We start from the raw sequence: 69,899 nt of genomic DNA on the forward strand, positions 1-69,899 counted from the left end.
AAATCTATATATTTTTATATTATAGTTGACGTTCAGTATAAGCCCTTGCCAATAGATGTTAGCTTTAACATGATCGATCGTAGTATGGCCCGTGGCCACTTCAGTAAAGCTCCGGTTGGTTTTAGCTCCTTGCAGGGGAGCTCACGACAGCAGCTGCTCCTTTATACTCCTGCATTCTAAATCATAAGTCATTCTAACTTTCAAGAATGAAAACATCTTAAGTTTGACCAAATTTATATAATAAAATAATAACATTTATGATACCAAATAAGTGCCATTAGATTTTTCATTAATTATATTTTTATAGTAATACCTATTTGATGTCATAAATCTTTGCAATGCTCTATATAATTTTGGTCAAACTTGAGATGCTTTGACTCTTCAAAAAGTTAGAATGACTTATAATTTGGAATGGAGTAGAACTCTAACCAGCTTTTACTCTATCTCCTATTCTCCAACTAGAAACTAGTAAAGCCATTATTTCTAGCTTCTTCTCCTTCTAGAAAACGGTAAAACCACTATTTCTAGCTTCTTAAAACCACTATTTCCAGCTTCATCGGCTCTAAGCCTAGACTGTCTGAAGCTATGCAAATAGGGCCTGCATCCGAAAAGAAATATACTGTCTCCCCTGACTACAGACAGAGACCGGAGATGGTAGATCCCAAGAATAAAATCTTGATCGATCATTGTAACTCTATACTGCATTTTGAAACAAGCCAGGCGGAAGAGCTGGGATTCACAACTGTAGATCGCAAAATAAGAGAATGCAGGCTGTAGCTCTCTAAATATAAATTCAATCATCACCATGACGAAAAATATATACCAACTGAATCTGTAACTCTCTCTAAATATAAATTCAACCATCACCATAACAGAAAAAATATATACTGACTGAATCAATCACTACGCTTTTCTTCAGACATGAGCTGAGCATCAAGCGCAATGAAAGTAGAGGAGACGACCCAGAAACCTTCCACCACAATTCCACAAATAACAGGAAAAGGGATGTTCCACCCATGAAAAGATATTACATTCACCACCTACACTAGAAACATAAACTACTAAACCAGGTCACCAAACTGTACAGCTCTTCCGCAGTTGCCTTCTTTAGCATCCCAATAATCGACCAGGTGGTGTATTCTTGCGATTCAGTGGCTCGTTACAAATGCCCAGAAAAGATTGTTCCTCCTCCAAAGTAACAATATACTGATTTGGTATCTCCATCTTTTCTTTTGAAGGTCACTGGGGGGTTGAGGATCCCCACCTGAATTTGTATTGCTCATTCACTGCCTTGAGGCAGGAGGTGCTTACAAGTTAAAATGTACATCTTTGATCAAATGATCAGTTTCACAGAAAAATAGAGGGGGGTTCGTATTACATAGCTGCTGAGAAAACACCTATCCAGACATCCGCAATTGCTCTATCTCTCTTAGGTAGTCGCATTCTCCACAGGTTTGCATCCGAAACGCAAAGCCACCAAAGTTTGACGTATAGGTACAAGTTTGGTATCTCCATCTTGACCTTGGAGCATACAAGACTGATTTCGTGTCTTCATCTTGGCCTTGGAGCATACAAGCAACCACTTTTTAGCATCAGCAGTTCAGCAACACAATGCTCCAGAGTATCCTCGTATCTGTCTGCATTCTGAAAAAACAGAAGGCACCTTTTATTCTCCACAACTCTGGCATGGTGACAGAACAAACTAAACGGGATAGTAATGCCTTTTTCTAAAGCAATCACTTATTAATAGACTAAAATTTCACACCAAACTCGCAAGCTCATTGTCATAGATTTCAGAAATGACAGACCAAGCATTCCCAGCAAAGTTTACCTATTCTTAGCACTTTCGTGTCAATTGTCGGCACAAATATAATGATATATACAGAATGAAGGACAACCAGATTACATCTTGGAGAGAGCAGAAAAAATTACAGGCTGTATAAGCCTATTACCTTGACACTTTCAGGTAAACCAAACTTGAATTTCACCAGGATTCTGAGACTCTGAAATTAGAAGAAAGCTACATGATTTCTTCATGCATGCTTGAACATCTTCATGCTTAGCCAGTGCAGATAGACAGCCACAATTATTACAGGAAGCGTCAACGGCACAAGTAGACAATAATACCTGCAAAATTACGAAGAAGGCCAGTTAGGCAAATTCTTATATTAATTGCACAAGCTACGATGTTGCAAGAATCTCACTCTTTCAAGGGAAACAACAACATAACATCTATAACCATAGCAAAAAAAAAAGTAACACTATTAGCTAATCTGATGCACCTAATTTACTAGCTAGCACAAAAGTGGACAACCTATACTCCAATGTCCATTTGCAAAAGAAATACAAGTAAACAGTCATCTGTCTTGCGTTGATGTTCCTTACCAATCGTTTTGGATGGCAGCCAGGAATCGATTTTCATATGGTGGAAGCAGCTTGGATACGATGGCAACATAGAAGAAACACACGAACAATGTGATCCCAAAAGCAATGAACGTCGACCCGATCAGCTCATCTCTAGAAAAATGCATCTCTGGATTCCCAATCTTTTGGCCTCTGATGTGCAGGCCGGCAGGGGCGGACCCAATAAATCCTGAAAAAAAACGAAGTTAGTAGCTGCTATACTTATAACTGAGTCAGATCCGTTGGTTTGGGATGCTCGGTTATAGATGTTATGTTGTTGTTTCCCTTGAAAGAGTGAGATTCTTGCAACATCGTAGCTTGTGCAATTAATATAAGAATTTGCCTAACTAGCCTTCTTCGTAATTTTGCAGGTATTATTGTCTACTTGTGCCGTTGACGCTTCCTGTAATAATTGTGGTTGTCTATCTGCACTGGCTAAGCATGAAGATGTTCAAGCATGCATGAAGAAATCATGTAGCTTTCTTCTAATTTCAGAGTCTCAGAATCCTGGTGAAATTCAAGTTTGGTTTACCTGAAAATGTCAAGGCAATAGGCTTATACAGCCTATAATTTTTTCTGCTCTCTCCAAGATTTAATCTGGTTGTCCTTCATTCGGTATATATCATTATATTTGTGTCGACAATTGACACGAAAGTGCTAAGAATAGGTAAACTTTGCTGGGAATGCTGGGTCTGTCATTTCTGAAATCTATGACAATGAGCTTGCGAGTTTGGTGTGAAATTTGAGTCTATTAATAAGTGATTGCTTTAGAAAAAGACATTACTATTCCCGTTTAGTTTGTTCTGCCACCATGCCGGAGTTGTGGAGAATAAAAGGTGCCTTCCGTTTTTCATAATGCAGACAGATACGAGGATACTTTGGAGCATTGTGTTGCTGAACTGCTGATGCTAAAAAGTGGTTGCTTGTATGCTCCAAGGCCAAGATGGAGACACGAAATCAGTCTTGTATGCTCCAAGGTCAAGATGGAGATACCAAACTTGCACCTATACGTCAAACTTTGGTGGCTTTGCGTTTCGGATGCAAACCTGTGGAGAATGCGACTACCTAAGAGAGATAGAGCAATTGCGGATGTCTGGATAGGTGTTTTCTCAGCAGCTATGTAATACGAACCCCCCTCTATTTTTCTGTGAAACTGATCATTTGATCAAAGATGTACATTTTAACTTGTAAGCACCTCCTGCCTCAAGGCAGTGAATGAGCAATACAAATTCAGGTGGGGATCCTCAAACCCCCCCCCCCCCCCCCCCCCCCCCCCCAGTGACCTTCAAAAGAAAAGATGGAGATATCAAATCAGTATACTGTTACTTTGGAGGAGGAACAATCTTTTCTGGGCATTTGTAACGAGCCACTGAATCGCAAGAATACCGCCACCTGGTCGATTATTGGGATGCTAAAGAAGGCAACTGCGGAAGAGCTGTACAGTTTGGTGACCTGGTTTAGTGGTTTATGTTTCTAGTGTAGGTGATGAATGTAATATCTTTTCATAGGTGGAACATCCCTTTTCCTGTTATTTGTGGAATTGTGGTGGAAGGTTTCTGGGTCGTCTCCTCTGTTTTCATTGCGCTTGATGCTCAGCTCATGTCTGAAGAAAAGTGTAGTGATTGATTCAGTCAATTTTTTTTCTGTTATGGTGATGGTTGAATTTATATTTAGAGAGAGCTACAGATTCAGTTGGTATATATTTTTCGTCATGGTGATGATTGAATTTATATTTAGAGAGCTACAGCCTGCATTCTCTTATTTTGCGATCTACAGTTGTGAATCCCAGCTCTTCCGCCTGGCTTGTTTCAAAATGCAGTATAGAGTTACAATGATCGATCAAGATTTTATTCTTGGGATCTACCATCTCCGGTCTCTGTCTGTAGTCAGGGGAGACAATATATTTCTTTTCGGATGCAGGCCCTATTTGCATAGCTTCAGACGGTCTAGGCTTAGAGCCGATGAAGCTAGAAATAGTGGTTTTAAGAAGCTAGAAATAGTGGTTTTACCGGTTTCTAGAAGGAGAAGAAGCTAGAAATAGTGGCTTTACCAGTTTCTAGTTGGAGAATAGGAGATAGAGTAAAAGCTGGCTAGAGTTCTACTCCATTCCAAATTATAAGTCATTCCAACTTTTTGGAGAGTCAAAGCATCTCAAGTTTGACCAAAATTATATAGAGCATTGCAAAGATTTATGACATCAAATATGTATTACTATAAAAATATAATTAATGAAAAATCTAATGACACTTATTTGGTATCATAAATGTTATTATTTTATTATATAAATTTAGTCAAACTTAAGATGTTTTCACTCTTGAAAGTTAGAATGACTTATGATTTGGGATGGAGGGAGTATAAAAGAGCAGCTGCTGCCGTGAGCTCCCCTGTAGTTTCTGAGGCGAATCCGTGGTACACATTTCTCCATCCCAGTTTAGTTAAGCCATTCTGGTCGAAGTTCATTTTGTTCTTCTCAGCAATGCAAAGGTCCAAATTTTAAACTACTTAGTAGTAAGTAAAATATTTTCCAGGCTACTCGTATTCCATCAGTGTTCATCTTCAGTTTTGAGTGATTAGTAATGCTGGAGATGCAAAATTATAAAATTTCTTCTTTTCTTAAGTAAACTTACATACTATAAACTTCTACTGATCTGTTTTTACCTTTGGAACAGGCTGGTTTGCTGCTCGTGCAGCAATATCTGTCTCAGTTTGAGAAATTAGTTATGGAGCTCATGCCAAAATTGGGACAACACTTTGTCGAAGAAATGTTAAACCCAAGCATGTATGCAAGCTAATGGTTTATCACAGTTTTCACATATTCCTTCCCATTTCATCTAACTCTTAGAGTTTGGGATGTGTTTCTTTATGAGGTTAGAATCTTATCCTGCCATATGTGTATTTCGTGTTTAGATTGCATCTTGGTTTATTGGACTTTTCTTTAGGCATTATTGCTTCATAAATAGTATACTCTCTTATATTTGTACAACTCCTTTCATTAGGAAACCCCATTGGTTTACATAAAGAGTTTTGACTTAAGATATACTACCTCTGTCCACAAAAGAATTCAATTCTAGGTGCAATGACCAAATATATAGGTAAAAATATTAATGTTAATGACACCAAATAAGTATAGTATGAAAATATATCTCATGACAAATCTACGGGTACTTATTTGATATTGTAACATTGATATTTTTCATTTATAGTTAGTCAAACTCAAGATACTTTAACTTGTTACTGTGCTAGAATTGGATTCTTTTGTTGATGGACGGAGTAGTTATATGAAATGGATTGCTATGCTACTTTTAAATGGTCTTCTAACAACACAGCTGCTTGTTCCTTTTCTCAGTACCCTTTTCATTTGCGACCAAAACTTTTTTTGGCTTGAAAGTTTATTTCATATGATCAGTTTATTGTTTGATGTGTTATATTAATTTGAAATTTTAGGTGCTAATCTACCAATCTGTAGTTGATGTAATACCAAAAAAATATTGATTATAGTGTGCACTTTCTGATCTGGTTGCTATTTCTTATTTCTGGTTGATACCTAACAGGGTATTAAGGTTGTATTCCAAGTTGGATTGGCTCTATTGAGATTCTGTCATGATGATTTGGTTAGTATTTTGTATCTTCTGTCACTTTCACTTGAAACCATATTTGAAACAAATGTTGAGAAATACTGAATTGCTAACCGTCAGGTCAAATTACCTTTTGAGAAACTGCTATATTCCTTGAGAAAATTCCCTGAGGAGGCAACAGATCCAGATATATTATTGCCACTTGCCTTCGCATTTAAGGTAATTCACTTCTTATTGCGCAAAACTTGTGTTTACATGAGTGCTTGCTTTTGGATAAATGTGCTCTTGCATGTATCATATTCATGTGTTTCTTTTAATTTTCCCGTCATAGCAAAAACTAAAAGTTGACCTTTGCTGTTTTCTGAAACTATTTCCATTTGTTGTCTTTTGGCTTTGGGTTACAATGGGCTCGGTCGCTGGATGTCTGTCCATGATTCCTCAACTTCTGTACCCAGGTGTAGTTACTATGGTGCTGTACTTACGCTAGATGTATGTGGGGATACAGTAAAGAAATGGGCATGATGCACGAAACATACAGGCAAGATAAGTAAGGAATAAACATGAGTACACTTGCCTTTTCAAGCAACTTCGCGCGTTTGGAACGCCGGTAGTAATGCTTGGCTTCAGGTGGCGAGCACGATGAAGAGGACGACTGTGCCAGTGTGGACACCGTTGCACAGGAGCCGTTGAAAACTTGAAGAAACCGCTGAGAGGGGATCCGTGGAGGCCGAAGGTGATGACGACGAGCTACAAGGCGGAGCCGTTGGCGCCGACGGAGAACACCCGGATCTGCCCACGAGGCGGTCAGACCCAGACAGGGGGAAGAAGGCGGGCTCGGATCCGACGGCGGAGTGGGGCGGTACTGCGCAGCTGGCTACGACGGCTGGCGGCGTGGCGACGAGAAGGGGCGACAGCGATGGGGAATGACGTTGAGCGAGGGGAGGATGACGCCGTTGGATCCGGCGGCGGAGTGGGGCGGGGGTGTGCCGTTGGCGGTCGCGGCGGCTGGCGTCGGGAGGAGAAGACGGAGCCAGAGCAACCCCAAACCCTAGGCGTGGCGCGATGGGGATGATATTGAGCGAGGGGGGATGCCGGTGTTGGATCCGTCAGCGGAGTGTGGCGGGGGTGCGCCACTTACGGCCACCGCGGCTGGCGTCGCGAGGAGAATACGGGGCGAGAGCGTCGCACAAACCCTAGGCGCGGCGCGATGGGGAATGGAATGAGGGAGGGCGCGCGCGGGTGTGGTCCTCCGCTTGTGGGTCAGCCGAACGGCTACGGGAGCTGGCTGATTTTTTGTTCCTGTAGCAGGAGCAGCCCAGCCGACATCAGCCAATGTGGAGCAGCCGAACGGGTTCGAAAGTAAAGAATGAATCCGGCGCAGGCCGTGCAGCATCCCATCTCATCTTATTCATATCCCACAAGCGTGATTAATTTTGCCATCAACGTCGCAGCACAGTACAACTCCTAGTAATTAATTAATGAAAACTCTCCCAGCCCCTCTCGGTCCGTGTAAACACGAGACGTCTTCGTCTCACGTCGTCGATCTCAAGGTCCTCGGGGAGCCAACGACAGTTGTAGGCCCACTTAGCTCTGTGGCTCCATAACCATAAGTATGTAGTAATAATAAAAAAATATTTTATATATTTTATAAATGATGTATAAACTGATGGAATTAGGTCGTGTTTATCCAAAATTTTAAAAGGTGGATTTCAAAAGCTACAATAAGTGATTGTTTGGATCCCAAATTGTTAAAGCTGTAGCGGAAACCGTGTATATAAGGGAGGTAAACAGGACAACGCGGCCATATTTAAAATCCACCGTAATGATGGTGGTAGATAGGGGTAATATCAAAGAAACAGCAAGGGCATTTTTATCTTTTATGCACCTACAAGCTGCTAAAAGGTGAAGTCGCTCGACTTGTGGGATTACGGAAGTTGAGGTGACTGGACTGTAAAAGCTACGTAAAAAGCATAAGCGTTTGGATCCTAGTAGTATTTGAGGTCGAGATTGCGAAAGTTGAGGTCACGGGATTGTGAAAGCTACGCTAAAAGTAGAAGCGTTTGGATCCCAGGAGTATTTGATGAGATTGGGATTAGAGAAGTTGAGGTGGCTGGATTGGTGAAAGCTACGCTAAAAGCAGAAGTGTTTGGATCCCATGAGTATTTGAGATTACAAAAGCTATATTGGACTTGTTTGGATCAGCGGGCTGCGCCCACAGCTGCACCAACACGAGAAACAAACTGTGTAGTGCAAGTCTTTGTTTGCAGCAGCAGCAAGAAGCTCGAACCCCATTGTGCAGTTTGGTACTTCCTCCATCCCGAATTGTAAGTCGTTCTAATTTTTGGGAGAGTTAAAAAATCATCTCAAGTTTGACTAAGTTTATATAATAAAATAATAATATTTATGATACCAAAGAAATATCATTAGATTCTTCATTAATTATATTTTCATAGTATACCTATCTAATGTTATAAATCTTTGTAATTTTATCTATAATTTTGGTCAAACTTAAGACATTTTGACTCTTCGTCAAGAAAGTTAGAACGACTCCTAATTTGGAACGGAGAAAGTAAAATTCAAACCGGGCCTAAGTTTTTTTTTTTTAATTTTTTTCACCCATTCAGGCTTCTCCATAGGCTGTGCCAAACGCAGCAGGAGGCCACACGTGTGCAAAAGCTGAGGAAACATCTCCGTCTCGGCTGACGCCGAGGCAGGCAGAGCTTCTAGAGGCCTCACCTCACCCAGTTGGGCGTCTCCCCGCCTTGACCCCGGGGCCACGCGGTCAGTGACCGACGGTCCACGCAAACGCTTGTGCTAACTGCTAATTAATCCAGGCGGAACTCGGAACCCGTCCGTGCGCCCGGTTCCGTGGACCTGCCTGGGCTCGGTTCCACTGACCTTGCGGCCCCACAAGGCGGTGCATGCAGAGGGGCAGGAGCTCGTGGGATCGGAGGCCGTCGGTTACCGGGAAAGGGTGGGGGCCACGACCCACGAGAAAGCCAAGGCACAAGGGGATGAAAGGTGGGGCCCGCGTCACGGGTCTCTCTGAGTCGAGTCGAGTGGAATCGAATCAGGCGGGTCGGGTGGCTCACCCATCCATTCGCCCGCACCCAACGCCAGGTCGCCAGCCAACCGGATCTCCTGTAGCGCACACGGGCGCGGCCGCCTGCATTCACCATTCGGGCCGCCCGGCACGACACAGCACGGGCACGATAGGCACGAGTAAGTAGTCGTGCCGTGCCGAGCCTCGAGCCCAAGCACGGCCCTTTGCCCCTTTAGACGTGCCGTGCCGGCACGAGAGGCACAACGTGCCCGTGCTGGCACGACCAGCACGATGGCCATGGCAAACTCAAGCTTTCCAGTAAGAAAAATCAACAAAAATCACAGGGCTCCAGAGAAGAATATGCACTCACACAAATCAGAGAAGAGGGAGACGGAGCTTGGAGAAGAGGCTCGCTGCCGCGCCGAGGAACTCCGAAGGGTGGAGGCGGCGCCGCTCGCCCGCTCCTGCGCGCGTATCCGAGGGGGAGGAGGCCACCGCGCCGTGCCACCGTGCGTGCGGTTCCGATGGGAGGGGGCCGCCGTGCCCCTGTGCGCGGATCCGAGGGGGAGAGGCCGGTGGCCGGGATCTGGGGAGAGGACGGGAGACGGAGACGGGGACGGGGACGGGGTCGGGAGAGGGGGAGTCACGGCTCGTGACGAGAGAATGGGAAAGGGAGGCGGCCGAGTAATCTGTGGTCCAGGAGATGTGTGATGTCAGGCCTTAGCGGGCCAACCCTTTTTATCGGGCCGTGGTCGTGCCGGCCAAGCGTGCCAGTGGTGCGGCCCAAGCACGGCACGCCTATGCGGGCCGGGCCAGCACGGGCACGAAGTCATACGGGCCGTGTCGTGCTTGGGCTAGGCCTTAACAGGCCGTGCCTCATGCCCCCCATTAGGCCCGGGCCATATGGACATGTATACCACGTGTAGATCAGATCTACTACACCCGGAGGCCGGCGGAGCTTGGAACCAGCAGCTATGTCGTCGAAGAAGCGCCCACGCGTTTGCACATACAACGGGACCGCAACCGAGCCATGCCCACTGCCCATCCCGTTCGACCTCCGCCTTGACGTCCTCTCGCGCTTGGACGTCGCGAGCCTCCTCCGGTACTCCGCCGCCTCCAGGTCTACCCGCAGCGACATCCTCAGCGAGGACTTCTGCCGCAGCCTCGCCCTCCGTGCCGAGGCCAGCCGTGGCTTCGACCCCGCCCTCCTCCTCGGCTTCTCCTACCGGCTGCCGGTGCGCGCATCAACCGCGGGCGATCGTGTTGCGCAGACGCGCCGGCAACACCTCCTCCGCTTTGACGCCATCCTATTGGACTCGTTCGATCCCGTGGCCTCGCGCGACGGTCTCGTCGTCCTCCTCCGGCGACCGACAGACGTCGAACAACGTTGGGCCGACGCCCTTTCCGGAGCTGACCTGCGCGTCTGCAACAGCCTCACCGGTCAGGCGTCCCGCCTCCCTCCGGCGGATGTCCGTGAAGCGTACCCACACGCCTTGCTCGCCGTTGGCGGCGCCGGCCGCTCGTTCCGGCTGCTTGCCGCCGACTCGGACCTGCGGACGCAGACCTTCTCGTCGGAGGACGGCAGGTGGGGTGCCGTCGTCGAACCCCGCCACGCGGCGCACCTCCCGTACATCCCTCCGAGATATGCCTCTCGCGCCACGGTCGTCGGATCCACCGTCTACTGGCTGTGCATACTCAAGCGCGACCACGTGGACGGCCAGCCCCGGCCCCCTAACCCACCATGCATCGTCTCTTTGGACGCTGGCTCGTCGCAGGCTTCGCGCATCGAGCTGCCGCCGGGATGCCTTGACAGGCTGAGGTACCACCAGACCGTCTTGGACGCGCTGATGCTGGCACCGTCGCCGGACAGGAGGCTGAGCGTTCTGGCCGCGGAGATCTGTGTGATATCGATGTGGACGCTGTCGGAAGGTGACAACTCAAGCTTGCCGGCGGCGAGGTGGACCAGACAGGTGGTGATCTGGAGGCATGCCATCGAGCACGAGCCAGGTCCGGCTTACTCGGTCCAGTTCATGGGTGTCGGGGAGAGGAGCGGCACCGTGGTTCTGCAGATGTACGGAATCGGGCTCGTGCAGCTCAACCTGGGATCCAGAGAAGCCGCCGTCGTCAGGCGCGATGAGTCGTTCAAGCGATTCTTTGGGTACTACAACCCCGGCCGCTTCCGGCTGTGCTTGCGCGAGATACATCTGACAGCTCTGCTTCAAGCCATGAAACCTTTCTGATAGTTTTCACTTTCAGGCCCTAGGTGCACCAGCTGGCTGCAACTCTGCTTTGTTCGTTTCAATTACTACTGTCTGTGTCATCGCATTCGCAGTGAATGAACTCCAACTTCATTTGTTCTGTTTACTAATCATAGTGAACTGCAGTGAATGAACTCCAACTTAATTTGTTCTGTTTACTAATCATAGTGAACTGCTCAATTATGTGTCCTCTATTTTTCCTTATAGAACGATGTGATACCTACTGATTGCAACCAAGAAAGCCATCAACCCGCAGCTAAGCGCGGGGCACTACCTAGTAATAATATTAAGTTCTTCAACACCGCGTTTTTTTTAAAAAAAAAAAGAGTTCTTCAACACCGCCGTGGAATTCGCCTCTCCTCCGCCTGTCCTCCTGCGCGATCACTGTTCACAGCGCAGAAAACATGTCCCAAAAACGCGTCTACAGTTACCGCCGCGTCCACGCCACGGCCATTTAGGCTATGCAAGCCAAAATCCAAAAATTTTCAAGATTCCTTGTCATATCGAATTTTACGATACATGCATGGAGTACTAAATGTAGACGAAAAAAAAACTAATTATACAGTTGGTCGAGAAATCGTGAGACGAATCTTTTAAGCCTAAATAGTTCATAATTGGACATTTTTTGTCAAATAAAAACGAAAGTGCTACAGTAGCCAAAAGTCAAAAAAATTTTGGAACTAAACGCGCCCTTACTCCGGCGACCTGTTCGCGCGCCACTGCGCCCTCTGCTGCTCCCGCCCTCACGCGTTTTCGGTCACTGTGCGTCCACTGTTCGGTTTGCTCCTCACGCATTTCCATCCGCGCGCAGCGAAGCGCGCGTGCCTTTATATATAACGAAGGCGCGCGCTCTTGCGCGCGGATAGTTATCGGGCAGTTCATACATAAAGGATTGCATAATAGGGTGAAGCCATATTTAATTTTATACTATACATCAGGTTGATAATGCATTTCGAAGCTGGTATCATAAGAAGCAGTTGTAGGTTTCATGAGCAGCATGTCCTAATTTGCATTTAAAATCACGAGCTGTAAGCCATATTTAATTTCATACGATACATCAGGCTGCTAATGCATTTCGAAGCTGGCATCATAAGAAGTAGTTGTAGGTTTCATGAGCAGCATGTCCTAATTTGCATTTAAAATCACGGGCTGTAATAAGCATGGACCAAATGTAAACAAGACGGAACAAGGTGGGAGTTGATGCTCTTAAGCATTGTCTCTTGGCTATCTAAAAAGCAGGGAATCTAAGAAACAATCGTTCTCTGATAGCTTACACCAGACTCCCTTCAATAAAACCATTCTTTGGAATTGCACTTTGTAAAAATAAAAATAATTTTACAGGCTTCCTCAAGCAGAAATAATACGACAATTGAGAAGAGTGGTAGTAGATCTATGTATAGGAAACTAAACAGTGATGCAAGGGGGACATAATAAGATTGAAAACTAAGTATTTACTCATTTCATCAAACGGCCATAGCTATACCACACTATTGGCATTGACTCACTTATACTGTCATAAATACCACAGCAAAGTGCAGTGCAGTGCTTGTTTTTTTTATGGTGACACCTAATGCATCCATGTAGACATTTTATTGAACACCTTGAGGGCCATTCACTAAACATGCGACCTGCAGATCAATGCATATCAGTAGGAATGAAATGCATTTAGCGCAGGAGGGGTGAACCACAGATGAAGAATCAATATTGTAATGAGTGAAAATGCGTGCAAATAAGTGTACAAAAAAATATTAAGGATCAATGGTGCAATTCTACTGTAACTGACATATTCAGCATATGAAATAGAGATCAACTCAGAAATTATCTACCTGCATCTGTAATGAGCCAAATCCACCTTCTGAATCTAGAATACTTATCAAACCTTCTTATCCACCCACGATAGACGCAATAAGGGACTCCACATAAGAGATAGAATCTCTGCCAATTTTGTTAACCTACATTAGAAACAAAGATAGATTCACTAATTAATATGCCAAACACGGAAGAAAAATGCAACCCTATAGAGGAAGAATCTGGGTAACAGACTGAGGACATAACTGTTATGTCATAATAAGAGTGACTATTGGAGCATATAGGATTATTATGTCAGTGACAGTTCAGAGGCTGCACATCCCAAGTCATAGGCAGCTGGCTTGCTTCTTGCTCGACAAATCAAGCATAGCAAATGTTCATCTTGCTAACCATAAATTAATAGTATATGTATCGCCTTATAATATTTTACTAATCTTCAAAGCGCCGTGTTGCGAAGAACTTCTTGAGGATGCTGTAAGCATCAAAATAATGCTGAAACTGAAATCATATAGTCAATTCAAATATACCTGTTCAGGAATAATTGCAGAGGCACATTCTGGAAAATTGGAAGCAACTCCAAGTGAAGTACAACAATGCCGTGGACAACCTTCCGGGCCGAACATTATAATTCTGAAGATCTGTGGGTCCCAGAGAAAAAAAGGACTTATTATCAGCATAAAAGTCTAGGTACTTAGAAAAAATTTAAAGGACTATGAGAATCACAAAGCAGTATTAACTTACTATAGTAAGATCCTGATGATAAAAGTAGAGTTTTTTAAGGCTTCCATGTTTGGAGAGTTGGCTCTCAAGCTCATCCACATATCCGCAGAATATGTTAACTGTAGTCAAATTGAAATGATTCTTAAAGAATTTTGATTCAAATTCAAGTATTTGAGTTCTTGCCAAAAGCACAATAACAGAGAACAAGAGCTAAGCAGATGGACTATTAGCACTTTAACTTTGACCTCATCATATGCTCCACCTGTAGATGTTATTAGCATAATAATTGCGATTGCTGAAACCACCATGTGCCTTTTCATTCACAGTTACAAGGTTGACATTAATTCTGCCATGAAACCCAAACATATATTGTGGCATGTGTAACATGAGGATGCAGTGTGGGGAGATGGAACGGCATCTTGAAAATCCACCAAGATAGCACGTTGAGTAAACATAGGAGTATATAATAGCGAGAATTCATGAGCAAGTGGTAATCTGTAATTTCTGAAATAACAAAATTGAACTAAGTGTACCAAAACAAATAAGCCATCCAGGTGACCTATTGTTTTATCCATCATAATATGATATTTTAATATTGTTTAGATAACTATGCATATATGGTATGAAATTAGCACAATAGTGTAGTACAGCAAAGAAAGGTGTACTGATATATTCTTGTTTTTTCTATGAAATCAACATAACCAACATAACTACCTGAATGTAAATAGGGTGTTTCTCAGCACATCAAAACCTGAAAATTACAAACAACCTCATACTATTTGCATTTTTTGTATCGATATATAGGGCTGCATGCCCAATAGATCTGTTGGTGCAATAACTTAGTGAACAATGGACAATAACAGAATATATAGTTTGAATCTTTCTCATGGAAAACAGGAAAAGTGCCAGGTTCCTCAAAATAACTTTTGTGATATAATGTTAGGAGGACTATTATTTTGAACAATAAAATCACTTCTGTGCAACAAAAAATTGTAATGGCCTATCAACACACACTAAAGTTTGCAAGAAGTACCTGCAGATATGAATTGTTTTGTGTGGCTTCATACACTAAACAGAGTAGAAACTGAAGATTTGTAGCAAAAAGGTTTATTTCTAAATTGTCTGATTCTGAAGTATGTAGCATGAGCACCAGGCAGTATCCTGTTCACCACAAGAGAAATAGGAAGGCTCTCTAGAGCTATGGTTGCCAAGTACATGTAAAGGGTACATAATTGACAAATAATTTTGCTCGATATATTAAGGGCTCTGGCTGGAAACGTTACGCTGAACAAGGGAACCTGAAAACCGCATTATAGATGTTTCAGACATTTCGGTATTCAAAGTTGGATATACTGTACAAGGACTCACCAGTGACACGACTGCATTGGTAGAAATAATGAATCGAATTTAGTTTGTAGGTAGGCCACTTTCAGAAAAAGTAACCTAGAACAAATCATTAGCGAAGAAGAACAAATCATCAGTCAAAAATATTGGACGATGATATATCTCGCAACTATGAAGTAAAAAATATAGGAGCCTAATACATTTTGAGACTATGAATACTGAAGTGTGGTCAAAAGGGGGAAAAAGAATTTTTCTATGCGGACAGATAGAGTTCTGCTATGGGTTTGGTAGTGCCATTTTGGCAAAAGCAAAAGTTACAATCACAAATGCTAATCTGGCAGTGAATTTAGATGTTTGTGCGTGTATGCTCATGCATATGTGTGACTTGCATAAGTAAGCACCAAAGTCAAAACAATCAGAGCTCCGAATCCGATAGGCTCTGCTCGCTACTCAGTGCGATTTTTCCTATCAGGGATCGAGAGCAGAGCGTAGTCACCTTGAGATTGGAATTGGATTCCTCTATTCCTGATGTCTTCCTTCACTAAAATGAACAACCGTATGATACCCACCCTATAATAATACATTCTCGTTGGCTTGTGCGTGCACTCGTGTGGTACCTGGGGGGTTGATGAGTGTGGGTTAATCGCATGATGTGTACGGAGTATATGATACTTGGAATAGAATGGCAGCGGGGAGTGGGCAGCTAAAACATTTCAGGGTGACATTGCGGCTTGTTCGAGAAGCTGCTGCACTTTATAGAGTCAGGCAGTGTCTCCTGCACCATCACACTTGCAGCAGCCTGTCACGCTCAACCACAACAGACATAGCCTGTACAGACAGAATGGTCTACACAGTTAGCTGAACCTTTCCTAGAAAGGAGTAGAACGTCAGAGAAAGGGCCTTCGTACATAAAACTGAATTTTTGAAACTAAAATGATCAAATAACTTGTCGGTAAAGCATAACAGCTGCCTAGTTGTGGCATCTTTATGACGATATAGTAAACGATGTATCAATTTCTTTAAAGATCGATACATAAACCAAATACAACTCGTAATTAGAGTGATCTATTCCAAATATACTATTTGGTAATAACCACAAATAAAAGAGCAGAACATGTACAGAAAGATCACCAGTCAACCATAATCTAGTATGGTTAGCAAACCTATTTTAAGTAAAGGACAAAATTAAAGGTGACCAGATTGCTAAAATTTAAAACTGCAAAGTATGTTGTGACCCTTGAAAAGAACCAATATGTAATCAGTCTTGTGTAGCACTAAACAGCTAGGTTTCAAGTAATCACATTATTAAGGCAAATTCACCAATGATTAAAAAAAAGCAGTACAATGAGGCACTAAAATTAGCATTCATGTTTCTGCAAAAACCAATTTGTGACAAAATAAGGACAACAACTGAATCTACAAGAAGACAACTTCCAAAGAAGTTTGTTCTAAGTATGTTAGAGCTAGCAGCATTTAACTTAGATAGCGACCTTAAGCTGAGTTATGTTCCCCTCATTGCTCCTTCGATCAAGTAAATTTTGTCTAGCTTTACAAAATCAAGCTAAAGACTACATATAGGTTACCTGGTTTGTTCAGTATTGATATCGGAAGCACATTGGACAGCCTATGCAGACCTGCCAAAATGTAATTAACCGATCAACTTTACCTGTTATTCTCATTCGTTAAGTTTTAAGAAAAATATGGAGGAAAGTTTATATTACCAAACCACTGAACCTGTTCATCATAGAGGAAGATCAATATTTTGCCACAACGGCTCGCTGCACCTACTGATCAGCATGCACTAATTTAGGCATAGATAGAAAAAAACTGTAAAATTGGCTCGGCAATGGACAATGTAGGTAGTTTATTTTGGTAAACACAAATTATAGTACTAAAATAAATTAGGCACCGATAATTCTACACTCACAAAAGAGAAAAAGCGAAGATGAAGATGCGCTGAACTTATTGTAAGATGGAAAGGAAAGGAAAGGAGGCCAACTGACTGTGGTACTAAGACAAGAGCATGCAAATTAATCTACCAAAGGCGAATGCCTTCTAGGTCTCTCCACAACACCTCAAATTTAATTAGTGTTCGTGCTCAACAAAGATGCTATAACAACCTTATAGGAACTACCTACAAAGTCATAATCATATTGCTTCAGCAATTCCAGCTCTAAAAATATCTGCAAAAAGATGATTGTTCGATTTGTCATCAACAATCCAACATACAGGACATGCAACAGTGGGTGTCCTGATTCTGAAAGAGATGGTGACAGAAGAACCATAGAGCGCAGCAACAGGGACAAAATCCCCATCGCTACTCACTCCAATAGAAGCCAACAAAGAGGAGCACACAGGGGCGATGAGCGAACTCCCTAGATCCACAACATGCGCGTAGGGACCCGACGTTGCAGGGTGTCGGGTGCTAGAGCTGCCGCCCCGGAGAGCGAGAAAGAGAGAACCAGACCGGCTCCAGCCCGCGGTGGTGTCAGTGGGGAACGGGCAGCCACGGCCGCGGGAACCGACGGTTCCTGCCCATGCTCGCCGCGTCGCAGGGCGCTGTTCGCCGCGGGTCTGCCACCGCCGCTGCCCTGCTCGGCCACAGCGCTAGGGTTTCACGGAGCATAGCAGCAGGCGCGAAATGGTGGGAGGAGGCAGCGCCGGGGGGCAACAACGTCGGCAGCCACCGGTGGGGCCCGCTCGCTCGGCACAGTGGCCGGTGGTGGCCACCGGCGGGGCACGCGCGCGGCGCCGCGTCGCAGCCCAGGGGCGCCGTCGCTCCCCGCCAGCACCTATCGCGGTGAGCCAGCAGTGGGGGGCCGGCCGGGATGACACGAGGGGGGGAGGAGGAGGAGGGCGGTCGCAGCCACCGTCGTCGTGGCAGCGGGAGAAGAGGCGGACGTGGCAGAGGCGACGCCTGCGGGAGAAGGGGCGTCGGGGTCGGGAAGAAACGTTGGGGGAGGGGAAGAAGCGTCTGGAAGGAGAATTAGAAGTTGGGTATATATTTGGCTGTCTAGATTCGGGCGAGAAGCTGTGGAAGCCGGAGAAGCTACGGAGAATGAGGAGAATCCGCTCCTAGCAATATCCGGCGGAAGCAATCTGAGCCACTCGTTGCGGGAATCGGACAGACAAAACAATTTTGGATGACGTGGACGGTGGTTCCTTCGGGAAACCACCTCCGGCTTGTTTGGGTAAATTCAAGAAAAGACCACCGGCTGTTGGTTTGATCTCCCAACCACAGTGGCCCAACGGTCACTTGGGTCTTGACCTCGCGCCCTGATCGAGGGCGCCCAGTCCATCTATGGCTGGCGGGCCCCTGTCACACTACGCATTAAATAGAGGTGGGGTCGGCGGCACTCAGTACGAGGTTCGCCTGATCCGTACGCCCCACCTAGAAACCCTACTCTGATCTAACAGAGGGGCGTAGCCAATGACGGGAAGCACCGCCGCCGCCACTGCACTGCGCCACCATGGTCTTCACCGCTACTCCGACCGTCGCTGCCGTATGCAGATCTTCATCGATGAACCAGCGAAGGCAGGGAGCTCCTAAGACGGTCAGATGCTCCTACTCTCTCTCTCTCTCTCCTACTCCCAAAGGAATCTCTAAGTCACTAGTTATCTCAAATAGAAAAGAACACACCCACTGGATCCACTACTAGATGGTCCAAAGTATATAACAATGGTACCAGAGCCAGTTTTACCTAGGTGTGGATCTTGTCAGGGTTGAGAAAACGGTTAGAAAAGAAAAGATAGGTTAGATCCGGTTCGGATCGAAAGAAAAGAATTACAGAGGGTTCATCGAACCCTAAACCCTAATCAGGTGATAGAAAGAAAAAGAAAGAAGGGGATTCGAATTCGATTCGGATTACCCTAAAGAACCCTAACCCTAAAGAAATTGGATGGTCCGGAGGGAAGTCTTACCAGGGCTTCCCCGCTGCCATCACCACCGCCTCACGCGGGATGGAGCACCTGCCGCCGGCTTGCTGACGCTCGGGGAGAGAATCAAAAGAACAGAAAAGATAAGAACGATTTAAATCCGTTCGGATCTAGACAAAGAAAGAGGGTTTTCACTAACTCTAACCCTAACTGGGTTAGGGAAAGAAAGAAGAACAGTGAATCGAATTGGCCCAAACCCTAACTTGCCAAAACCCTAACCCTAATTCCAATCCTCGTCCCCAAATCGGATCAGATCCGAGTAGAAAAGAGAAATACAGAAGGGGAAGAGGGAAACCCAGAGGGCTTACCTCACCGTCGTGCACGCCGGCGCGCGCCGGGGGGAAAAGAAAGGGCTGACCGAGGGCACTGCTCGCTGGGATCCGGCCACAGGGGCGTCGCGGCCAGGCCGCTCGACGGCGGCGCGCTCACCCGCAGGGGAACGCGCACGCCGGCGAGGGGGCCGGCGACGGCGCCGGGGCTCGCTGCTCCATTGTTTCGTCCACTCGCTCGCTCGGTGGCTGCTGCTGCGGCTGCGTCTCCGAGCCGCGCTGTGCGATGAGAGAGAAGGGGAGGGAGGAAATGAGGTTAGGGTTTTACGGTGAGGCCATTGGTGCCGGTTTTGTTCGCGCGAAATGCAAGGACGACCGTCCGATCAAGATTCAACGGCGTGGAATGACCGGGCCACTCAGCGGCCCAGGCGGGATTGAGCTTTCCCGGCCTAGGCCCAGGTTGTGGCCTGGGCGCGGGGAGGAAGGCGCGCGCGTAGTGGTGGGCCGTGCGCTGCTGCTGCTTGCGGGCCGTGCACTGCTGCTGCTTGCAAGCCGCGCGCTGCTGTAACATATGGGCCGAGCGCGTGAGCAGCTAGGCCGCGTGCACTGCTGCTGCTAGGCTCTAGGCTACACGGTGCTGGACCGGGCTAGAATGCACAGTGATAATTAAAAATTATTTTATTATTTTTCAGAAGCAAATTTTGATGATTTCATTCAAAGAATGATTTAAAATCTCTGATAATTATTACACCAACGTGTTAGAATTTTCAGAGAGTAGAAAAGTATAGTAAAATATTTCTGAAAAGTAGAAAAGAAATTTTGTTAATTTTCCGCTGCAAAGTTAAAGGTTTATTGTCTTCTAATTTGAAGAGCAGTTATACTTATTCAGTAAATGATGAAAAGTTTATCCTCCAGTTAAAATTAGAACCAGCTGAAAAATTTTTAATTGAAGGAATAGACGGTTGATAGTTAAGATAAATTATAATATTGTTATTTTCTGACCAACGTTGATAATAACAATATTATAAATTTATTTATGAGTTTAAGTTTAAAGTTAAATTATGGTATTGTTATTTTCTGACCAACGTTGATGATAACAATATTATAATTCTATGAGTTTTATGTTTAAAGTTTAAATCTTTGATGAATTTTGTATCAAAGTGACCAATTTTCAGAGAAAAGTTAGGAATGCTCTTAAACTAGAGAAATGTATTTTCATGTTTCCGCTGCAATGAAGTTGATTGTCTTCTAATTAAATTCGAACCAACGGGAGAATTTAATTTTGAGAAGCAATTCTATGTTTTCAAGATTATAGAATTTCTATACGTTAATTCCATTTCTGCCCAACGGTGATGTGGAATTAATGTAGAAGAATAATGTTTTATTCTATTTCTACCCAACGGTGATATAGAATAGAACATAAAGTTTTCAAAGTTTAATGAGCAATATTGTTGAATATTTTTCAGACAAAAGACCTCCATGTTTTCATTCTTGAAGGCAAAAAGAGAAGTGAGCTGGGTACTTGTGACTCAGATGATGAAATGCCTAAGGGCAAGTTTTGTATGAAAAAATGCCATTGGTTAAGGGACTGTGTTCTCTTTAAAGAATGGCTTCAAAAGAAAAGAATTCTAGGACATTGATTCAAGAAAAGAGATAGATCAATGAGAGTCTTCATTGAGAAATGTCTTTTATGTACTCTCTGTGAAGAAGAATTTATTTTCAGTTTCACTTATGAGAGTTGTAAAAGTCATATACATATTTAATTTGACTAACATTGGATTAAACATGTGTGTTAAAAGAATATTCGGATTTATTTCTGAATTTGATGATTGAACACGAGCCAATCCTGGCAATTATGTCCGTTCAAAGGAATATCTCGCATGGCGGGAAAAAGTTTATGATAGTACCCGTATGATGGGAAAAGTTTGAGAAAATACCCGCATGGCGGGGTAAAGTTGGCATAGTACATATGTTAACCAATCCTGCATGGCGGGAGAGTTTGGCATAGTACTTATCCCGCATGGCGGGAGAAGGATGTGATGACTCATGTGCTCTAAGTGTATCCCGCACATGGAGAGAAGTTTGAGGTAGCTTTTATGCTATCCTAGTATTGATCGTGCACTCTGATTGTGTCATGGTCATTAAGTACTCAATGAATTTAAAAACAAAAGAAAGTTGCATGTGAACCAAAAGATAAGATTGATATGCAAGTGTGACTTGTAGAAGTATTGATAATAAAAGACTATGTCGAGTTTTGAAGTGTAATGAGAAAAATGTACTCCTATATGAATTTTGTTTGCATGATGTAATTATGTGGATGAAGTAAGTAATCAAAGTGACCTCATTCACAAGAGTTCTGAATGTTTCGAAATTGTGGTAGAAAAGTTCATACCATATTTCAAGGGGGAGAAATGTAAGATTAGTTAAGAAAGACAATTAAGAAAGATACTTCCCCATACTTCAGATAATGCAATGCATACTATGCATTGAAGATAAAAGTGATCTATAAAAGATGATTGTGATCGTTGAGGGAGTAAGACTGTCATAATAACGATACCCCTAAAGTAAAGAAGTAGCTAAATTCCTGGACCTTTTTATAGTTCCAATAGGAAGATAGCAAAGTCGGCTAGTATTTATACTTGACGAGTTCAGAGTTATCAAGGCGGTGCTAAACGCGCCATATGAGTTTTTTTGCAGATTAAACCCAAAATAAGAAATTTGAAGATACACTATCTTTACAAAAGATGGAGTAATCTGGGGGAGCATGGTATGTAGATACCTAAGGCTTGAATAGAAGTGGGATTACATATCCACTACAGTGGTTTTTAGAGCAACAAATTGCTTAATACATGTTGATGTTGTATGGATATACAACACCTGATGTTAGCTTTTAAAGAAGATGAATAAGTAAATAAGAATCTTATAATACATGAGGCTATAGAACAATTGCCTTTTGGCAATGAAGAGTAACAATAGCCCCATATCAAAAAAGTGCCACGAGACCCCAGAAGGTCTCAAAAAATAAGAAAATCAGATACTTTTGGGACTTAGAAGTAATTCCCAATGGAGCCAACACAGTAGGCTGTAATGGGTCTACAAGGCAAATGTGACTCCAAAGGAAATATAAAAAGCTATAAAGCGTCGCTTGTGGCGAAATGATTTACACAAAGAGAATGAATAGATTATAATAAGCTTGCAAGGATTCTTTTAGAATCATAATGGTATTAGTGGCACATTACGATTTACAGTTACATCAGAAAGATGTAAAGACACATTCCTCAACGAGGATTTGTATGGAAAAGTTTACATGGCATAACTCAAAAGGTTTTATCGTGGAAGGAAAAGAACGTAAAGGGATGTTGCCTAAAGAAATCTATTTATGGATTAAAGCAAGCTTCAAGACAGTGGTTCTTGAAGTTTGACAGTACAATAAGAAAGTTTAGGTTTTAAAGAGAATGTAGAGGACAATTGTATTTATGCAAAGTTTAAACATGAGAAATTTATTTTCCTAATCCTGCATGTGGGTAGCACCTTACTCGCTAGTAGTGGTGTTAATCTACTGTTGGAGAAGAAGCAGTTTTTGTCCTCAAGTTTCAATGAGAATCGGTCTTGGTAAAGCATCATTCGTTCCAGGAATTGGAACTTACCGAGATAAAAGAAAAAGGGGTATTAGAACTGTCTCAAGTGTATACTTAGAGAAGATTCTAAAGAAATAAAGTATATATGTGAATAAACCTACGCCTGTTCCTATAGTCAAGGGTAATAGTTTTTGGAACTTTTAGTGTTCCAATAATAAATGTGAGATCGATCAAATGGACGTCCTATATGCTTCAGCTGTTGGAAGCTTACTGAATGCTTATAAGCAAGAACTTACCCTGACACAGTTTATGAATCCGGAATGTTTTTTTTTTGGCAGAAGTCCAGTCCAGATATAGATCACTGGAATGGAGTTGAGAATGTTTTGCAATTGTGCAAAGATTTATAGGCCTCATGGTAAGTGAGAAAGAATAAGTACTCTCAAATAGTTGTGGGTACAAAAGTGAAATTTTGGCGAGATGTTTAGTGAAACCCACATAGTAGCTAACACTCGCAGTTGGAGTTTTATTGTGGAAAAGCTCCAAAGAAACAGTTGTGGTGTCATCAAAGATGCATAACCATGGTATAGCTTGTTATGAGGCTTAAGGACAGGCGAAATGGTTAAAAGAATTTACACCCAGAATTGATAATGGTATACGACAGCAATAACCATTTAAGAAGTTCGCTCCTATAACAACGGGTCAAGTATGCTGCCAAACACATTGACGTTAAATTTATACGTTGTGAAGGAGAAAGTCTGGAATCATACTAAAAGTATTGAGCATATAAGTAACAAGCAAGTGCTTGCGGATCCGCGTACAAAAGGCTTACCACCCAGTGTGTTTGGAGAACACACAGTCGACATGGGTTTATGGTATAGCCTATGATTTTCGGACAATAAAGGGCCCAAAGTTAAAGAATCTGTTTCAGATCAGAGATGTGTATTGTAACTGTTAAGTCTATCGGCGATTGACTGTGACGATGAAGCATGCTCTATGTACTAATCTGTGATGGAACAAATAAAAGTGAAAATGATTAAAGTCAAAGTTTAAAGTTAAAGTATGAGTTGAGATCAAGGGGGAGAATGTTGGTTTGATCTCCCAACCACAGTGGCCCAACGGCCACTTGGGCCTTGACCTCGCGCCCTGATCGGGGGCGCCCAGTCCATCTATGGCTGGCGGGGCCCCGTCACACTGCGCATTAAATAGAGGTGGGATCGGCGGCTCTCAGTACAAGGTTCGCCTGATCTGTACGCCCCACCTAGAAACCCTACTCCGATCTAACAGAGGGGCGCAGCCAGTGACGGGAAGCACCGCCGCCGCCACTGCACTGCGCCACCACGGTCTTCACCGCTACTCCGACCGTCGCTGCCGTGTGCAGATCTTCATCGACGAACCAGCGAAGGCAGGGAGCTCCTAAGACGGTCAGATGCTCCTACTCTCTCTCTCTCTGTCTCCTACTCCCGAAGAAATCTCTAAGTCACTAGTTATCCCAAATAGAAAAGAACTCACCCACTGGATCCACTATTAGATGATCCAAAGTATATAACACCGGCCACACAGATAGGAGTTTATTTAGAGCTTCACTACTGCATATGATGAGTCTCCTTACCTTTAAGATCTCCCTGGTGCTTCTTCTTGTCTTGCCAAACATTCTTTGCTACGCAATTTCTACGGTGAGCCAACTGGATCACCAAGCAGACATGCTCCTCCGATGGACATCTAGTCTCGATGACCCCTCATCCCATGGCTGCCGGCAAACATGGAGCAATCGCAACAGCCCTTGTAACTGGACTGGTGTTTTCTGCAGTGCTATGGTGCCTCGCGGCCATGGTCCAAGTGATGCTGTCCAGACTATGGCAAACATATCCCTTGAAGGGTGTTCTCTTGAAGGCACGTTGGATCAGCTCCAGTTTGCATACTTGCCTGAGCTCTCTGTTCTGGACCTGTCCAATAATTTCCTCGACGGATCTATTCCCTCCCCATAGGTAATCTTACAAAACTTACCTATCTTGATCTTTTCAATAATCATCATGTTCGCTTGTTGGTTTCAACCAAGCTTATTCAATCAGCCAACAGTGTTTTCTCTCACAACAAACCAGTATCAGCCAGCCTAGAAACAACCAGCGAACACGCCGAATAACCTTTCGGAATCTATCCCTGCATCCATAAGTAATCTTACAAAACTTACCTAAATCTTTCTAATAACGACCTTTCGGGATCTATCCAAGCATCCATAAGTAATCTTTCTAAACTAACTTCCCTCAGTCTCTCTCATAATTCCCCTTTTAATGGGTTCCGGAGCGGACACATCCCAGGTACACTAGGCATCTCGAAGAGTTTCCTATTTACCTTCCTAATACTTAGTTTTTAAGAAAATCAGAAAAAATCTCTCTCAAACGGTTTCTAATCCACCCCTCTAGTATTTAGGCACTAAATTGAGCCACTTCCGCTTAACTTTACGCGGTCGCGCGGATCCTTCTCCCGCGCCCCCTCGTGGCCGTTCTGGCCGAGCTCCGGCTCGCCCATCTCGTTGTCGTCCTTCCTCTGGTGATCCAACAGCGCCTCCGAGGAGCCACTGAACGCGTTGTCCATGGGCTGATGATCAGTTGCACCAAAGCCAGTGGTAGCGCCCATCACCCCGCCGCCGCCGAAGCAGGACGCCCGCGCGGCACGCTCGATGAAGCCGGGGTCCACGGGGAAATGGCCGAGGCCCTGCGGGAGGAAACCAGGGACCGGCGCCAAGAAGCCGCCACCGCCCCGCGCGGTCGACATGGCGCCGACGTCGGAGAGCGCCATGGCCTGGGAGGTGGACGCCCACAGGCCGGCGGACGAGAAGGCGGAGTCCATCATGGGAACCTGCTGCTGCTGCGGCGGTGGCGGCGCGCATGAGAAGGCGGCAGCGCTGAATTGGGTCTACCACTCCATCGGGATGCCGGCGGCGCCGGAGGACGCGTTGCCCTCCATCCCTTTCTCGCCGCTCTCGTTCATGTCCATCGCTTGCTTGTAGTAGCACTCACACAAGACGCGAGAAGGTCAATGGACAAATCAGAGACGAGAAAGGCTAGGGAAGAAGTAGCTCCTCCATTGGCCAGAGAGCTTCATAGGCAGGCAATATGATAGCCGGAGCAAGCACGCAAGTAAAAAGCTCTCGTCACGGGCTCACGGCCTATGGCAGGAAAAGGAAAGATGCCCAGCCACTGGAGATTCTGATGCTATCTGTTCCGGCGAGGGGCATAGGAAGAAGAGTTATGAAAGAGGGGAGAGCATAGACTATATGAGAGAGAGTGAGGGGGGGCTCGTAGGCAAAGGCTTGTCAGATTTATAGGTCTACTAGCAGTTGTTCAGTTTCTGTTTATTAGAAACTCTTGGGGATGGCTTTCTTTTTTTTCCTCCCAATACCCTTTTAGGAGTTGTAAAACTACAAGTTTTAGGAGGAAAAAATAAGAAACTCTTGCAGATGCTCTTAGTCTACTTAGAGAAGCACGAGCTAAGGGGCAGCAATTTGTCAGGCCCCATTCCTAGAAGAATAAAAAATTTAGCGAGGCTGGAGCTTTTGGATCTTTCCAACAATCAGATAAGTGGCATGCTGCCACCAGAATTAGGATTCCTAAAGAATCTCTCTAATATAGACTTCAGTAGCAATCAGCTTATTGGTAGCATTCCACCTCAGAGAGTACAATGCGGGGTTTTGTCAGTTTTGCGCATATCAGATAACTTATTGACAGAGGACCAATACCACAAGAGTTTGGGAATTATTTTGAGTTAAGAGAGTTGGATCTAAGCAGAAATAATCTGAGCGGTACCATCCCAGCGACTCTTGTAAAGCTACACCAATTGTTAGATCTGGACTGGTCGTACAACAACTTGAGTGGCAGAGTTGATGCAACCTTTACCTTCTCAGTCGATACCTGGGTTTCGCTTGACCACAATATGGATCTATGTGGTGATCGAGAGTATTATGGCTTGACACCATGTCACACAACAGAGTTCGACAAAAAAAATCAAGCAAAGGAAAAAACAATGAAATGGCAATACTTCTTACTGTTGCTTGCTCTTGCTGTGTCTGTTTCGTACTAGGATGCATGACAGTTGTTTATAGGAGAAAATCTTCAAAAGTCAGTGACAAAAGCAAATCTCATGATATGGTCTCCATATGGGATTTTGATAGGAAGATTGCATTCCAAAGACATACTCGATGCAACAGAATGTTTTGATGATAAATACTGCATTGGTATTGGAGGATACGGGTCTGTCTTTAGAGCTGAGCTCGAAGGAGGGAGTATCTATGCTATCAAACTGCTCCACTCAGTTGAAGATTTTACTGATGAGAAAGCATTTCATGCTGAGATCCAAGTGTTGACAAAAGTAAGGCACCGATGCATAGTCAAGTTGCATGGATACTGTTCTCATTCCAAGTGCAAATTTCTTGTGTACGATTTCATCCAACGGGGAAGTTTAGCATCCAATTTGCAGGATGAACAGCTTGCCAAGGAGCTCAATTGGTCGAGAAGAGTTGCCATTGTTAAAGACGTAGCTCAAGCTCTCTCCTACTTGCACCATGACTATGATACACCCATTATACATCGTGATATCAAAAGTAGCAATATCTTGTTAGATTGCGATTTTAAGGCTTGTGTCTCAGACTTACGGTATGGCTCGGAATTTGAAGCATAGTTGCTCAAGTTGGAGCACCATCTTTTCATGGACATGTGGCTATATAGCCCTGGGTACAATGTTTTACTCATTTATTATCATAATATACAAATCCATTTGATTTTGCAGGTCAGTTATATTCTGATTAATGTTGTATTTCTTTTTGCAGAACTGTCATCCACAATGGCGTTTACAGACAAGTGTGATGTCTATAGCTTTAGTGTGCTCACCATGGAAGTAGTCATGGGTAAGCACCCAGGAGATCTGCTACTTCCATTCTTCTGCCGAACAGAGCAGTGCACTAAGCTCAAGGATATATTGGACCATCGCATCATAGTACCAACGAGTGACGAGGAGAAAGACATCATCCTGCTCATGCTTGTGGCCTTTGCTTGTCTGCAAATCTGCCCAAAAGCCAAGCAAAAAATGCAGCAGGCATATCAAGCACTAACAAACAGAAGCTGTCCAACAGTCATCCTGAGGCCAATTCATGAAGTCAAATTACAAGATTTGCATGATTTCTGCAGCACCATACAAACTATATGATGGTTTGTAGTCTCCACGTTTAGTTGTATGGCGTATGTGTATGTATCTTGTGCGAATTTTTCAGAGACCAATGTACTGAATAATGGACATAGATATTGGACTGCTGGTACATAAAACTTCTATTCAGGCAAGTAGCCCATCAACCTGTGCTGCAGCATGACCTAGAATCCTACATGAGTGTTAAAAGTTTCATAGATAAATTTGGTATGTACAAGTAATCAAAATTAATTCTCTTTACTTTCCCTATTCATTTTCTAACACATTTCCTATTTAGATACTATATGATATCTTGTGAACTTACCAATTATTACGCTGTACTAGCCCATCAATCCATACTCCAGGAAGGTCTAGAATTTTATGTTACATAAGTACTAAAAGTTTAGTGGATAAATTTAGTACATACAACTAATGAAAATTGATTATCTTTACTCTCTCAGTATTCATTTTCTATCAAAATACTCATTTAGATATTATATAATCTTTATCCAGTAACGTCAACGACTCTGATTAGTTACTGCTTATGAAAATAAAAAGGAAAACAGATCTTTTAGATGAATTATCTGAAGGTTTAAAGTTTTATTAGAATTATAACTTAAGCAGTACCTGGTAGAGCTGGCCCTGATGAACTACTTTCTGAAGAGTTTGAAGTTCTTTTGTGATGCCGTAGGCAAAGCACAATCTAGGAGCTGCTGCAAGAAGTCCTGACATCTAGTTGAAGCATAAACTCTGAAGATTTGCTCTTTTTTAAAAGAGTAAAGTCCATTGGTGGCTTTTGAACTTGTTCGACTGTGTCATCTCGGTTCCTAAACTTACAAATCGACCGTTTAAATCATCAAACTTGTTCATCTATGTTATCTCGGTCCCTGAACCCGCAAATCGCTCATTTAGGTCCTCAAACTTTCGGTTGTGTCATCCCGGTCCCTAAACTTGCAAATCACCTGTTTAGGTCCTCAAACTTATTCAGTTGTGTCATCCCGATCCCTAAATGCTATAAATTTGTAAATTCAATATATATTTATAAAACTATCTAAAGATTATGAATCCAATTTTATTAGACTCCTGATAACATGTATTTTAAATTAAAATAAATCATCTTGTACTTTCTATTTTTAACTCTATAGTTAAATAACTAAATAGGCACGTACATTTGTATATGATGTTCTGTGCTGTAAATAAATCTCATAAATTTACAGGAGTGTTCCGTAGACTATATGTGCCTATTTAGTTATTTAACTATAGAGTTAAAAATAGAGAGTACATGGTAATTTTTTTTATTCTAATTTAAAGTACATGTTACCTGGAATCTAACAAATTTGAATTTATATTTTTGGACAATTTTATAAATCTCTACACCTAAAAAGACTCTAAAGTCATCATCTACCTTATGATACCAAATCTTGATCCCTGCTTGTGTGCAGGGGCGAATCCAGCAGGGTTTGTGGGGGTTAGGTGACCCCGACAAAAATTCTAAACTCCTCAATAAATTGCTACTGTAAACCGTGTCCTACTTGTTATGATATGAAGAATATATCCACGTGTTCGCGTCCAATACGAAGTCATCGAAGCTCACGCATCCGTGTCAGATTACCGAGGTTCAATTCAAAAAAAATTGACCCGGTGCAACATTTAGGGACCGGAATGACACAACAAAACAAGTTTGAGGGTCTAAACGAGTGATTTGCAAGTTTATGGACCGATATGACACAGGCAAACAAGTTTGAGGACCTAGACGAGCGATTTATGAGGTTAGGAACCGCGATGACACAAATGAACAAGTTTTTGAACCTAACCAGTCAATTAGCTAGTTTAAGGACTCTTTTTAAATTGTATCACCAAAGCACACATTTATGCGCAGACGCCCCTCCCTTTATATATATACAAAAATCATATGAATGGTTTCCACTGGAAAACCTTCGTACATACCCAAACTGAAAACACCCTATCCTGAAGATTTTACAACATATCCCAGTTAGTCAAGACTCACAGGCACAGCACCGATGGCGCAAGGATACATCGATAAGCTCTCTTGCTACATCAGTGATGATACCACCCAATATGTTCTTCTCCAAATCCTTGACGACTTCATTCTTCTCGATCGGCAGGTCCCACACGCGGTTCCAACCGAAGTTCCACACCGAGTTAGCATCCGAATGCATGTTCTCCATGTCGCTGCGGAGTACCATCTTCAGGTTTTCAGCTGTGCTGTGGCCACTCTGTTGCTGAATTTTCTTGGGGATGGGCAGAGACTGAATATCGCTATCCAGTTCTCTGATAAGATCATCCAGCGTCTGTAGTTTCAGGTTAGCAGTGCGTGTAACGCTAACATCAACGATCGCCTCCGTTCGTTTGCCTTTCCTTCTGATCACTTCGCGTCCGATGTCTGAAAGAACCTTGTTGCCTTTGTCTAACCACTTCCCTGTGTTAACCTGAACCACGCTGACTGGGACGTGGAATCCGGTAATAGCCTTTGCGGTTTCAAGTAAGTAGGGATCCTTCAGCAACATTTCAGCAAGCAAGAGTTGATTCTCTGTGAAAGAATCACATGTTACATCCATCTTGTGATTTTTCAAATCATTCGGATTACTGGGCTTCACGATATGATCGAAACCTGCAACAGAAGCATAAGGTTATCCATTCAATAACAACAGCAATGATTGCACTAGTTCATCTGGCAAGTAGGTAGGCTGCTATGCTACGAGTAAACTACAGCTACTGGAAAAAAAATCATATTTCTAAAAATTTTCTATAAGTAAACAACTGGTTGAGTGTGCAGAGGCCAACAATGAATCCCAGAGTATGTGTACCATTTATTGATTGACCATTCACTTCTTTCATTTGTTGCAGTTGCTGCTGCTGCTGTTCTCCCTCAGGAAATGTTTCCAGTGTCTGTATAGTCTCACTGACTGTGTGATTAACTCTGTCATCCTGCATGTTTGGACCAGCCACAAAAAGAAAACGCCATCAGACCGATGTTAACTTTCATGATAACTGATGCAAAATGCTCTGTTATTTAAACTTACATTTGTCTCAACAATTGATTCAGGAGTTGTCTGTGCTACAGCAGTGGTTGGATCATTGATTTCTTCAGTTAGTTCCTTTTCAGATTGGTATGACAAAGCCTCTCTAGTTGTGCTACTATCTTCCATCTCTGCTGCAGATTGCTCGCATAAACCATCATCACCGGGCGTGTTGTCTGATGGTTTGCAACTTCTGGTATCATCTACTTCTGTGCACTCCCCATTCTGCAGTTCTGTCAGTGTAATGAGTTCAAGCTTCTCTTTCGTATGCGTTGGTTCTGATTTCAGTGACCTCTTCTGTTCTAGACTCTGAATGGCTGTTTCACTCTTCATTTGACGATAATTCTTCACCTTCTTTTCCACGATCTGTTTATCTGACGGCTTACTTTGTGCTTGCCTTCTCATTTGATCTGTGTTTGCAGCCTTGCCATTCTTTCCTAGAGCCTTGTTTCCAGGACTGGCAAGGTTCTCCGTGTTATACTTTTCTCTCGTCTTCCTTGGCTTCACCTCACTGTCTCTCTGTTTTATGCCTGTGGTTTGCTTCTTTCCGAGCTTCTGTTTATTTTCTGCAACAATTGTTTTCTCTTCTGTGGCTGATTTGTTCTTTCCATTCTTTGTAAACCTTTGGAGGAAATTCATCTTTCTTCCTGCACTGACTGTTGTCTTTTGCTGGCTGCTGTCTTCAGTCAGCTTCGTATCCTGATGAACGATTTTCTCATCAGTTACTTGGTTTACACTGACTCTTCTCTCTGTACCTTCCTGTTTGCTTGACATCTGCCTCATGGTCTGCCTTGTTTGTTTGTCAACTGTGAGATGTGAAAATCTACTTGACAGCACAGGTTCTTCAGACTTCGTCAGGCTAATATTCCACTCTCTTGTCTGAAAATTCTTGATCTGCCCTCTCGATGTCATCCTTTCTGAAGCTATAATTCGTATCGGTAATGTGCCAGCCATCACATTTGCCGCTGTCGATTTTCTTGGCACCGCCTCAGGTTTCACAAACCTCTCTGTCCCCTTGCGTTCTGCAACCGTCTTCGCTGATGGAAGATTTTCCAGCCCCATCAACTTGGCAATCAGACTGGGCATCCTCAACTTTGAACCATCCTTCTCGACACTTGTAGCATTGCCCTTGCGATTGTTTGCAGCACCGGCGAACTGCAAGGGTGAGATGTGGTTCGGTTTGTAACTCTGAGACATGCCGTGAGGAACGATCTGCAAGAACGCATCTGACGGGCTCTTTGCATCGTCGGCCTGCTCGGTCTCTTCTGAATCACCGTCAACGATCTCTACCAGCCTTGCAGTAGCAGAGGCAGAGGTCGTCGAACGCGGCGCAGCAGAGCTCTTCCAGCTCTCTTTGCCCTCCAGCAGCAGCACCTTGCCACCGTTCCCTGAGTTCCCCATTTCCATGTAGTCCGAGGCGTCCTGGAGCATCATAAGCATGCTGAGCGACTCCTCGAGGTCCATTGCGCCTCTGAGCAGCTGCTTCCCGATCTCAACCGAGCCCCTCCTCGCGCCGGCAGCACCGCCGGAGGAGTACGCCACGAGAATGTCGTTGAGCTTCTGGACGCCGATCGCCACCTTGCCGACGTGCGTGCCGGGAGCCAGGAGGTGGTGACGCGCCTGCGACGCCGTCCCCGTCCTGCGCGGCTCGCCGAAGAACACGGAGCCGAGATGCACGTTCTGGAGCTTGCCGCTGTTGCTGAGCGCGAGGGCCAGCGCCATCTGCACGTCCACACCGCCGGCGTTGACCGCGGGCGCCATCTGCTTGCCTCCTCCTCCTCCTTGGAACGGCACGATGGCGTGCGAATGGGCGACGGCCGGCGCGTCATGGCGGCGCGGCGTCCCTGGTCTGGCAATGGAGCTGCTGTTGCCTTGCCGGCGCTGCAAGTGCAGAGGAAACGTAAACATTGTAAACGAGAGGTAAAATTAAGCCGGTACAGTAACTCAGTAAGATCGTTTGGGTATTTGCAGCTTACTGATATGCTCGTTGCTGCTTGTGATCTTGTTGCTACCCGAGGAGCTGCTTGTTGTGGCTTCTGAACTTGAGGTGGTTTCTGAGCATTCGAATAAGCATCTGCAGAACATGACAGATATATTGAATAAATCTATCTACTACAGAGTACGACGTATCATCATCTGAACTTATTGTCCTCCCTTTGTTCTTCTCAAGAACAGATGCAAATTTATGGTGAATTTATCTCGACGGCAACAAACATCCGAAAATGAAATGAGGAACAGTGCGCAGTGCCGCTCAGAACGAGAACAGAGCGAAGAGATTAACACAATGCCAGTTGAAAGCGAGCACAGGCGGCGGTCGGCAAGGAAGGAAGCTTGCTTACCCCGAGCCCGAGGCGCGTTGGTGCTCGGCGCGCCGCCCTTCGCCGGCGCGGAGGAGGACTCGAAGCCGAGCCGCTCGCGGCGGTGGCGGAGGTCCCTGAGCAGCTTCTGGGCGAAGTCGGAGCCGAGATCGGGCACCTTGGCCATCTCTCGGCGCCCGCGGGGCGGGGGAGGAGGGGTCGAGGCTCCGCACGCTGCTCCACTGCACCATGAACCTCTCCTCTCGTCAGGCGTCAGCTAGCCAGTTAGGTGCGTGAGGTGAAAGAGCGCGGCGTCTCCTCTCCTCGGGTTGGTGCGCGTGAGCGTTCGGGGGCTTTCGTTGTCTTCAACCTCCTGCCTCACCACACCGAGCCGTGCGGCGAGGGAGGGCGAGAGGGTGAGGTGTCTCGTCCGGAGAGGAGGGGGAGATCAGCCATGTCAACCTCGCTTGCGCTAGTAGTAGTAGTAGATGCTTTCGGTTGGGGTTGAGTGGGAGGATTGCCTTGGAAGTCACACGTCCATGGTGACAGGGGCCTGCCTCTGGTTGCACTTAGACCGCGTTGCGCTGCGTCCCCAGTTCACCCCATTCGCAAGCAAAGCCCGGAAACGGAGACATGGCATTTGCGTTTGGATTCTCTCTAGGCTTGTAGCTTTTGGTTAGGTAGGTGGTAGTGGCAAGTGACCATGATGTGGATTTGTGCAAAACGTAAAGGATTTTGCTGTGACTTTACCTTTATTTTGTTTATTTATTTATAATATTATAAAATGATCTTTCTATGACTTTATGGTGGATGTGTTGAGATTTTGCCTTTTTTTTAAAAAAAATGATCTATCTATAAAGAAAAAGGGATATTTTACAAAGGTAATCAAGGGGTGGTGAGTGAAGATGCTGTGATTGACAAGCATTCCTCGGTACAAGAAAAGCTTGGAAAGATGCTTACGTTTCGTGGTACAAAGATTTATGCAGTTCGATTGGCCGTGGCTTGTCGTAAATAATTATAAATTTTTAGACGAAATAGTATTTTTCTCTCACACAAACCAGCCAACAGTACTTCTTCACAAACCTGCAACGAAACGAACCAGCCAACCGAACATGCTAATGTATTGATGTTTGGTCATGCTAACACAGGATGGCTAGGAGCTGTTGTAACAGCTTCAATACCAAGCCCTGTTCACTTGGCTTATAAGCCGTACTTTTTCAACCAACGAATTATATTTTACTCTCACAATAAATAAGTCAACAGTACTTTCAGCCATGACTTATCAGCCAAACGAAAGGCAAAGGGTCCTACAAGGCTCACTTGCAGTGTCAATCCACGAAATTCACTGTGCACAGTTCTGGATGCCCATTCGTTTAGGTTGTAGTTGCAAAGCAACAGAAGAATATGTCAGATGCACTCCAGGCCAATAAACAGCAAATGCCATTTTAAAAGATGTAGAGAAAAGGGAGGAGGCGGGGTGGGGAGGGTGGATGGGAACAGCACGAAATATATCAAGACAGGCTAAACCTAAAAGGCGATCACAGATCACACTGCAGGTGCAACCACAAGGGCTGCATGGTGCAAAATCTGGAAAAAGCTCCAAAAAAGACCATGACTCAAATAACTGGTCACCTAATTGAGTTCAATGTACAAGATGACACATGACTTTCAACAAATTTGTAGGTGCAACATCACCCTCCTCACACCACACAAACACAACAATTGCCGGTCACTTAAGTTCCTTCACCAGCACATTTAATTTCAGACCACATCATCCAATCTTATTTTAACCAGACTCATATTTACATCGCAAGGGTCAAAAATGATTGGCATTGCAAACAAGAAAGCACCGGATACTCTGAGTGACTGCAGAAAGGGAAGAACAGAAAACCACACTCATCTGTGACTATAGCATGGACGGGAAAGGTGGACAGTTAGATTCCTACATGACCAAGGTAAATACAGATCTACATTCATGGGGACCATTTAGTGATCAGGGCAGTCGCCGCCTGAAGTTCCTACTGGTGCTTTGGTATGTACGAACCAGCAGGCCGACACCCAATCCGATACCCACACACACGCCAAGGCCGATTCCAACTCCAACACGGACACCAGCATTAAACCATGAAAGCTCACCGTCCTCACCCTCTAGAAAGTCCTGCCTTGAGTACAAACTGTTATAGTCAACATCAACATCCGTCTCAGATTTGGAATCCTGGAATTCTGATACCTGAAACGAGTAACAGGAAAGATAAGGATAGTATTATATGTCAGTGACATATATCATAAATGTGAACTCCATGCTTTGTATAGGATATATAGGATCCATTGGCTTAAAGAATATGTTCCTGAAGTGGCCTACAACTAAGTGTAAGCTAATGTGGTGAATGTTGTATCCATGAATAAAGTGAACACTTTTGCAATGTTGTACAGGAGAGCCCAATAACCTTCATTTGGACATTAATATCCAGAGTACTATCCAAATTCACAGGTGAATTTCCAATTTCCATCAAGAAATCATCTTCCCATATAAAATCAGCACTATACAATAAAAGTTTTTTTTGTTGAATCACTATAGCAGTAAAGCTGGTCTTTCGAGTAATCAGACAACTTCTTAGCAGAGCAAACAATCTCCCTTCAGACCCTCTATCCTTATGCATTTACCATTAATCTCATTTGTATAGTTGCAGTAGACAAAATCATATCGCAGCAAATTTGAAAACACGATTCCATTGTTGAAGGTCAAAATTCATCAATTGTAGCCCTGGGAGTGCCATAGAAGATAGGAAACTATATCCTATGGTACAGTAGAAATCAGCTACCTAAGCTCCCAGTTTCAATGGGCATAACCTATGAGCACGGCAGACATGAGCACAGAGCACCTTTGAATATTCAAGCCTTCTACAGTCAATTTATCTGATGGCCATGTACACCAGCAATTGGACGTACATGTACATGAATTCACCAAACACAAATTGATCGAAGGACCTACTTGTTCGTGTTTGACAACACAACAAATTTTTTATTGGGAGATAGGTATTGAGCTCATGTAATGACTGCTATGAGGTTCATTTCTATCTCCTAGTCGTCCTCATAAAAGAGTAACCATGCATCAAGTCAGCTACAACATTCATATTTTCAGTTTTTTCTAGTTCTAGAAGCAAATGCAACTTACGACTGATCAACCATGAACCAAGATACCAATATGAGGTAAAGTTTCTTTCATATTCTATAAATGAGAATAAGTTTGCAGTGGTTTTCATATGGAAGCTATGTGTAAAGTGAGCATTAACATGAGAAATGATATAAATACGGTGATATGTCCTGTAATAGCAATGCAACAACACATATATACATAGGAAATAAAGTTAATTGATCGTATTTGCTGAAACAATCCTTTTTGTCACATGTTGGATGAGCATGGTCAAAGTGAGTAAATCAACAAGTAGTTAACAGCAAACAAGTTACATTTCATTGCTGTTTCTTATAGTGAATGATTCGCAGTTGTTTCATAAGTCATAACTGCGGCTGGGGGAGTCCCTTAAAGCCAAAATAGTTCAGAGCTCCCAAGTGAGTGTCAAGCATAAGACAGAATTTGTATGCTTCAGGCAAAAAAAAGGTCCACATGTGAGATTGTAGTTGGATAAAAGCATTCGAGAAAGGTCACTGTACAGATGGTAAGTACCTTCAAAGTGTCCTCAGCTGACTCTTCCTTCTGTTGTTCGGTTGCTTCATTCTCAGGGATGGAATCAAGCTTTAGTTTCATTTCAGACTTCCTTCGTGATATAAGCTGAATTGTCTTTGTTAATATGATAGGTGTACCAGAGAAAGTTCCAGCAACATAAACCTCAATCATAGGTTGTACATATTCCGAGCCATTGGACAGCTTTCCCTTCAAGAAGCCATTGCATGATGTGGATGACTGACACTTCATATTCCATCTCTTGCTGCTGTTCTTTGATTCCCCAACTACTCCATTGGCATTGCATAAATCTAGATCTCCTGTGAGCAAGAGATCATTCTTATCAAACACTTGGAACCTCACACTCCCTGTCATCCGTATGTTATCTGTGCTGACAAATGTAGCTTCCTCTGTCTTTTTGTCAACCCTGTCCCTCCTCAGTGAGGAGGATATGAACTCAGTATGCATGCTGCTCCGCTGGCCATTCACCTCGATAACTGTATCAGGTGACAGAGGGATGTGGTTCAGCGTGAGATGCTCCGGCGCAGACTCATCCACCACACAGTTGCTTACCCTAATATAGAACACCTTTAAGTCAAGCCACGGTGAAGACCTTGGCGCATAAAGCGGGTGCATGATAATCTTCCTCGCAGCCTCAAAAGCCACCCCGTCGCCCATCTTGCAATAATATCAAATCGACACAATTCCTTATCGCATTGGCACGGGCAATATGTAGATTACACTAAAAGGAACTGTTTCTGCAGCCTCAAAAAACAGTTCGATTCCACTAACTGCAAAAGCAACGTTGAAAAGGCTTAGCACCAGAGTATCAACAAAGTTTATTTTGTTAGATTATTAGAGCGACCCAAACTTGGCCACAAATTTACTCACAGGCTATCCAAGATGCAAAATTTTGCTAGACTTGCATTAAAAGCAAGACCAATCGGCCACAGATGCACCCACACATAACATATAGAACTCTAATTCCAAAAGTAGAAGTAAACAGAACACAAAAATAGCTAATTGATCAGAAGAATAATTGCTACCGCTCACACAGGACTTTGAACCCAAAAAAAAATATCAATTCTCCGAATCGAATCTCAAAAGGAGCGGAGATGACGTGGGGGTGAACCTCCAACGAAATTCAGAAAACAAACAGGATTTAGCGGTCGCCAAATTAACAAACTGAACGGATTGGAGCACGATTCCAGAAATTAGAGAACGATTTGGACTCGATTGCTCCAACCAAAGAAAACGAAGACAAGGGCCGAGCTCATCTTACAACGATCGATCAAAGCACGAGGGGGTCCCTTACCACAACGGATGGATCAATCCGAAGTCCGAATGGATCGGCCCACCGCGCGCCCCGGTCCAGCAGCGGAGCGCAGAGCCGACAAGCTCGAGCGCACCCGGGTGCAGAAGCAGAGCGCAGAGCCGACAAGCGGAAGGAGGCTCGGGGGATGCGTGCGGCGGCGCGGTTAGGAGCATGGGTTGTGGCCGGGATGCGCGAGGGCAGAGCGAGGCGCAAGCGGACGAGGGGATCAGGGGAGGAACAAGTCCGGAGGACGCCGGGAGCCCGGGACGGCAATAAAAAAATCTAAAACAATTTTATTTGTAAGTTTTTTCTTTTTGGCGAAGTTGAAGGGGATAGATTTAATTAAAATTAACTTTTTTTTCTGCCACTATATAAAATCGCCGGTAAGAACAGAATGGCTTTCGCCATCCGTGCCCACAAATCCAATGGACCGATTTTTTTGCCGAAATTCATTGCCAATACACGTGGACCGGGGTGCGGCACGTCGGCACCTGCCACTGCCAGTTCACGCCTCAATCCTCCAAAATATCTCTCTCGCCATCAGTCCGAGAAGATTAATTGAGGCAGGAAATTTTTTTGCCTTTTTTTTCTTCTTCATTCAAAAACTCCTATCCATGAGGCTGCTTGTTTGGATTCAATTTGCCAGGTCACCCACCACGGATAGAGTGGTGAGGAAATGCCGAAATGCGTCATGCGTGGTCTTGATGAATGTTCGAGACTTTCCAAAAATATTATGTAATCAAAATACGATCCCTTTGACATAAAAAAATATGATCCCTTTCCAGACACGAGGACCTTTATTTAAAATTAAAATGCCTTGTGACATCATTTTATTTTCTTTTATCAGATTTCCAAAATCTAAGAGAAAGATATGCATTATATACCGGTATTTGTTATCAGATTTCCAAAAGGTATATATGATGGCTACTCCGACACGATAACACTATCGTGCGGGCGTCCGTTCCGTCCGGACGGACCCGCACAAGAACGACTCGACCACGCGGCGCCCTTTATCCGCTCGACTCCCTCCCATCCCGTGTCCTGTGACTGCCGCACTCACTCTCACTCTGCTCACCCGCTCCTCCACTCTCTCGCTACTGGCATGCCGCGCTCGCGCGTCGCCACCCCTCCCTCCCTTCCTCCCTCCGCGACCTCCATGCCACCAGAGAGGAGGGCGACGACGACGGCTTCCGACAAGCCGCACTCCCTCCACAACCTTCGTTGTGGCAGAACCGCCTAATCTAATACCTCCCAGGAGCGCTCGTCTTTCATTAGACACTAAGTACTCAGGGGACAACACTAAATCACTCGGTTTCATTGGGCACACCTCAGGGGAGAACCCGAAAATCCATATTTTTCCATCAGGATCATAAATGAGATAATAAAGCTTACATTATTTTTAACTATTTCTTACATCACTTTTAATACAACATCAGAGTATAATATTTATTATTATAACAGCGGAATGTAATCATATTATCAGAGTTATGAACATTTTAAATTGACAGCGGAATATAACATGTAATCAGAATTACAGCAGAAATAATTAGCTATTTATGGCATGATGAAGTATTGATATATAAACTACGACAACAGATTATGAAACTTTCATTTATAAAAGCATTTGGTGAGAGTTATAAATAACAACTACGATCGCAGCGTAAAGGAACCCTCGCTGAGCCCACCAGGAGGTATCCACACACAAAAGTCAGCTCTAGCCTCCACCTATCACCTGCAACAGGGGGAATAAAACCCTGAGTACTTAATTATACTCAGCAAGACTTACCCGACAGGAGAAAAGAAAAGACTCCAAGGATATGCAAGGCTATCTAGCTGGTGGGTTTATTGTATTTGCAGAAAGCATTACTAAACGTGCGTCCTTATATTCAATTTTTATTAATAGCCGCATTGGTTTATTAACTAACCATTCTATGTAAGCACCTGTGCTACTTTCAAGCAGGTGGTAAGCAATCAGAGTTTCTTTTTCCATTCCATCTTTCCTCTTTCAGTTCTTACTACGGTGCTAGACACGAAACAAGCCATACCAGATTGCTCGGCTATTCATGAATCAATGCCCCCAGCTGGGTACCCCAAAAATACACGCCCTACTTGTACCCAGGGCACAAGCAGGACCAACCCATCACCCTCATGTCCTAGAGTCCTAGGTCCCCGTCCAAACTAGGACTCCAAGCCCCCGCCCCTGAGTCCCAGACTCAGTGTGGTGTAAGGACCTCTGAAAGCTCTAGTTTGATTTTGGTTAATTGATGAAACCCTAAGTACTAACCTAGTTTATCAAAGTGATTATGAGATAGGTAGTACTACTCTAAGTGATGAAGCAATGGCGAAGATCATGACGATGGTGATGGCATGATGATGATCAAATGCTTGAACTTAAAAAGAAGAAAGAGAAAAACAAAAGGCTCAAGATAAAGGTATAAATAGTATAAGCTATTTTGTTTCCGTAATCAAGACACTTAGCGAGTGTGATCATATTTAGGTTAGATAGCCGTACTATTAAGAGGGGTGAAACTCGTATTGAAATGCGGTTATCAAAGTGCCACTAGATGCTCTAACTCATTGCATATGCATTTATAATCTAGTGGAGTGCTAACACCCTTGAAAGTATTTGTGAAAATATGCTAACATATGTGCATAAGGTGATACACTTGGTGGTTGGCACATTTGAGTAAGGGTTAGAAACTTCATCGGCGCCCTATACAGAAAAGACAGGGGTTCATAGAGTGACCGGACGCTGGTGGTGCAGTGACCAGATGTTGGGTTTAGAGTCCGATCAGTGTCAGCAGTAAGCACACGGTCTCGGTCTCATGACCGGACGCTGGCGTGTAAACTGACTGGACACTCATGGTCTGAGTCCGGTCAATGCTGACGTACGCTGACGTAAGGCGCACAGAGGAAATGTTGAGTGACCGGACGCTGGGTGAGTCCGGTCGAGCATGACCGGACGCATCTAGTCGTGAAATTTCGCGTTTGGGACCTTACTGGAAACGACCGGACGCTGAGGTCCTGCGTCCGGTCACTTTCTAACTGACGCATCCAATCATCACTTGACCGTTGAGATCGGGCGATCGACGTTTGAAGCCGATGACACGTGGCAAGCATCGAGCGATCAGACGCTGGGGTCCTGTGTCCGATCGAACTGACCGGAGCGTCCGGTCACCCCATGTTGTGCCCAATAAAGGAGTACAGCGGTTCTATTTTATGGGGGCTTCTATTTAAGCCATATGGCTGGCTTAAGCTCATTCTCTTGGTTATTTGCATTGACATAACAACCTTATGAGCTTAGCCAAAGCCCTTCCACTTATCTCTATCATTGTTTCATCATTATTGTGAGATTGGGAGAGAATCTAAGCACATTGCTTGAGTGATTACATCTAGAGGCACTTGGCATTCGTGTTTTGCTGCGGGATTCACTTGTTACTCTTGGTGGTTGCTGCCACCTAGATGGCTTGGAGCAGCGAGGATCGTTGAGCAGAGATTGGTGATTGTCTCCGGCTCTGATCATAGTGATTGTGAGGGGTCTTGTGCCTTCCTCGGTGGAGAGCCGAAAGGTAACTCTAGTAGATTGCTCGTGTCATTGAGTTACCTCACTTGTGGGTAGGTTCTTGCGGTGTCCAATTATGTGGACGAGGTTCGTGCAACACCTCTTAGCCACCAAACCACCAAGTGTTGGTTGACACAACAGGGACTAACGTGCCGGCAAGTACGTGAACCTCGGGAGAAAAATTGGTTGTCTCTTGCCCTTTGGTATTCTCCTGGTGATTGATTTAGTATTTATCTTGTGATTGGTTCACTCCTCTATACGGCGGTATAATCACCCTACCCACTCATTTATATTCTTGCAAACTAGTTGTGGCAAGCTTGCTTTGTTATTTTAAGTTCATCTAATAGAGCTCTTTAGAGTAGCAAGATTGAGAGCTCTTAGTGAGTAGTAACATTGCAAGTTATATGCCTAGTAATCATTCCAACTAGAATTGTTGGATAGGTGGCTTGCAACCCTTGTAAAGCTAGAGCAAGTTTACATTTTATTATTTGTCATACTAATCAAATTGCTCTAGTTGATTTATAGATTTTAAATAGGCTATTCACCCCCCCCCCTCTAGCCATATTAGGACCTTTCAACCTCCTCCACTAAAAAGAAACCCTGACAGTTGGTTCAAAAAGAGCCAGAATCAATAACAAGAGAGCAACAAGTCTTCCAAGCACTTATACATAAGTATGTGCTCGGGATAATAAATCTGTGATTTGCCCATGATGCCTTATGCAACGATCGGTCCTTAACCGACACAGACAGGGAAAGCAGTGTAACCAAGCCATGCCCCGCGTCCACGGCGATACAACCTCTTACACCCACCAATACCCAAGCCATATCCCTATCTGGTCACCATTTTTTCTTTCCACCATTTATATTGTCCAAATGGTAATAATACAGTAATATATTTCCTATCTCTCGTGAGTGACAGCCATCACTCAACTTCTACCGGAGTCCTATAGCATAGCAATCTATACGATCCTATCATACTAGTAAAACTCATAGGGTATATATATATATATATATATGCAAGTGGGTTTCATTCAACTCCTTTAAAACTTAATGCACAAATATAATTTAAACTGTAGAAAAGTATGGGTTATGCATCGGGGCTTGCCTGGGTAAAATATAACCAAAAGTTAGTATTTGCATCTTCAGATCAGCCACCATCATCTGAATAGAAAGCCTATTGCATCATCTCCTAGAGAGAATATCATTACACCATCTTCGGATTCCCAATCATCCTTCAATTGATCTGTTGATCCATCATCGTACCTATATGATATGCAATGCGATGCAATGCAAGAAGTAATTAATCAACTGCAATCGTGACTTGTAAAAATACGATTTACGCCTCTCAAGTTAACGAGCTAGTTCTAACGATGATCGTACTTAGGCTACGTATACACGTGGTCGGATAAGGCGTTATTTCCCAACAATTAGTTTAGTTATATAAACCCAAGGTGTTTCTTTATTTCATTCTATTAATTTAATCATTATTCAAAATAGGGCATCACTATCTATCTAGCAAACTAATTATTCTGGAGCTACAAAAAATACAGTGAATACCTAATATTGCTAAGAGCCTACTAAAAGCTCTAGTTTGGTTTTAGTTAATTGATGAAACCCTAAGTGCTAACCTAGTTCATCAAAGTAATTATGAGATAGGTAGCACTACTCCAAGTGATGAAGCAATGACGAAGATCATGACAATGGTGATGGCATGGTGATGATCAAATGCTCAAACTTGGAAAAGAAGAAAAAGAAAAACAAAAGGCTCAAGGCAAAGATATAAAATATAGGAGCCATTTTATTTTAGTGATCAAGACACTTAGCGAGTGTGATCACATTTAGGATAGATAGCCGTACTATTAAGAGGAGTAAAACTTGTATCGAAATGCGGTTATCAAAGTGCCACTAGATGCTTTAATTCATTGCATATACATTTAGGATCTAGTGGAGTACTAACACCCTTGAAGATATTTGTGAAAATATGCTAACACATGTGCATAAGATGTTACACTTAGTGGTTATCATATTTGAGCAAGGGTGAAGAAGACAGAGGAGATGCCAGCGTCGATCAAGTGACCAGACGCTGGATCTGAATGCACCAAACGCTGGCTGTCTGCGTTTGGTCGCGCTGACCTAGCGGTACAGTAGCTAGGGTATACCACCAGACGTTGGGCTGTGTCCGGTCGAGGTGGATCGGACGCGTTCGGTTGAGGAAAAATGGATTAAGACCCTTACTGCACTCGACCGGACGCTGAGGCTCCAGCGTTCGGTCAGTTTAGCCGGAGCGTCCGGTCAGCACATAGCCATTGTGATCTGACGGTTTAGTTTTTAACTCAGAGTGACATGTGGCATAAATCAGTGGACCGGACGCTGAGTCCAGGATCCGGTCAGTCTGACCAGAGCGTCCAGTCAAAGCACGTTTTGCCCAGTGAAGGGGTATAACGGCTCTATTTGATGGGGCTTCTATTTAAAGCCCCTTGGCCGGCTGAAGCTCTAACTCTTACACATTTTCATTAACATAGCAACCTTATGAGCTTAGCTAAAGCCCTCCCACTCATCTCCATCATTGATCCATCATTATTGTGAGATTGGGAGAGAATCAAGTGGATTGCTTGAGTGATTGCATCTAGAGGCACTTGGTATTCGTGTTGCGCTGCAAATTTCGTTTGTTTCTCTTGGTGGTTGCCACCACCTAGATGGTTGGAGCAGCGGTGGAGGATCAGCATGAGTTGGTGATTGTTCGTGGCCGCCTTCGGTGATTGTGAGGGGAGTTGTATCTTCCCCAGCAGAGTGCCGAAAGGTAACTCTAGTAAATTGCTCGTGTAAAAGGTCCTTGTTTGGTTTTGGTAATTGAGTGACAACTTAGGTGGACTAATTATGTTTATATGAGATATACAGGTGATTAGTCCATAGGTACATGTATGTGAGCAACATATGCCATGAAGGTGAAAATGGCTTGGAGATGTTGCAAAGCTCACATGTGATGATGAAGGAGCTTATTGCACATGAGACATGACATTGAGTCATGTGATCAAGGTGGAGAAGATCAAGACAAGACTTGGCTTGATGGACCGGTTGCAAGCGTGAAGGGCAAGTCGAAGGCTTTAGAGTGATGGACCACGTGGCGGTGAAGCTTGAGCAAGACTTGGTGTCGACGGACGATGGCAACGGTGAAGAGCAAGTAGAGTCAAGATCGATGAACCAATATGATCATGTGATGATATGAAGTGGATCATATCATTGTTGATCGTGTTGGTGCATGTGTTGCATCGACATTGAAGGAGATGGAATGGAATGCATAAGGCAAAGGTATAACCTAGGGCATTTTATTTTACCGGTCATAGGTGTGTAGAGAAGTTTATGACCAGGTTTAGGATAGATGGCCGCACTATCAAGAGGGGCAAACTTATTTGCATATTGGTCATCTAGTGCCACTCGAGTGATCTAACTTTGCATTGTCGCTAGGATCGAGTGGCGTGGCAAGTTGAGTGGCTAACATCCTTTGGGAAATGATTATGAAAATGCTAACACATATACACATGGTGGTGTTGGCACATTTACGAAGGAGGTGGTGTTTGCAAGGGTGAGATGGGTTTGGGTCGGGATTCGGCACTTTTGGGAAAATAGAATGCCTATTTTCTATTGCGCCGGATGCAAATTCTTGGTGGTTAGCTCATTGGAGCAAGGGTGAAGAAGTTAGAAGTGAAAACGAGTTGGTCGCGAAGATGCTAGCATCGGTCAACTGACCGGACGCTGGATCTGAATGCACCGGACGCTAAAAGGCTGCGTCCGGTCAGGCTGACGTACGGTGACGCAGTAGCTGGAATGTGACCGGACGCTGGCTACGTCCGATCACGTTCGACCGGACATGTCCGGTCATGCTCGGGAGCTTACTGGAAACGACCGGACGCTGAGGGTTCAGCGTCCGGTCAGTTGAAGCTGCTGCGTCCGGTCAAGTCAAGTGACCATTGGGACCAGGACATGTGGTCATCTACGGGCGATCGAATGCTGAGGTCCAACGTCCGGTCAACTCGACCGGAGTGTCCGGTCGTCCCGACCGTTGCCCAGTGAAGGGGTAACGGCTAGTTTAGCCCTTGGGGCTATAAATAGAAGTGGCCTTCGGCCATGGCTGGTGCTGAGCACCTCAAGGGACTTAGTGTCCATGCTTGTGAGTGCTTGGGAGCCCTCCATCACACATATACTTGATAGTGATCATTCGATTGTGTGAGTGAGCGATTCTAGTGCGATTGTGTCGTGAGGTTACATCGAGTGGCACTAGGTGATCGAGTTGCAAGCCGGTGGTGCTTGTTACTCTTGGAGGTTGCCACCTCCTAGACAGCTTGGTGGTGGTCTCCGTCGAAGTGCGCAAGAAGCTTGTGCGGCGCTCCGGAGAGGTGCTTGTGAGGGGCATTGTGCTCGCCCCGCGGGAGCTGTGAAGAGCAACTCTAGTAAAGCATGTCATTGAGCTACCCTCACTCAAGGGGTAGGTTCTTGCGGCGCCCGACGTGCGGGCTTAGCGGGTGATGCTAATTAGTCGCCGAACCACCAAGTGAGCGGTCGACACAACGGGGACTAGCGTGTTGGCAAACACGTGAACCTCGGGAGAAAAATCATCGTGTCAACCTTATTCTTCCCGTTGGTTTGCATCCCCATTACACAAGCTTATAATTACTTTTATACATATTAAGCTTGTGTAGTTGCTCTTGTAATTAGATAGCTTGTGTAGCTTGCTAATTACCTTCTTGCTTGTGTAGCATAAAAGTAGCTCCCTTGTGTGGCTAATTTGGTTTTAGTAACCTTGTTAGTCACATTGCTTAGTTTGTGTAACTAAGTATTTGCGCTCTCTAATTAGGCATTGGTTGCCTTGTTATTGAGCATTGCTAGTGAGCATCGTTAGCTTTGTGCTTTTGCTTACTAGCATGTGTAGGAGCTTCCTTGTTGCTTAAAGTACTAGTGGCATAGGTTTGTGTAACCTTGCTCCTAGAATTGTTTAGGAGAGCTCTAACTAGCCCGGCACCTTTGTTGCATAATTGTTATCTTTGTAAGGTGCTAGTGAACATATATAGTGGGGTATAGTCTTGGCTAGACCGATAGTTTTAATTCCGCATTTGTATCGGTTAGCCAACGTGATTAAGTTTTAGAAAAGACTATTCACCCCCCCTCTAGTCGCCATCTCGACCCTTCATCGTGTCATTGAGTTACCTCACTTGAGGGTTGGTTCTTGCGGTGTCCTATTGTGTGGATGAGGTTTGTGAAACACCTCTTAGCTGTCGAACCACCAAGTGTTGGTCGACACAATGAGGACTAGCATGTTGGCAAGCACGTGAACCTCGGGAAAAAAATCGGTTGTCTCTTGTCATTTGCTTTCTCCTGGTGATTGGCTTAATCTTCATCTTGTGATTGGTTTATTCCACTACACGGCGGTATAATCACCCTACTCACTTATTTACATTCTTGCAAACTAGTTGATACAAGCTCTTTAGTGTAATTAGAATTGAGAGCTTGCTTTATTATTCATATTCATCTAGTTGAGCTCTTAGTGAGTAGTTACATAGCAAGTTTGGGTGCCTAAGTAATCTTTGCAACTAGAATTGTTGGATAGGTGGCTTGCAACCCTTGTAGAGCTAGAGCAAGTTTGCATTACACTATTTGTCATACTAATCAAATTGCTCTAGTTGATTTATAGATTTTTAAATAGGCTATTCACCCCCCTCTAGCCATATTAGGACCTTTCAAGTGGTATCGGAGCCGTGGTCACCGTTTGATTAAAGGCTTAACAACCTCGGTGTCAAATTATGGCTCAAGTTGTGTTCAACCATGTGGGGGGCAAACCACCGTTCTTTGATGGCACATGCTATGGTTATTGGAAGAGAAAGACGAGGATGTATCTTAGTTCAATCAATGATCAAGTATGGGAAGTGATCGAGAATGACTATGCTATCATTGATCTTGATGATCCAACAAATCAAGATAAGATCAACAAGCAATGCAATACAATGGCTCTCAACACCATATACAATGCCATTGATTCTAAGGTGTTTGAGCAAATCAAGGATTGTGATAGAGCAAATAAGGTGTGGAAGAGATTAGAGGAAACATACGAGGGCACACCGGCGGTGAAGAGTGCCAAGTTATATATCCTCAAGGATAAATTGACAAGCTTCAAGATGAAGGAAGATGAGAGAATTCCGGAGATGTTCCATCGATTGCAAGTCATTGTCAACGACTTGAAGGTATTGGGAGAAAAGATCAAGGATGATGACGTCTCCCATCGATTCTTGATGTGCTTACCTCCAAGATTTGAGATGTTAAGATTGCTCATCATAAGAGGAGGATTGAAGGACATTACCCCCAACCAAGTACTAGGTGATATCATGACACAAGAGACATATCGTGTGGAAAGGGAGGAGGATGACAAGGATGACAAGAAGGAAGAAGAGGACAAGAAGAAGAAGAAGAGTATAGCATTCAAGGCTAGCTCATCATCATCAAAGAACAAGGGCAAGTCCAAGAAAGAATCAAGTGATGATGATGATCTAAGTGATATTGATGATGAGGCTATGGCTCTCTTTGTGTGCAAGATGGGCAAATTCATGAAGAAGAAGGGCTATGGTGCAAGAAAGAGAAGAGATCACACCAAGAGCAAAGAATATGTGAGAAGATGCTACAATTGCAAGAGCCCCGATCATGTTGTAGCAAATTGTCCTTACAATAGTGACAATGATGAAGATGAGAAGAACAAACACAAGAAGGATAAGAATGAAAAAAAGGAGAAGAAGGAGAAGAGAATGACCTTCCAAAAGAAGAAGAAGGGTGGAGGCTATGTGGTCACATGGGATAGTGATGGCTCATCAGATAGTGATGACTCTAGTGATAATGGCAAGAAGTCTATCAAGAGAGCACTAGCAAGCATCGCCATCAACGATAAGCCCTCCATCTTCGACACTCCATCAACATGCCTCATGGCAAAGCCTACCAAGGTAAAATATGATGAGAGTGATGATGATAAATGTGAAAGTGACTCTTGTAGAAATGATAATGATGATGATGATGATGAGGAGTACTCCAAGGAGGAGCTCTTGGATATGTGTGAGTAAGTGCACGCTTGCAATGAGATGAAGAGAAAGGAGTGTAAAGAATTACGCAAGAAAGTAAAATTTCTTGAGCAATCCTTTGATGAGCTCAATGCCACTCATGAGAGGCTAATGGATGCCCATGAGAAGCTTGGAAAAGCTCACTCTAAGCTTGAAAAGGCTCACTCTTCTCTTATTGAGCAAGTCAAGAAGGAGGAAGCTAAGAAGGAGCAAGTGATAGTAACATGTGATGTGGGACTAACATGTGATCTTATTGATGAATCTTTTCATGAACCCATTATTATTGCTCCTACTAACACCTCTTGTAGCACAACCATTACCACTCCACCTATGAATGATATATCACTAATGGTGGAAAATAAAACCCTCAAGAAGGAGGTGAATAAGCTCACTCGTGCCTTAGGCAATGCCTATGGTGGAGATACCTGCTTGCTAAAGTGCTTGGGTAGCTAAAGGTTTTCACTCAACAAAGAGGAATTAGGCTATACCCCCAAGAAAGGCAAAGTGGCATTTGTCACTCCCAAAGCTAGCTTTGTGAAGGGCAATGGTCGGTTTTGCAATAGATGCAAGCAAGTAGGGCATATAGAGCAAAATTGCAAAACTAACAAGAACAAGCTACCTAAGGTATCCTCAATTAAATTTGATTCTTGTTACATGCTTTATAAGGGCGCCAATGGTGTAAAGGCTAAGTTCATTGGTACACCAATTATGGGCTCAAAGAAGAAGGCCATTTGGGTACCAAAGACCTTGGTGACTAACCTACAAGGACCCAAGCAAGTTTGGGTACCTAAAAAGAATTGATCTTCTTTTGTAGGTAAATTATAAAGCCAGAGAAAGGCATTGGGTGCTTGATAGTGGGTGCACACAACACATGACCGGTGATTCAAGAATGTTCAATTCAATCACTGAAAGCAAGAGCAATGGGATTGATAGTATCACATTTGGTGACAATGGCAAAGGCAAGGTCAAAGGGCTTGGTAAGATTGCAATATCCAATTATTTGAGCATTTCCAATGTGCTACTAGTATAGAGCTTGAATTTCAACCTATTGTCGGTAGCTCAATTGTGTGATCTTGGTTTCAAGTGCATATTTGGTGTGGATGATGTAGAGATCATAAGTGTAGATGGCTCTAACTTGATATTCAAAGGATTTAGATGTGAGAATCTATACTTAGTTGATTTCAATGCTAGAGAAGCTCAATTGTCAACATGTTTGATCACTAAGTCTAGCATGGGTTGGTTGTGGCATAGAAGGCTTGGTCATGTTGGAATGAAACAATTGAACAAGTTGATTAAGCATGACTTAGTTAGATGCTTGAAAGATGTCACATTTGAGAATGATAAGTTATGTAGTGCATGTCAAGCCAGAAAGCAAGTTGGTAACACACATCCTAAGAAGAGCATGATGAGCGCATCCAAGGCATTTGAGTTAATACATATGAACTTGTTTGGACCAACCATATACACTAGCATTGGTGGAAACAAATATAGATTTGTGATTGTGGATGATTTCACTAGATACACATGGGTACTCTTTCTTGGTGACAAGAGTGATGTATTTGCAACATTCAAATCATTTGTCAAAGGTATTCACAATGAGTTTGAAACAATAATCAAGAAAGTTAGAAGTGACAATGGTAGTGAATTCAAGAATACTAGAATTGATGAGTTATGTGATGAATTTGGAATTAGACATCAATTCTCGGTCAAGTATACTCCTCAATCAAATAGGCTAGTTGAAAGAAAGAATAGAACCTTGATTGATATGGGAAGATCAATGTTGAGTGAGTACAATGTGAGTCATTCATTTTGGGCCAAAGCAATCAACATGGCTTGCTACTATAGCAACCAACTCTATTGTCACCCAATGATGGAAAAGACATCTTATGAGCTATTGAATGGAAGAAAGCCCAACATAGCATACTTCTGGGTTTTTGGTTATAAATGCTATATATTGAAGAAAGGCACTAGATTGAGCAAGTTTGAAAAGAAATGTGATGAAGGTTTTTTGCTTGGTTACTCTACTACTAGCAAGGCTTATAGAGTTTGGAATTTGGCTAGTGGTACTCTTGAGGAGGTTCATGATGTGGAGTTTGATGAAATAAATGGTTCCCAAGAGGAAGATGAGAATCTAAATGATGTAAGAGACACTCAATTGGTCAATGCAATGAAGAACATGGACATTGATGAGTTAAGGCCTAGAGAGGTAATTGATATTGAAGATGATAAGAATCAAGTGCTCTCTAACTTAAATGTGCAAGCTAGTGGTTCTCATGATCAAATCCAAGCAAGCACTAGTGATGATAATGTGCAAGATCAACAAATGGCTAGTTCATCATCTCAACCAAGTGATTAATCAAATGCTAGCAATCAAGTGCAAGTGCTTCAACCAACCAATGTTGCAAGAGATCATCCATTGGACACTATCATTGGTGATATTTCAAGAGGTGTGCAAATAAGATCAAGATTTGCTTCATTTTGTGAACACTTCTCATTTGTGTCGTCCATTGAACCTAAAAAGATAGATGAAGCTTTGAAGGGGGATGTTGATTGGATCAATGCTATGCATGAAGAGCTAAACAACTTCACAAGAAACCAAGTATGGGATTTAGTTAAGAGACCTAAGGGTCATAATATGATTAGAACTAAGTGGGTCTTTCAGAACAAGCAAGATCAAGATGGGATCGTAATAAGGAACAAAGCAAGATTAGTGGCTCAAGGTTACACTCAAGTTGAAGGTCTTGACTTTAGAGAAACATATGCCCCGGTTGCAAGATTGGAAGCAATTAGGATCTTGCTAGCTTATGCTTGTGCCCACAACATCAAGTTGTACCAAATGGATGTGAAAAATGCATTTCTCAATGGGTACATCAATGAGCTTGTGTATGTTGAGCAACCTCTAGGTTTTGAAGATGAAAAGAAACCCAACCATGTGTTTAAGTTGAGAAAGGCTTTGTATGGATTGAAACAAGCACCTAGAGCATAGTATGAGAGATTGAGGGATTTCCTACTCTCTAAGGGATTCAAGATGGGAAAGGTTGACACCACTCTCTTCACCAAGAAGCTTGGAAATGACTTGTTTGTAATGCAAATTTATGTTGATGATATCATCTTTGGATCAACAAATCAATAATTTTGTGAAGAGTTTGGCAAGATGATGGCAAATGAGTTTGAGATGTCTATGATTGGAGAACTTAGTTACTTCCTTAGTCTTCAAATCAAGCAAATGAAGAATAACACATTTGTGAGTCAAGGCAAGTATATCAAGGACATGCTCAAGAAGTTTGAAATGGATGAGAGTAAAGCTATTATTACACCAATGGGGACAAGTGGAAGCTTGGATAGTGATGCTAGTGGCAACATGGTGGATCAAAAGATATATCGGTCCATGATTAGAAGTCTACTCTATGTGACCGCATCAAGGCCGGATGTGATGTTTAGTGTATACATGTGTGCTAGATTTCAAGCCTCACCAAGAGAAAGTCATTTGAAGGCAACTAAGAGAATATTGAGGTACTTGAAGCATACACAACATGTTAGATTATGGTATCCTAAAGGAGCAAGATTTGAGTTGATTGGATATTCAGATTCTGATTATGCGGGATGCAAAGTTGAGAGAAAGAGCACATTGAGCACATGTCAACTATTAGGAAGATCACTTGTGTCTTGGTCATCAAAGAGGGGACATTTGCATAGAGAGTGTGGGCACTGAAGATCAACTTGCCGACATATTCACCAAGCCACTTGATGAGAAGATGTTTTGCAAGCTAAGGAATGAATTGAACATACTTGATTTCTCCAATATGTGTTGATGCACCCCCACTATATGACATGCCTCTCCTTCGAGCAAAGCAAGGTAAAGTTGATTGACATGTCATCCATCCATTGCTAAGGACTTGTTTAGTGCATCTAGTCATTCCTATTATGTCCTAGGCTCATTCATGAAAATCAAATGAATTTGATGCTTATATGGTACCACTATTGCTTGTATATTTGAAATGATCTAGTGGTAGCATATGACATGTTTGTGGGCTTGTAAACCTAGTGTTTGATTTAGAAAATGAGCTATAAGTGTTTAACTCAACATGGTACAAGATAACTCTTATTTGGAGGTGTGAAGAAGCTTGTCCTTGGATCAAACCGAGTTAAATATCTTTTGCAAGTAATCTAGATTAAACCAAATTAGGAAAATGATCCTCTTTTCACATGGTTTCACCCCAACCAATCTATAATTTGAGCTCACCTTTTGTGCAAATTGTTGACATTAATAATCCTACCCTATCTATACTTTAAGCCTTTGTGGTCATTGATGACAAAGGGGGAGAAATAGTGTACAAAGATAGTGAAAAGACAACAAAGAAACAAAGGGGAAGAGATAAAATATGACAAAGGAAGGGGGATCAATTAAAATTTTGATCACACAAGTAGGGGGAGCAAGCTCATAAACTTGTATGATGCATTTGCATGAACATTTCATATATTTGCTTGCATATTACAAGTTCTTAATTTCAATATCCATGCTTGTGTGGTGTATGCTAGTTATAGGTTTGAATGATAAAATGAAAAACTAGCATGCATAGGCTAAAGTAACTAGACTTATGTTCGTTCTATGGAAACTAGACCCTTGCATGTAATGTTGATCTCACGGGGTATTCTAGTTTTTGTGTATGTCTAGTTACTAATGGTGCTAAGGATGGTATATTGGTGCACTCCGATTGGTATCATGCTTCAAAGGTCCATCTCTTATACCTTAGCATCATTTGGTAGAAATTGACTCCTACATTTCCTATTTAAGCATATGTGCAAAGCTACATTCCAAACTCTTAGCACATATATAGGGGGAGCAATTGCTACCATTTGGAGTTCATGAAACTTGTCCATTACCTTTACACATGGTAAATATGCTTAGGCAAGCAACATGGATTCAAATGAACTTAAATTCATATCTTTGTGAAAGGGCTATCATCAATTACCAAAAAGGGGGAGATTGAAAGCTCCAGTTTGGTTTTGGTTAATTGACGAAACCCTAAGTGCTAACCTAGTTCATCAAAGTGATTATGAGATAGGTAGCACTACTCCAAGTGATAAAGCAATGACGAAGATCATGACAATAGTGATGGCATGGTGATGATCAAATGCTCAAACTTGGAAAAGAAGATAGAGAAAAACAAAAGGCTCAAGGCAAAGGTATAAAATGTAGAAGCCATTTTGTTTTAGTGATCAAGACACTTAGCGTGTGTGATCACTTTTGGATAGATAGTCGTACTATTAAGAGGAGTGAAACTCGTATCGAAATGCGGTTATCAAAGTGCCACTAGATGCTTTAATTCATTGCATATGCATTTAGGATCTAGTGGAGTACTAACACCCTTGAAGATATTTGTGAAAATATGCTAACACATGTGCACAAGGTGTTACACTTGGTGGTTAGCATATTTGAGCAAGGGTGAAGAAGACAGAGGAGATGCCAGCGTCGATCAAGTGACCGAACGCTGGATCTGAATGCATCGAACGCTGACTGCCTGCGTCCGGTCATGCTGACCTGGCGGTATAGTAGCTAGGGTATACCACCGGACGTTGGGCTGTGTCCGGTCGAGGTGGACCGGACGCGTTCGGTTGAGGAAAAACGGATTTGGACCCTTACTGTACTCGACCGGACGCTGAGGCTCCAGCGTCCGGTCAGTTTAGCCGGAGCGTTCGTTCAGCACATAGCCATTGTGATCTGACGGTTCAGTTTTTAACTCAAAGTGACATGTGGCATAAATCAGTGGACCGGACGCTGAGTCCAGGGTCCAGTCAGTCTGACCGGAGCATCCGGTCAGAGCGCGTTTTGCCCAGTGAAGAGGTATAACGGCTCTATTTGATGGGGCTTCTATTTAAAGCCCCTTGGCCGGCTGAAGCTCTAACTTTTGCACATTTTCATTAAGATAGCAACCTTGTGAGCTTAGCTAAAGCCCTTCCACTCGTCTCCATCATTGATCCATCATCATTGTGAGATTGGGAGAGAATCCAAGTGGATTGCTTGAGTGATTGCATCTAGAGGCACTTGGTATTCGTGTTGCGCTGCGGATTTCGTTTATTTCTCTTGGTGGTTGCCACCACCTAGACAGTTGGAGCAGCGGTGGAGGATCGACACGAGTTGGTGATTGTTCGTGGTCGCCTTCGGTGATTGTGAGGGGAGTTGTACCTTCCCCGGTGGAGTGCCGAAAGGTAACTCTAGTAAATTGCTCGTGTCATTGAGTTACCTCACTTGAGGGTCAGTTCTTGCGGTGTCCTATCGTGTGGACGAGGTTTGTGAAACACCTCTTAGCCGCCGAACCACCAAATGTTGGTCGACACAACGGGGACTAGCATGTTGGCAAGCACGTGAACCTCGGGAGAAAAATCGGTTGTCTCTTGTCATTTGCTTTCTCCCGGTGATTGGCTTAATCTTCATCTTGTGATTGGTTCATTCCACTACACGGCGGTATAATCACCCTACTCACTTATTTACATTCTTGCAAACTAGTTGATACAAGCTCTTTAGTGTAATTAGAATTGTGAGCTTGCTTTATTATTCACATTCATCTAGTTGAGCTCTTAGTGAGTAGTTACATAGCAAGTTTGGGTGCCTAAGTAATCTTTGCAACTAGAATTATTGGATAGGTGGCTTGCAACCCTTGTAGAGCTAGAGCAAGTTTGCATTATGCTATTTGTCATACTAATCAAATTGCTCTAATTGATTTATAGATTTTTAAATAGACTATTCACTCCCCCTCTAGCCATATTAGGACCTTTCACCTACTGTAAAAATTTCAGATCCAACACTATTACCAATTTATCACAATAATTCATACAAGTTCATATTTTAACAATACTAAGCATGTTAAAATAGTTATAGCAACCCTAAAAAACATTTTAAAACTAACTAAACTAATTATGCTAATAGACAGGTCATGATTTTAGGAACTCAACAAAACTGGTTTGGCATTTTTATGATTTTCTACCATTTACTACGAATTTCTAAACATTCAACCGATTACTAATATTAACAAAATACCAAAGAAAGAAGAAAAGACCCTTGGGCCCAAAGCGGCCCAGCTCGCCTAGATCAGCGGCCACGACAGCCCAGGCGGGGCAGGCGTGGCCCAACGTGGCACAACTGGTGGCCTAGGTGCGGGTAATGGCGCGGACGGCCTAGTCGCACGCGGGCGCGAATCGGCCCAGGCGACAAGGTGCACGTGCGGGCGCGAGCGGCCCAACACGGTGGGCATAAGCGGCCCAGGCACATAGTAAGCGATAGGCCAGCCCAGCGCGCGGCCTGCCCAAATCGGCCGACGATTTTAGCAAAAACATCCCTACGTTTACCTCTATTCCACTCAAGATCCACATGCACTATTTAAATGAGACACGTATTTTACAATGAGAACCCTGTACAAAATTTTACTTGGATCCTTACCCTTCTCATCATCCACAAAAACAGAGCACATACGGGGAAGCACCGGCCGGCGGCGGAGACGGCGTATCTAGGCGTGTGGCTGCGCAATGGTGGCGCGCATATGCGGGGAAGGAAGAGTGCACTACCGGTGGTGGCAAAAACAGCGCAGGGCACGGCGTCGTGCGTGCGGGTGGTGCTGGAGGCTCGAGCGATAGAGAGGAGCGACGCTGTGGCACGGCGCATGGGGGGGCGGCGGTCCAGCGAGGGAAATGGAGGGGCGACGCTCCATGCGCAACGGCTAAGCAGCGGTAGCACACGCGCGCGAGGAGGGAGGTGTAGGCCGGGGCACAGCACGGCGGCCACGCACGGCTGCGGCAGGGAAACCGGTAACAACGGTGGGGCATGGGCGCTGGTACGACAGCCCACAATGCGCGCCACAGGGATGAAGAAGAGGGAACGACAACGCATGGGAGGCACGCGCGTGGCGTGGCCACAAGCGCCTCGGGTGGCTGCGAGGCACGATAAGAGCCGTGGTGGCGGGGGGAGCAGAGGATAGCACCGGTACTCGCCAAGGAGCGGGGAAGGGGCGGCGTGGTGCTGTGGTGGCCGAGGAGCAGGACAAGGTGACGGCGCTCCTAGGGCATCGTCGGCTCCAGCGCTGTACAAGGCGGGGGCGCGGCGTAGGAGCTAGGGAGCGAGAGCGGCGGCTTTCCAGGGCGAGGTGGCTGCGGGCGTGGCAGCCCAACTCGAACGCGCGGGAGGGCAGTGCCGAGGTGACGCAGGACACGCGAGCTTGGGAGCGCCTGCAGCCATGGGGCCATGGGCTCGCGCGCGTGCTCACGATGGCCGGCGACGGACGACAGTGAGGCGGGGTGCTACGACCGTCCTAGAAGAGAAGCGGCGTGGGGCAACGCGGGCCCAGGCGCACGCTCACGCAAGAGAGAGGGGATGAGCCAGCGCCGGGCAAGCAGAGGAAGGCAAGGGAAACAAGGAGCGACTGACGGACAGGAGCTGGGGTCGACAACAGAAATAGAAAAGGAAGAGGGCAGCAGCACGAGGATCGGCCAACTTCCACTATGCAGGGACCATGCGGCGTGCTCCGGCAACGTTGCAGCGCGATGGGACGATGCGAGCAGCAGACAAGCAAGGCAGTACACGGTAGCAGCAGAGAGAGGCAAGGCAAGGATGAGCAGAGGATGGGATGGTGCTGCAGGGATGAAGCAACCGAACTGGCATTGAGATAGAGAAAGACAGCGGCGCAGACAACAGACGCGTCGGGGGTTCGGCCAACTTCATTAACGTAGGGACAACGCGGACTGGCATAATGTGGCCGGCAAGGCAACCCGATTAACCTCGACCAATAATTATTTTACACAAAAGTTCATGCTCCGTACTAATCTACAGAGACAAAATATTTAAGCACTATGTAATTACTTTGCTCAATATAGTTCGCCACAACTGGCATTTTAAACATAAGCTCCAATATTTTAAATTTTAAAATCCGAGAAAATCGTTGCGGTAACTCCTCTTAGTCTAATCGCGGTGCTAAACAAGCTCGTAACACCAGAGGTGCCACCGGAGAGGAGGGCGGCGACGACAGCTTCCGACGAGCCGCCCCTCCCTTCCTCCCTCCCTCCGCGACCTCCATGCCACCGGAGAGGAAGGTGACGGCGGCGGCTTTTGGCTTCACACGAGGTAAGTGGGTCCTTCTCTAGATCTGAGCCCTTCTCCTCCACCTCCTCCTCCTCATCTGGATTTAGATCTAAGGGACGCCGCGCTGGCTAGGGTTCCGGCGAGCTCTGTTGCGGTAGCGTTATTTTGTTGTTGTTGCATTAGTCTTTTTTCTGATGTTGCATCTCGCATTGCGCTTTGTTTCTGTTGTTGTAGTAGCGTTGTTTTGTTGTTGCAACAAGTATTCTTTTTTGTTGCATTAGTCTTTTTTCTAATTTTGCATCTTGCATTGCGCTTTGTTTCTCTGTTGTTGTAGTAGCTTTGTTTTGCTGTTACAACAAATAATTTTTCTTTGTTGCATTAGTTTTTTTTTCTGATGTTGATTTCTTGCATTTGCGCTTTTGTTCTGTTTTTTTTTTGTTGCAGTAGCCTTGTTACGGTGTTACAACAAGTAATATTTCTTTGTTGCATTAGTTTCTTTTTTTTATGTTGCATCTCGTATTGCAATAGTTTTATTCTGTTGTTGCAGTCGCTTTGTTCTAATGTTGCAGTAAACTTATTCTGATGTTGTATCTCGTATTACTTTTGGTTTGATGTTGCAAACAAGTAATACTTCTGATGGGAGCGCGGTGAGGATGCGACGCGCCTAGCGTGGGCGCGGCCGAGGGATGGGCAGTGCGACAGGATGGCGGGGGGACGAGCGGCATAGTGGGATGGCAGCGCCTGCGAGACAGAACGAGTCTACTGTTCCGTGGGGCGGCGAGCGCTAGGTGCTCTGTTGTTTTGGTCGGGGATTGAAACAAGTCTACTGCTTCGGGGGCGGTGGGCGTGGTTTCGTGCGTGGAGCAGAACACTCGGACGGGGCCGGAGGGGCGTCCGAACGCGCCCCTGAATCCGGGCGCTAGGAGCGCCGTTCAATTATTTGCTGTAATTAACACGAGTGTTTGATGCGAATTTTCCACGTAGCAAGTTCCAGATGGGTGGGTTTTGGTAATGCTTTGACTCAGGAGCAAGAGCATATAGGAAAATACTCACAAACATCATAACACAAATCTCTTACCGACTATGGACTTTGGAGGCTGCAGAGAGCACCACACGGTTGGTCTTCTTGTGAGTTTACAGTCAGAAGATCGTGGCGAAAGATAGAGCAGCTGACCAAAAGCAAATACGGTATAACAGGCTCACTTCCGGGACCGAACATAACAAGATCAGAATTGACTTCCGGTATATAGATGATCAACAAAGATCTATTTTACAATAAATAGCACTTGCTTTTGGATGCTACTGTCACATAAGCAGGCAACTCTGGTTCATATATTCTGGGATTCATACATTTTAAAAGGCAAAAAAGGATGTCTTGGGCAGTTAATTATATGTTGCCAGGTATAACAACAGTGTCAACATATTGGGCAAACTACAGCATGCATGGTTACAACTGTACAGCACAGCAGGCAGGTTCTGACCAGTGAAGCAGCATGGAGCAAGTTAACGTGAGTATGGATCATTGAAGCATAAGCATTCATCAACCAACTGGCGTAGGTTGGGGTTCTCCAAGGCCGCTGCAACTCTCTCCTTGTCGTTCAGTTGCTTGTTTACTGTCATTTCATCAACCAACTATCACATGACAAATTTAAAATGCCATAGTTGCAATTGTATTCTATGATGTTGATCTTCTGCTGATGGAAAAGTCTCGAGGCAGTATAGAATGTAACATGCTTTGAAAATAGTCAGCAATATATTCTTGTGTAGACAAAAAGAAAAATATGCACGGACATGCTATAATTTTACTCAAATCAATCTGGTACATTATTCAAAATAGAGTCTACAAGTTATAAGTTAGTCTGGATAGAGTGACATCTCTACTGGTAGGCTGCAACATATCATCTCTTAAAGGTGCCATTGACATTCTTTGAAATATGTCTACAAAATAATGCTTAGTTTGGCTTCCAAGAATAGGAACAAAGTGGAGCTATCATATTTTGATACATCACAAGCAGATTTATGGAAAAGAAAACAATATTATATGACAGTAATTATGTGGGCTTGCGAATAGTGACTGGGCCACATAATATTACTTCTTAGATATTAGCCTTAGAAACTTGTCAGTGTACACACCTGATTCTTCATTAGCAAGAGATCCTGGAGCAACTTTGATGTCAACCTGACAATTAGTGAAAAGGTAAAGGATTGCATATATGCTTGATGACTGAATTAACAATAAATTAGGAATATAATCGTGCAAATGGGGTACTATGCTGAATTAGTGGTGGTATAACGCATTCCAGTAAACCAGTATCATGAAAAGTTGCAAAGTGGGGTCTGCTATATTCTTTAATAATCAATGCTCTTAAGATAAGGCTGCACCTATTTTATCCAATAAAATATAGGAGGTCAACAGAGAACGTTAATAAAATACAAAGAGCAACTTGTAGCTCAGTTGCAGCATAGCTACCTTCGTATATTGACAATGTATTTGAGAAAAGTAACCATAGAAATGACTTATTATATATACACTTTACTGAAGGCTGATTAGCCAATAGACTTCCATGGGATATGCAAAACCAATGTAAGGTGTCGATATTGTATTATACCAATATTGCGAATCGCCATCCTATATCAGAACAAAATAAACAGTGTTTCTTTTAACTACGCAATTGTCCAAACTTTGAAGCTCAAAAAAAGGACAGATTTAGGGCCCTGATGGTAGGTAGGTTTATAAAAACATTCTGTGAATGTTATAAATAAGTCTTTTCTTGGTTCTTTGGGTCTGGTCCACACCAAGTTCATGGAATTTTATAGATATGCATACGTTTAAAATTATTGATGAATGACATTAACAATCAGCTCAAATCCTACCAGTCCCACCGAGTACTTCCATAAGGATAGAAGTCAACCATAAATCTAAATTAGCATAGAATGTACCCTGAATATAATGCATCTCAAATGGTCGCCATAACAAGAATTCCAGAAATACATAACATAAAAGCACCTTGAAATGTGGAGGGTAGTTCTGCATCAACTTAAGTCGGAGGCACAGACCAATGACTGTGGCCATACTGCAGTGCTGCACAGTTGGGGTGAAGGTTATCCTGCAGGAAATTGCAACATTTAAGGAACCACAGAAAAGTGAAGCTAGATGTCTAGACGTGGTTCTCCGTGTTTCTACAGTCAGAGTCAGTTCAGGATTTTTCTTGTCTTTTTTAGGGTTTAACATATGATGCTCCCAAATAAGCAAATGCAACCTCACCGAGAGTGTGCATCCCATGAATGAATATGATCAGCTGACAGCATGGTCAGCGAAACTGGCAAAAGCATGCATATACCCCTGGAAGTGCAAAAATGCTAAAATAAACAGGCAAAACAGCTCAGGACTACATACCTTCTCACATAACCACTAGCAGGCATAGGCAATCCCCACATAACCTGCTCGACTGGTAGTACATTCACACTCCAATCTCAACAAGGACAAGGAGCGTGAAGAAAACATACATCTAGGTGCCTAGTCTTATTTCTCTAGTCAAGAAGCAATTCCAGATCCAGCAAGCTAAGATTGTGCACGTGTTCCACAGTCCAACCAGAAACCCACAAGGATTCTGAAAATCCAGAGAAATCTAAATAAAGTATATCACGAATAAGACATAACCTCCTTATGCTCAACCCCTAATCGCCACACAGGATACAATCTCTATGTGATGCCATACCCTAGTCACACCAGAGCTCATTCCCCAACAACAAATTGTTTAGGACAGTACAAGGGAAAGAGTGACATGGAGGATATGAATACAGTATACAGCATACGTACTGGATGCGTCCGAGCTTCTCGTCAACGGAGACGGACTCCTGCGACAGCACGCTGAGCTGCTCCAGGGAGTACGGGTGCTCCGGGTCCTTGATGTCCCGCACAATATCTGACGCACCTCACCACGAAAGCGTACCTATCCATCAGCTAAGCAAAAGCGGAAGAGAAGGAACCGAGGGAGATGGACTCGCGAGGAGAGGACTGAAGTACTCTACCAAAGACATCGAGCGGGTCGAGCGCGTCGGCGGCGTGGGGGTGCGCGGCGCGCTCCGGCCGCTCGTGCACCACCGGGTTTGCGTTGATCATGCCCACAGTCATCTTCCTCTCCTCCTCTTGGATCCGGCGCAGCGGCGGTAGTGAATTGATTTGGGAGAGCAGAGCTGCGGAATGGAATGGAAGAGGAGAGACGAGAGAAGACGAGAAGACGACGAGTCGACGACTCGGCGAGGAAAAACACTTCTCAGTCGGGTCCCAATCATTGCTGCACTTTTCCTGCGTGGGCTTAAAGTCCATGTTGCGGCCCATAACGCTTTTCCAAATGAGTCAACCCGTCTAGATTTTGGAGGCCTATGGACTTTAAGCCACCGGATCACAACGAAGCTCTTCCCAGGCCATGCGAAATGCCGCCATGGCAAGCCGAGGCCGCGGCGGCGCGGCCGGCAGCCATGGCAGCGCCCGCGGCCGCCACGGCCCCGGCCACTGACCACTACGCGCGGCTCCTGCAGCTCTGCCAGACCGCGTTCAACCCGTCCGCAGGCCGGGCCATGCACGCGCACGCCGTCAAGCCGGGTCTCCTCGTCAGCGCCTACCTCTGCAACAACCTCCTCTCCTACTACGCCAGCGCGGGCGTGAGTCGTGGGTGCTTCCACGAGGCGCGGCGCCTGTTCGACGACATACCGTACGCGCGGCGGAACGCGTTCACGTAGAACTCGCTGCTGTCAATATACACCAAGTCCGGCCGCCTCGCTGACGCCCGCGTCGTGTTCGCCGAAATGCCCGAGCGGGTAGCGGTGTCCTGGACCGTCATGGTCGTCGGGCTCAATCGTGCCGGCCGATTCTGGGACGCTGTGAATACGTTCCTGGACATGGTCGGTGAAGGACTTGCGCCGTCGCAGTTCACGCTCACGAACGTGCTTTCATCGTGCGCTGCGACGGAGGCCCGCGGAGTTGGGAGAAAGGTCCACTCCTTCGTCGTCAAGCTGGGGCTGAGCAGCTGCGTGCCCGTGGCTAACTCGGTGCTCTACATGTATGGCAAGTGTGGGGATGCTGAGACAGCGAGGGCTGTGTTTGAGAGGATGAAGGTCCGGAGTGAGTCAAGCTGGAATGCCATGGTGTCACTGTACACCCACCAGGGGAGGATGGACCTTGCTGTGTCCATGTTCGAGAAAATGGAAGAACGAAGCATTGTCTCTTGGAACGCCATCATAGCAGGGTATAACCAGAATGGGCTTGATGACATGGCATTGAAGTTCTTCTCACGAATGCTGACTGCTTCTTCCATGGAGCCAGATGCATTTACGGTAACCAGTGTCCTATCAGCTTGTGCTAACCTTCGCATGCTGAAGATGGGAAAGCAGATGCACTCTTATATCTTGAGAACTGGAATGCCATGCAGCAGTCAGATTATGAATGCTCTGATCTCAACGTATGCAAAATCTGGAAGTGTTGAGACTGCAAGGAGGATCATGGACCAGGCAGTGGTTGCTAATCTGAATGTTATCTCCTTCACGGCTCTCCTGGAAGGCTATGTCAAGCTCGGGGACACAAAGCAGGCAAGGGAAATCTTCGACATTATGAACAATCGAGATGTCATTGCCTGGACTGCTATGACTGTTGGCTATCAGCAGAATGGTCAAAATGATGAAGCCATGGAGCTCTTCAGGTCAATGATCAAAAGTGGCCCAGAACCCAACAGCCATACTCTTGCTGCTGTTCTCAGTGCCTGTGCAAGCTTGGCATATCTTGATTATGGAAAGAAGATCCACTGCAGGGCTATCAGATCATTGCAGGAGCAATCTGTTTCTGTCAGCAATGCCATTATCACAGTGTATGCAAGGTCTGGCAGTGTGCCACTGGCCAGAAGGGTGTTTGATCAGATTTGCTGGCGCAAGGAAACGGTTACATGGACATCAATGATTGTGGCTCTCGCACAGCATGGTTTAGGAGAACAAGCTGTTGTCCTTTTTGAAGAAATGCTTCGTGTTGGTGTGAAACCAGACCGTGTAACATACATCGGTGTGTTTTTAGCTTGCATGCATGCTGGTTTTATAGACAAAGGGAAGAGGTACTACGAGCAGATGCAGAATGAGCATGGCATTGTACTAGAAATGAGCCATTACGCGCGCATGGTTGACCTGCTTGCCCGTGCCGGCCTGCTCACAGAAGCTCACGAATTCATCCAACGGATGCCTGTTGTGCCAGATACAGTAGTCTGGGGTTCACTCCTTGCAGCTTGCAGAGTGCGTAAGAATGCAGATTTAGCAGAACTCGCAGCGGAGAAGTTGCTGTCAATTGATCCTGACAACAGTGGCGCCTACTCTGCCCTTGCCAACGTCTATTCTGCCTGTGGGAGGTGGAATGACACAGCAAGGATCTGGAGGCTGAGGAAGGACAAAGCAGTGAAGAAGGAGACCGGTTTCAGCTGGACTCATGTACAAAGCAAGGTTCACGTCTTTGGAGCAGACGACGTCCTGCATCCACAGAGGGATGCAATCTACAAGAAGGCCTCTGAAATGTGGGAGGAGATCAAGAAGGCAGGATTTGTTCCCGACCTGAACTCTGTTCTGAACGATGTTGATGACGAGCTGAAGGAAGAGTTGCTGAGCCGCCACAGCGAGAAGCTTGCCATTGCGTTCGGTCTCATCAACACGCCAGAAAAGACAACACTGCGGATCATGAAGAACCTGCGGGTGTGCAATGACTGCCACACAGCGATCAAGTTCATCTCCAAAGTCGTGGATCGGGAGATCATAGTGCGAGATGCAACGAGATTTCATCATTTCAGAGATGGGTACTGCTCATGTAAAGATTATTGGTAGGAAACCTGGTCTGGGATCCTTTTCTTCTTTAAATAAAAAGGTTTATTAATTGAAGGCCGAGTGAAGATCAGCAGCAACAAGTTCAGATACAAATGGCACGTGGCAGCATTACAATCTGTGAGATCCTTTAATTCTCAAAAAACATATGTGCATAGGACATGGATTACATGTGTGCCCTGGTTCATTCATTCATTATTTTTGTAAATGCAGTGTAACAATGATATCGTAAAACGTAAATATTGCTCATGAAGGTGCAGGGAGCGTCCTTGACGCACTCCATCATTTTCTCTTGCATCTCCCAACTGTAGAGGCGTAGAGCCCTGACCAATAGTGCATAAACGCACAAGCATAAAAGATGATTTCAATTTTCCCCCCTAAAAGCAAGCATTGTTTCGAACTTTCTAGATTGCCCAGCAAACAGCTCTAAGCTAAAAGAGTGAATAGTTCTGTTACCATGAAGCCAATGTTTGATTCAAAGCCAATATTTATCAGGGCGTACCCAGTGCAGAGAGCTCCCGCTCTGTACGGGGTCTGGGGAAGGGTGTCAGTGGCAAGCCTTACCCTCGCCTGTGCACAAAGTTCAGCTAGGCGCTAGGCGGAATCTAGGCGCTGACCCATTGCCTAGCGCCTAGTCGGGAGTAATCGGTCCTAGGCGCTCCTAGGCGTTTTCCTAGGCGTTTTGACAATATAGCCATAAATTATATATATATTATGTATATAACTATATATATGTATATAACTACTATATATGAGTCACAGTAAGTATAAAAAGAGGGCTAGTAGACATATCTGATTCTTAGCTGGCTTACTCTTGCATGTTCCTAGCTCCGGCAAACTCAGAGTAGTATATAAATAATAATAAAGAAAAAGAAAAAGAAAAAAGAAAAAGAAAGGAGGAGTAAGAAGTGGGCTGGCCTAGCCCACCAGGCGGCCCATGTGCCCGTCCCCCTCCAGGCATGGCTTATCCCAAACCCTCCACCGCTGCTCCTCTCGTTCTCTACTCTCCACCACTCGTTCCGCCTCGTCTCCCTCTCCGCGGCTCCACCCCTCCCCTCTCACCGGATGCGCTCCTCTACTCCCCTCTCTCCGGCGCTGCTCTGCTCTAGGCGGGGCAGAGGAGGCCGGCCGGGACAAGCCTCCAGGCGGGGTGGAGCTTCCCTCCGGCGCGCCGTCGCAGGAGGAGAGGACGAGCGGGAGTGGCCGAGCGGCTATCTGCGACCTGGAAGGCAAGAATCGAGCGGGAGCGGACCTTTTCCCTCTTCTCCTTCCCGCGCGCATCCTTTCCCGCGCCAGACGCCATAAGCGCGCGCGCGCTTCCGCGGCGGCCAAAAATTTCGCCCGTGAGCGGGTCGTCCGCCTACGCGCCGCCTTGCGCGCCGCGGAATCGCCGCCGAGGCGCCGATTTGCGCCGCCTAGTCGCTGCTCCCGCCTAGGACTGCGACTACACCCTAGTCTACGCGGAGGGCCGTCGATTAGCGCTTAATCGCGCCTAGGCGAGCGCCTAGCGGAACTTTGCCTGTGCAATGCGAGGAGACCGCAACTCGAACCCGGGACCTTCCGGTCACAGGCGGTAAGACTCTACCGCTTGCACCAGGCCCGCCCTTCAAAGCCAATATATATTTAACAAGATTCCAATATTTATCAAGATTGTTCGGTCTATCACATGCAGCCAGACTGGTTCCTATGATGCTCCACACCACTTTACCTGTCCACTTGCACTTCAGCATATTGTCTTTTGTTAAGACAGATTTCCTTTCCAGTAACCACAAGAAGATTTTAATCTTGTATGGAATCTTAGCTTTCTACATGTGTTTATAGGAAAGCCCTTCATCATCACTCGTCAGTTGATCATATAACAGAAAATATCTCTTTATTATTCCATTTCCATTTCACACTATCAATTTCCATACTCAGCTTTATATTTCAGAGCAATCCATGACTGATACAGAACAATAGGGAGTCAACTCCTAAAAGTGATTTCACTTTGCAACTCGTAGTAGTATTCTTCTCACAGCAAAGCTCAAAGTGTACAGGAGCCAACATGAACAAAGGCTTGTTTTCAAGCCAGAATGGGTGTTTCGCACAAGTTTCATTTCAGCCTGTCTGCCTTTTAAATAAATGTGTTTGACCTAGAGTAAGTCAGACCATAAAGGAGAGTCATCATGTTTATGTTTCACAAGTTTCACATTATCATTTCTCAGATACTTGGCATTAACAATACCTTGCCACATACCAACCTCGTGTTCCAGCTTCCACCACCACCTGCACAAGAGACTAATATTCATTTTTTTTAATGTCCTTAATACCCAGACCTCCCTTTTTCTTGCTTTTAGAAATGATTTTCCATTTCACAAGATGATATTTCCTTTTTTTTACTTCCACCTTGCGAAAAAAAAGTTATTCTTGTTTGTAAAGATTGTTGATAACAACCAAGTAAATGGATTTATGATAAATGAAGGTATTAGACAGACTAGAGTTGATAAGTGTGGTTCTCCCAGCAATAGACATAGCACCAGCCCTCCAAATAATTGATTCTTACTGTTTTTCTATTCAAGAGGCAACCAGTCTGCAACATGGAGTTTGCTAGGACTAACAGGGACTCCCTAGGACTCCCAAATACTTGATTGGGAAGCAACCAATTTGACAATTAAACAGCTCCCTAGAAGGTGCATTTATCTTCATCACCATTAATCAAGTTAACTTCGCTCTTGGTGAAATTGATTTTAAGCCCAGGTATCATCTCATACCCATATAGCAACAATTTCATGTTTCTAGCAATTTTCCATGTCATCTTTAAGACATACAATAGTGTCATAGGCATATTGCAAAATAGCAATACTTTCGGGAATAAGGGTCAGCCCAGTAATTAAAACGTTACTCAAAGCATGTTCAACCATTCTAGACAAGCAATCAGCAGTAAAGTTAAACAAAATTGGGGATAAGGGTCCATGGACCAATTTGGTATTAAGCTTCACCACTTACAGTACCACCCTTTGACAGCTTTACTAATCCAGTCCAGTTGCACCATTTTTCACTAAATTCTCTTGTTCTAAGACAAGTGAACAAAAAATTCCCAATTGACTTTGTCATATGCCTTGTTGAAGTTGAGTTCAAGAACCACACCACATTATTTTTGCCTTTTTGTTTCATGGAGGATTTCTTGGAAGGCCATAACTCCGTTCATAATATTTCTACCCTCATGAAGGCAGATTGAGCTTTTTGAATAAACTTTTCAGTAAAAGGTTCTAACCTAAGAGTTAGAACTTTGGTAACCCATTTATAAATGCAATTGAGTAAACAGATGGGACTGAGTTTTTTTAATTCTATCAGCATCAACCACTTTAGAAAAGAGTGTGATGATTCTGCTTACATTACATCTAATAAAACATTATGGAAGTCTTGAAATAAATTGGCAATGACCACCTTAATGATGTTCCAGCAGGCCTGACAAAACTCAATAGGAATGCTGTCAGGCAGAACACCTTTGATCTCATTTTCAGAAAGAGGTTTGCAAAAGATATCATTGTCATTTTAATCAATTCTTAGAACCACTCCACACTCCACAGATTAGGATCATTAGGAAAAATATTTCTAGGTGCTGGACCAAACAAGTCCCTGTAATAATTAGTAGCATACTGCAACAGGTTACTATAACCCTGATGTTTTCAGTATCATGAAGGTTGAAAATTGTATTAGTCCTTTTTCTACCATTTGCAAATCTATGAAACTATTCTGTGTTATTGTCCCCTTTGAGAAGCCATGTTGCATGGGATCTCTTTAGCCATTATAGTTCTCAATTTTCCAATATATTCAACAGTTCAGCTTGTTTAGTTGATTTTTCATGGAATTGATCTTGTGATAGCACACCTTCTTCCTCTATAAGTTCCAAGGCCATAATATCAGAGTAAGTTTTTCTTTTTGTTTCCTAATTTCAACCTGCGGGTTAAAACCCCACCCTTAGAAAACTGCTTAAAGAGCTTCAATTTCTTTTGGATCTTGTCCGAAACAGATTTAGCATAACATGGTTTTGTCCAAATATCTTCCGTATGCATAATCTGTTCCTGCCACAGCCAGCCTGCTACTACTCATCACATTTTAAAAATCTTCTGGCTAATCTCTGAAACCTGTAATGATGGTTTGGAATTTGAATGTAAGTAGCTTGTTGTAATGCTAGTTCTGGGGCACGTATTAACTTTCTGCCACTATGATCATGATCCATCTAATCACTCTCACATTCACCCGTCTCACATTTGCCACTACCCCACTACCAGTGGCAACTGTTCAAATACAGCAAGTACTCTGTTTCCAACCAATAAATGCAGGGACAATGCCATCTTTGATCTTATGTTACATAACTTTTGTCTTCTGATAGTGTTGCTTACGTTGAGTGCTGTTACATCTACTGAAATAGTGAAATGTACATTGCACATAGCACCTTGAAATAGCTTGGTTTGTAAAATTCTTCGTGACCTGGACACTATCCCTGCAATGTACTTTTTTTTCTAAGGTGGTAGTTGTTGTCGGATTTATAACTTGAATATCTCTGCACTGTAGGATAGCACTCTCGCAAATGCTCATGTCCATATATAGTGCTAGAGAAAATGTGGAAACTTGAAAACTGCATAGCTGGAGAATTTTTCCCTTTGTCTAGAACTTCAGGTTTGGTTTAGAGTCCCTGTTGCTATGTTCCTGTTGTCCAAACTTGCCATATAAAACTCTGGTTCACTCATGTTTTGAATTTCATCAAGCTTGGTGATATGCCATGTTTTGAATTTCTTCAAGTTCAGTAATACGCTTTTGCAATTGCTTCTATTTTAGAAATAATTGTGGTTACTGTATATTTCAGATACAAGAACTTCTAGGAGTCCACCGA

General features: G+C 44.2%; 6 protein-coding genes, 3 long non-coding RNA genes and 1 pseudogene across 13 annotated transcripts in view; 5 read left to right on the top strand and 5 right to left on the bottom strand.

The window, feature by feature from the left end:
• Positions 1 to 493: 493 nt before the first annotated feature.
• On the bottom strand, positions 494 to 9,703 carry LOC136516874 (uncharacterized). Of its 3 annotated transcripts, none has more exons than XR_010774136.1 (5): positions 9,392 to 9,703; positions 6,553 to 9,295; positions 2,386 to 2,593; positions 1,832 to 2,127; positions 494 to 1,644 (listed from the first exon to the last, which is right to left on the bottom strand). It is a non-coding gene; the product is annotated as an uncharacterized lncRNA (long non-coding RNA). The 3 variants fall into 3 exon arrangements; XR_010774134.1 differs by having other exon boundaries at positions 497 to 1,644; positions 1,953 to 2,127; XR_010774135.1 differs by having other exon boundaries at positions 518 to 1,644; positions 1,953 to 2,127; positions 6,553 to 7,277.
• Positions 3,678 to 6,546, top strand: LOC136516884 (uncharacterized). Its single transcript, XR_010774143.1, has 3 exons — positions 3,678 to 5,270; positions 5,955 to 6,014; positions 6,099 to 6,546. It is a non-coding gene; the product is annotated as an uncharacterized lncRNA (long non-coding RNA).
• A 292-nt stretch (positions 9,704 to 9,995) lies between the features above and the next one.
• Positions 9,996 to 11,261, top strand: LOC136536094 (uncharacterized). The gene has a single exon (XM_066528498.1). The coding sequence runs from the start codon at positions 9,996 to 9,998 to the stop codon at positions 11,259 to 11,261; it is 1,266 nt and encodes a 421-aa protein (XP_066384595.1).
• A 3,675-nt stretch (positions 11,262 to 14,936) lies between these two features.
• LOC136537917 (uncharacterized) lies at positions 14,937 to 17,458 on the bottom strand. 2 transcript variants are annotated; one of them, XR_010779154.1, is made up of 4 exons: positions 16,736 to 17,458; positions 15,770 to 15,980; positions 15,177 to 15,251; positions 14,937 to 15,106 (listed from the first exon to the last, which is right to left on the bottom strand). It is a non-coding gene; the product is annotated as an uncharacterized lncRNA (long non-coding RNA). The 2 variants fall into 2 exon arrangements; XR_010779155.1 differs by having other exon boundaries at positions 15,770 to 16,021.
• Positions 17,459 to 26,392: 8,934 nt separating this feature from the next.
• Positions 26,393 to 28,199, top strand: LOC136536095 (MDIS1-interacting receptor like kinase 2-like; annotated as a pseudogene).
• Positions 28,200 to 29,959: 1,760 nt separating this feature from the next.
• Positions 29,960 to 34,426, bottom strand: LOC136516891 (uncharacterized). Its single transcript, XM_066510388.1, has 5 exons — positions 33,491 to 34,426; positions 33,128 to 33,225; positions 31,155 to 33,032; positions 30,939 to 31,059; positions 29,960 to 30,742 (listed from the first exon to the last, which is right to left on the bottom strand). The coding sequence occupies exons 1-5, from the start codon at positions 33,633 to 33,635 to the stop codon at positions 30,108 to 30,110; spliced, it is 2,877 nt and encodes a 958-aa protein (XP_066366485.1). The 5' UTR covers positions 33,636 to 34,426; the 3' UTR covers positions 29,960 to 30,107.
• Positions 34,427 to 35,042: 616 nt separating this feature from the next.
• Positions 35,043 to 38,702, bottom strand: LOC136516896 (uncharacterized protein At1g01500-like). Its single transcript, XM_066510400.1, has 3 exons — positions 38,446 to 38,702; positions 37,134 to 37,921; positions 35,043 to 35,678 (listed from the first exon to the last, which is right to left on the bottom strand). Exons 2-3 carry the CDS (start codon positions 37,806 to 37,808, stop codon positions 35,442 to 35,444), a joined length of 912 nt encoding a protein of 303 aa, XP_066366497.1. The 5' UTR covers positions 37,809 to 37,921; positions 38,446 to 38,702; the 3' UTR covers positions 35,043 to 35,441.
• Positions 38,703 to 59,385: 20,683 nt separating this feature from the next.
• LOC136537918 (protein AE7-like 1) lies at positions 59,386 to 62,397 on the bottom strand. The gene is made up of 5 exons (XM_066529896.1): positions 62,204 to 62,397; positions 61,992 to 62,097; positions 61,179 to 61,278; positions 60,305 to 60,350; positions 59,386 to 59,784 (listed from the first exon to the last, which is right to left on the bottom strand). Exons 1-5 carry the CDS (start codon positions 62,304 to 62,306, stop codon positions 59,675 to 59,677), a joined length of 465 nt encoding a protein of 154 aa, XP_066385993.1. The 5' UTR covers positions 62,307 to 62,397; the 3' UTR covers positions 59,386 to 59,674.
• Positions 62,398 to 62,608: 211 nt separating this feature from the next.
• Positions 62,609 to 62,914, top strand: LOC136537920 (putative pentatricopeptide repeat-containing protein At3g47840). Its single transcript, XM_066529898.1, has one exon. It carries the CDS (start codon positions 62,609 to 62,611, stop codon positions 62,912 to 62,914), a length of 306 nt encoding a protein of 101 aa, XP_066385995.1.
• A 66-nt stretch (positions 62,915 to 62,980) lies between these two features.
• The window catches only part of LOC136537919 (pentatricopeptide repeat-containing protein At2g22070-like), a 7,026-nt gene continuing 107 nt past the window's right edge, over positions 62,981 to 69,899 (top strand). The window contains exons 1-2 of one of the 2 annotated variants that reach the window (XR_010779156.1): positions 62,981 to 65,143; positions 69,873 to 69,899. The exon at positions 69,873 to 69,899 is cut by the window's right edge and continues 107 nt beyond it. Coding sequence is in view for 1 of the 2 variants with exons in the window: in XM_066529897.1 (XP_066385994.1) it covers positions 62,981 to 65,022; position 69,873 (2,043 nt within the window). In the remaining variant the exon portion in view is untranslated. The remainder of the gene's footprint in view (positions 65,144 to 69,872) is intronic. The other variant, XM_066529897.1, reaches the window with a different exon arrangement.

This window comes from Miscanthus floridulus, chromosome 2, assembly GCF_019320115.1.
Source record: "Miscanthus floridulus cultivar M001 chromosome 2, ASM1932011v1, whole genome shotgun sequence".
In the NCBI taxonomy this organism is placed as follows: Eukaryota; Viridiplantae; Streptophyta; class Magnoliopsida; order Poales; family Poaceae; genus Miscanthus; species Miscanthus floridulus.

Bases quoted from the DNA above. Each gene is read 5' to 3' on its own strand.
- LOC136516891 (XM_066510388.1), bottom strand. From the start codon at position 33,635: ATGGCCAAGGTGCCCGATCTCGGCTCCGACTTCGCCCAGAAGCTGCTC. The intron at 33,033-33,127 runs GTAAGCTGCAAA...CTGCACTTGCAG, and splicing joins AAGCAGCAACGAGCATATCA to CGCCGGCAAGGCAACAGCAG. The intron at 31,060-31,154 runs GTAAGTTTAAAT...CCAAACATGCAG, and splicing joins AATCAATTGTTGAGACAAAT to GATGACAGAGTTAATCACAC.
- LOC136536094 (XM_066528498.1), top strand. From the start codon at position 9,996: ATGTCGTCGAAGAAGCGCCCACGCGTTTGCACATACAACGGGACCGCA.
- LOC136537918 (XM_066529896.1), bottom strand. From the start codon at position 62,306: ATGACTGTGGGCATGATCAACGCAAACCCGGTGGTGCACGAGCGGCCG. The intron at 62,098-62,203 runs GTAGAGTACTTC...GAGGTGCGTCAG, and splicing joins CGACCCGCTCGATGTCTTTG to ATATTGTGCGGGACATCAAG. The intron at 59,785-60,304 runs GTGTGTACACTG...ATGAAATGACAG, and splicing joins TCTTGCTAATGAAGAATCAG to TAAACAAGCAACTGAACGAC.
- LOC136516896 (XM_066510400.1), bottom strand. From the start codon at position 37,808: ATGGGCGACGGGGTGGCTTTTGAGGCTGCGAGGAAGATTATCATGCAC. The intron at 35,679-37,133 runs GTACTTACCATC...TACTCGTTTCAG, and splicing joins CAGCTGAGGACACTTTGAAG to GTATCAGAATTCCAGGATTC.
- LOC136537920 (XM_066529898.1), top strand. From the start codon at position 62,609: ATGCCGCCATGGCAAGCCGAGGCCGCGGCGGCGCGGCCGGCAGCCATG.